At 28.0% G+C, this 72089-nt stretch overlaps 10 protein-coding genes across 11 annotated transcripts in view; 5 read left to right on the top strand and 5 right to left on the bottom strand.

Annotated features, from left to right (window-relative positions):
• The first annotated feature begins 2742 nt into the window (after positions 1-2742).
• Positions 2743-3940, top strand: LOC148237057 (uncharacterized). Its single transcript, XM_088183104.1, has one exon. It carries the CDS (start codon positions 2855-2857, stop codon positions 3776-3778), a length of 924 nt encoding a protein of 307 aa, XP_088039230.1. The 5' UTR covers positions 2743-2854; the 3' UTR covers positions 3779-3940.
• A 3650-nt stretch (positions 3941-7590) lies between these two features.
• LOC148237056 (uncharacterized) lies at positions 7591-8738 on the top strand. The gene has a single exon (XM_088183103.1). The coding sequence runs from the start codon at positions 7652-7654 to the stop codon at positions 8573-8575; it is 924 nt and encodes a 307-aa protein (XP_088039229.1). The 5' UTR covers positions 7591-7651; the 3' UTR covers positions 8576-8738.
• Positions 8739-15658: 6920 nt separating this feature from the next.
• LOC148237055 (uncharacterized) lies at positions 15659-16295 on the bottom strand. Its single transcript, XM_088183127.1, has 2 exons — positions 16147-16295; positions 15659-16074 (listed from the first exon to the last, which is right to left on the bottom strand). The coding sequence occupies exons 1-2, from the start codon at positions 16246-16248 to the stop codon at positions 15811-15813; spliced, it is 366 nt and encodes a 121-aa protein (XP_088039253.1). The 5' UTR covers positions 16249-16295; the 3' UTR covers positions 15659-15810.
• A 6181-nt stretch (positions 16296-22476) lies between these two features.
• Positions 22477-33547, top strand: LOC148237053 (uncharacterized). The gene is made up of 4 exons (XM_088183016.1): positions 22477-22613; positions 23784-24083; positions 32310-32408; positions 32845-33547. Exons 1-4 carry the CDS (start codon positions 22602-22604, stop codon positions 33475-33477), a joined length of 1044 nt encoding a protein of 347 aa, XP_088039142.1. The 5' UTR covers positions 22477-22601; the 3' UTR covers positions 33478-33547.
• LOC148237054 (uncharacterized) lies at positions 26335-27303 on the bottom strand. The gene is made up of 2 exons (XM_088183237.1): positions 27195-27303; positions 26335-27124 (listed from the first exon to the last, which is right to left on the bottom strand). The coding sequence occupies exons 1-2, from the start codon at positions 27204-27206 to the stop codon at positions 26522-26524; spliced, it is 615 nt and encodes a 204-aa protein (XP_088039363.1). The 5' UTR covers positions 27207-27303; the 3' UTR covers positions 26335-26521.
• A 2667-nt stretch (positions 33548-36214) lies between the features above and the next one.
• Positions 36215-45366, bottom strand: LOC148237052 (uncharacterized). Its single transcript, XM_088183015.1, has 4 exons — positions 44711-45366; positions 41243-42160; positions 37345-37403; positions 36215-37296 (listed from the first exon to the last, which is right to left on the bottom strand). Exons 1-4 carry the CDS (start codon positions 45292-45294, stop codon positions 36386-36388), a joined length of 2472 nt encoding a protein of 823 aa, XP_088039141.1. The 5' UTR covers positions 45295-45366; the 3' UTR covers positions 36215-36385.
• Positions 45367-52247: 6881 nt separating this feature from the next.
• LOC148237051 (uncharacterized) lies at positions 52248-54616 on the bottom strand. Its single transcript, XM_088182845.1, has 3 exons — positions 54556-54616; positions 52606-52815; positions 52248-52531 (listed from the first exon to the last, which is right to left on the bottom strand). Exons 1-3 carry the CDS (start codon positions 54565-54567, stop codon positions 52391-52393), a joined length of 363 nt encoding a protein of 120 aa, XP_088038971.1. The 5' UTR covers positions 54568-54616; the 3' UTR covers positions 52248-52390.
• An 8966-nt stretch (positions 54617-63582) lies between these two features.
• LOC148237050 (uncharacterized) lies at positions 63583-64336 on the top strand. The gene is made up of 2 exons (XM_088183014.1): positions 63583-63600; positions 63664-64336. Exons 1-2 carry the CDS (start codon positions 63583-63585, stop codon positions 64228-64230), a joined length of 585 nt encoding a protein of 194 aa, XP_088039140.1. The 3' UTR covers positions 64231-64336.
• A 1213-nt stretch (positions 64337-65549) lies between these two features.
• On the bottom strand, positions 65550-66066 carry LOC148237049 (uncharacterized). Of its 2 annotated transcripts, XM_088182851.1 has the most exons (3): positions 66009-66055; positions 65656-65936; positions 65550-65612 (listed from the first exon to the last, which is right to left on the bottom strand). In XM_088182851.1, the coding sequence occupies exons 1-2, from the start codon at positions 66018-66020 to the stop codon at positions 65673-65675; spliced, it is 276 nt and encodes a 91-aa protein (XP_088038977.1). In that variant the 5' UTR covers positions 66021-66055; the 3' UTR covers positions 65550-65612; positions 65656-65672. The 2 variants fall into 2 exon arrangements, with proteins under 2 accessions (XP_088038977.1, XP_088038976.1); XM_088182850.1 differs by having other exon boundaries at positions 65550-65936; positions 66009-66066.
• Positions 66067-68969: 2903 nt separating this feature from the next.
• The window catches only part of LOC148237047 (uncharacterized), a 9800-nt gene continuing 6680 nt past the window's right edge, over positions 68970-72089 (top strand). The window contains exons 1-4 of the mRNA XM_088183013.1: positions 68970-69014; positions 69083-69553; positions 71849-71887; positions 71933-72089. The exon at positions 71933-72089 is cut by the window's right edge and continues 41 nt beyond it. Of these exons, the coding sequence (XP_088039139.1) occupies positions 69000-69014; positions 69083-69553; positions 71849-71887; positions 71933-72089 (682 nt within the window). The 5' untranslated portion in view covers positions 68970-68999. The remainder of the gene's footprint in view (positions 69015-69082; positions 69554-71848; positions 71888-71932) is intronic.

Below are 72089 nucleotides of genomic sequence, written 5' to 3'. Positions count from 1 at the left end.
AGTAAATAAAGCACTCTCCGAAAGAGAAATGCATGATAATTTTAAGACTGCGACTATTACACCTATACATAAAATAAAAAATAGTAAAAAGGTTGAGGAAATAAGATTAATTAATATGCTGCCTTGTATAGAACAGGTGATGGAATAAGTAGTAATCAAACAATTCAAGGATTTAATTATTTCGCAAAACATTCCATGTGAACAACAATCGGGATTCAGAGAAATAGAATCCACTACCACAAGGTGTACCACAAAGATCAAAATTGGGACTATTGCTGTGTCTATTATTATCAATAAAAATGTGTTTGTAAATGACACATTAACACATTGCATAGGTGATAATGTTAAAGAAGTTGTAAATAATTTAAACAATGAATTAAGTTGAATAGAAATATGTTTAAAAAGTAATGTGCTGTAATAGTTTTTAGTCGTTTGCATTTTTCTGGTCAAATTCAAGGGTGTCCCTGTTTAAAATTCATGTTTTTTTATAACAATATTACAAATTACAATAAGTGAGAATCGAATAAAGCGTAAAAATAACGAATTTTGATCAATAAGAGAGCGCAATCCCTTCACAGAAGTCAAAAATCTACGTCAAAAGCAATTAAATCGTTCGTTTCCGTCGCAGTGGGAATGCTCCATTATCTATTTTTTTGTAACCTTCATGTTATGACTTTTTATAACAATATTACGACTTCGAACGAAGCATACAAAACCGAATTTTGACCAATAGGAGAGCGCAAAAATCAATCATCCCTTCTCAGAAGTCAAAAATCCACGTCAAAAGCAATAAAATCGTGCCGTCGCCGTCGCAGTGGAAACGCTCGTTACCGAGCGTTCCCACTGCGACGGCGCCGACACGATTTTATTGCTTTTGACGTGAATTTTTGCCTTCTGAGAAGTGATAATTGTTTTTGCGTTCACCTATTGACCAAAATTCGGTTTGAATATACTTTGACCAACTCTTATTTTAGAAGTGGTTTGAATATATTTTAATAAATTATAGAATATGGCTAAAAAATAAAGTATGTAAACTAAATGTGTTTATTAATTAAAAAAATATGTTAGATAATAATATTAAAATAGTTTTAGATATCTCTATTATAGAAGCAGTTGGTAATATAAAATACTTAATAAATAGATAAAAAATAAATTTGAAGGAAAATTGTAATTACATATAAAAAAAGAATAGACAAATTGGTATATTATTCAGAATGAAAAATGTGTTGAATATAATCACTAAAAATTCATATAGTATTATATTGTCCCTTTTTTATTATTGTGCAACAATATTAGATATGCCTAATAAATTAGTTAAAATAATGTTGCAAAAATTACAAAATAGGGCAATAAGAGTAGTTTTATATAAACATAGATTTACTAGTTGTAGAATTATGATTAATAGATTGGAATGTTTAAATGTTCAAGAAATATTGAAAATGGATGTCTTAATATTTATATATAATTAAAAAAATGATATGTTACCAAAGTATTTTAATAAGTATTTAATAAGAAATAAAGATAGTTAGGTTTAAGAAAACGAGTACGGCCAGGGGAATAATGCACGGTGGTGTGAATTTGTATATTAATATCCTTAGGGTATTCCCCAAGAATAAAAATGTAGTGGGTTTCTAAATAGAATAAAGAAACACCTTTATGCATTAAGAAATAAATTATGTTTTTTTTTAATTTTTTTAAATTTTCTTTTTATGTTAAAATTTGTTTAATGTAAAAATTATCTATATAAGCTAAATAAATTAATAAAATTAAATTAAGATAAAAATATTAAGCTAAATTTTTTAATTATTTTTTTTATATTATTTTTTAATTATTTTACTTTGACGAAATATTTTTATTTTATATTACAATAAAGTATGCCATACATTTCATATTTAATAAATTTAAAGTTGAGTTTTGTGCCTAATATATTAATTCTGTTTTTTTTGTAGGCAATGTATAATTTTCAGTATTATTAATAGTCACTTTAAAATATTAGCTAAATTAATAAATAAAATATTATTAATTTAAAGATTCGGAATATACTGCTATTTAATTGATTCCTTTTTTTAAAAGCATTAATTTGCTCTAATACATTTAGTATTTTTATAATAATTTAAAATATAAAGTGATGATATATTGAATAAACATATTTTTACTTTAAAGTATTTAATGGCAAAAACCGGTTATTTATAATATAAATATCAACTTAATCAAACATACTTTGATTATGTTAATTATTTTTCTATTATAGATTAGTAGTAAAAAAAACTATAGTAGAACGAGTTAATGTTATTTATTTGATATCTTTGATTTATAATACTTAATTTTTAATAATTTTAAGTGTTCAAATTAAAATAGTTTTATATGATAATCGTGAGAGGTCATCAGCACGTTAAATTTAATAATTCACATTAAAAAAATGGCAAATTGCCATAATATCGAGGTTCCTCATTTTTCATCACGATCGCTTCCGAGTTATCGGCCCATAACAAATTTGCGAATTTCCACCTTCGACTCAAGCAATTTTGGCAGAGTCCAGCCAATGGCACCAGTCAAGGGCGTAGAACGTGTAAGTCATCTATTCGATAAAAAAATAAAATATCTTCTATAGATCTGCGTCCCTTTCCATCTCGGCGCACGGATATCGGGCCGACAAGGCCAGCAACTTTTATAAGACAACAAAAAAAGTCAGAGCCTGCCTAAACTAGAACTAATGTCAATTAACATGAAAATCGACACTACCGTATGGGAGGCTGCGACCGTATAAATACCAACGAGAGCGCGGGAAGATCATCAGTCTACCGAATTCGGTAATCTTGTAAACTAGTATCGTCGATATACAACACAGACCACAATGTTCAAGTTGGTGGTGTTGTTTGCGTTCGTGACTGTAGCTGTCGCTAAGCCTTCAGTCGGCCACTTACCATTAGTACAGACATACGTAGCGGGCCCAGCACTGGTCGCCGCTCCATCTGCTGTATCTCACCAATCTAGAGTCGACGTTGTATCCAAGCAAGTAGTAGCAGCCCCAGTGGTCGCCTATTCAGCTCCAGTGGTACAAGCCGCTCCAGTCGTATACACCGCTCCTTCTGCCGTCTCTCACCAATCCAGAGTCGACGTTGTATCCAAACAAGTAGCTGTAGCTCCAGTAGTCCAGTACTCTGCTCCACTCGTCAATACCGTCGCAGTTGAAGCCGCTCCAGTCGTATACACTGCTCCATCGGCCGTATCGCACCAATCTCGCGTCGACATCAAGTCTTCTCCAGTCGTAGCTGCCTATGCTTCCCCTGTTGTTTCTTCTTATGCTGCTCCAGCTATCGCCACTTATGCTGCTCCAGCTATTTCCGCCTACTCCACCCCAGTCGTCAGTAGCTATGCTGCTCCTTTGGCTCTCACTCCGTACGCTCACACTTCCTTCCTCCATGCTAACGGAGTACCAATCGACACTGCCGAAGTTGCCGCTGCCAAAGTAGCTCACTTCGAAGCCCAGGGACATTACATCCACAAGAGGTCTGCTGTCTACCCAGTTGCCTACACTGCCGTCGTCGCTCCATCTGCCGTCTCTCACCAATCCAGAGTCGACGTTGTATCCAAACAAGTGGCCGTAGCTCCAGTCGTATCGTACGCTGCTCCAGTAGTCTCCCACTACTCAGCTCCAGTAGTATCTCACTACTCCGCTCCAGTAGTATCAGCCTACTCCGCGCCACTAGTATCAGCCTACTCATCTCCAGTAGTCTCAGCCTACGGTGCCAAGGCCTACAGCATCCACCCTTATTAAACGATCGATAAATACCTCGAACGAAGATCTTAAAGTACAGCCAAGACGCATCGACTGATACGCAACGTTCAATCATGACTGATGAATTTTATACAAGTTTTTTTCGTAGCCATTTATCAAACGAAATAGGCTTAATAAATGAATAAAAATATTTATAACATATACATATCTTTGATTTCACTAAATCCATACACATTAATTAAGTAACAATATGATTCTTAATTAGAAAACACTTTGGCAAATTATGATTTAGGTCAATGTAATAGAAATTAAGATTAATTGATTTATAAAAAATATTAGACAACTTTTTCAACAACTAGCTCATTACATTACAGTTATGTCAACATATATTTGCATAATTTTATCATAAAATAAAATTAGCACAATTTCAAGTATAAGTAAGTGTTAATAAACTGCGAATATTTATGAAGTGTAGTCTATAACAATAATTGAAATTTTAATCGTTGCTGCGTATTAAGAAGCTTTAAAAGTAGTATATAAGCTGATAGTTTTCTGTATTTGTTAATACTACATAATTAAATTAAAAACATATTAATCAAATATATAAACATGTATATTGATAAATTGTTCCTAACAAAAACTAGCTATTAATATTCATTAAGACGCATGAAAATAATAATGTTCGATTTTATAAAATCAGACAGAATAATAATTTTCTTTAGATCTTTTATCAATATATTTTAAAATTTATGAAAAATGGAGAATATTAGATTTATAATTTTAGACAAGTGAAAATAATAATAATTTATTATTTCACTAGATCGATCTTAATAATATACTTATTATTAAAAAATATTTTAATACTGATTTGCGCGGTAGATAGGTTCCGCAAAATTACGCGTAAATTGAATTCGCATAAATAGAGGTATAGAACACATTTAAAATGTAATAAAGGTTACAAAAAATAAAAATACGCACGAATCGATACAAAATTAAGAAATTAATTACAAAAAATCGCGTAAAGCGAAAACAATTAAATTTGTATATTACATTCTCGTGAATCAATACAAAAATAGCATATTATTGATTTACACTTTACAATAACGATATGTACTCAAAAATATGATTAAACAATTCATTCTAATATGTATGAGGAGGGACCCAAAAATAACGAGACTTTCTTTTTTAATATTTTTACACCAACTTTTGAGCACCTTTAAAGTACTTTCCATCGATCAATATGCACTAGTCCAAATGTTTTTTCTATTGTACAGTTCTGGAACTTTTATAATGGAAATTTCACGTCACTACTGTTCACCGTTTGGGAGTAGTTCTTACGACACAAAGAGACTGTTTTATAGCATTGATTAGGAGTTCTTTCCTATCGTGTTTTAATAAAAATATTTAAAAATATACCTGGGTTTACTATCATATACGTTTTTTTTAAATAAAATATTGTTTAATTGGATTTTTTATGAGAAATACTTTTAATACTTTTGCTTTGACATAATATAAACAAAAACTATGAATAAATACGTTTCAAGCTCTAACTTTTAGCTATTTATATCAATTACGAATCTTAATAGCTTTTATATTTATGTTTAAAAAAAAATTGTGTTAAAAATTAAGCATTTATATTTTTTGGCCAAATAATTTGAGCGTTGATGTTCATAGCAAAGTTCAACAAGATTTATTTAATCACTGTACGGAAGATGAATATCTCATATTTGTGAGAAGCACATAAGTGGGAGACAAAGATGACATTTTTTTGTGATGCGATGTTGGAATTTTAATAATTTATCCATCTATTGTGGTAAATATTTACTATTTAGAGCAGGAATGGACGTTACTACAGTATTGTAAAATAAATGTAAAATTACATTTTATGTACTGTGAAGTTATATATTGTTATTCTATCCATCTATTGTCGTAAATATAATATTTACTATTTAAACCAGGAGTCTCTTGAACCATTTTAACATAGTATTTGGAAATAAATGTCAAAAAACATAGGTGTCTATAAATTCCAAATATTTTTAGTAAATCAGGAATTTTAAACGTTGCACAAACAACGACGATCGCCAAAAAATAAATTAGAGAATGAAAGCAAATTAAAGAATATTTACATTGAAACTATTTTTGTTAAGCTGTTCTTTAAATCTACAAATATAGCAGTTATTAATTATTATTTATTATTTATTGGATTATGTATATATAAGGTATTTAAAAAATAGATAATATATACTTATTTATTTTAAAAATAGTAGTGTGACTTTTGGTATACTGTGTATTTTTATATTTTCATTAAATACTTTTAAGCAAATGTTGATATCATTGTAAAAAAATTATTAAAAAAAAAATTCAACTAAATCCAATAAATAAAAAAATTAAAAAAAATTCGCTTAAAATTTAACTTATATAGAGATTTATTTTATCTTTGGATACAGAAATAAAACGTTGTTTTACAGTATAATCTTTACTTTTTTAAAAGTTTTTATTATTCATTAATTTAATTATAAATAGCTAGTTTAAAGTAATAAATGTTAAAAAATATAGGTGCTCAAAATCTGGAAATATTTTAAATAAAATTAAAAATTAAAACGTTGCAGATAAACAAGAAAAATCGGCACACAATTACTTTAAGAAGACACGTAAGAAAAGGTATTAAATATTTTTAAGCATATGCTTAAATGTAACTAACTCATTATGGACCACCTAAGCATAGCTAAGAATCTGTAAAAATGAACCTAATATCCAAACCCCAAAAAAGGTAAAAAATTTTAAATACAAAAGTGACTTTTGGTCCACTTTATATTATTATCATTTAAAATCTTTGTAAGAGTAAAATTGTTGAAAAACGATCACATTTTTAAATTAAAAATAAATATTCAAGTCTCTAAAAATGAGATTTAATGTAATTTAATTTAAAAATCAAGTTATTTTAAATTTATAGTTATTATATTGTATAAAACGAAAAACTTCAGTTTTCATTATCGCTTTATTTAATTTTAAGATGACCGTTATTTTTTGCTAGTATTAATAAATAAATGGCAAAAAGCATAATTTACTAAAAGTAAACTGGATTTTTTTTAATAACATTTGGAATTTTGAACATTGCAGAAACAGCAATAAATAGCACATAATGAATTTGAGAATGAACGTAAGTTATAGATATTAAATTTAGAAAATTCTATTAAATGTGTCTGATTTATAAAATTATAGTAGCTCTCTAGTAATTATTATTTATTATATAAAAATAATTATTCATAGATTAAAATAATATTTTTTATTCACAGTCTTTAGTATCATTTTTAATTAAATATAATCATACTATTGAATTGATTTATAAGCCTAAAATAAATATTTAATGCTCGACTTGTAATAGTGTAAGAAGTACATAGTAAAAAGCAGATTATTTAAGCATGCTAAGATTTCAGTCAGATTATCTAAATTTAATTTAATATTAAAAAATATTAAATAAAGGATTTTATAAATCTTTATATTGTAGTATAAGCTTTATTCATCTCGGCGTGCGGATATTGCTCTTACAAGGCCGTCGACTTTTATAAGATAAAAATCAAATACATAGTATCTGCCCAAACAATTATAGATTATTCACCGCCTAGTGGCAAGGCATATAAATAAAAAAAAATGTATCGGAAATAATAATATTGCTTACTAACTCGCACTAATATGGGTGAATTTGAAGAGCAACCCTAAAACATTTCAATAACGGAGTTGAAAATATCAAGGCCTGCCAGTTCACACTATCGAGAGAGTAGAGGCAATAACATGAAAATATACACAGATGCAGCAGGCGTATAAATATGGACGAGTACATTGGAGGATCATCAGTCTACCGCTTTCGGTGATCTTGTAAACTAGTATCGTCGATATACAACACAGACCACAATGTTCAAGTTGGTGGTGTTGTTTGCGATCGTGGCTGTAGCCGTCGCTAAGCCTTCAGTCGGCCACTTACCGTTAGTACAGACATATGTAGCGGCCCCAGCTGTGGTCGCCGCTCCATCTGCTGTATCTCACCAGTCTAGAGTCGACGTTGTATCCAAGCAAGTAGTAGCAGCCCCAGTGGTCGCCTATTCAGCTCCAGTCGTACAAGCCGCTCCAGTCGTATACACCGCCCCTTCTGCCGTCTCTCACCAATCCAGAGTCGACGTTGTATCCAAGCAAGTAGCTGTAGCTCCAGTAGTCCAGTACTCTGCTCCACTCGTCAATACCGTCGCAGTTGAAGCCGCTCCAGTCGTATACACTGCTCCATCGGCCGTATCGCACCAATCTCGCGTCGACATCAAGTCTTCTCCAGTCGTAGCTGCCTATGCTGCCCCTGTTATTTCTTCTTATGCTGCTCCAGCTGTCGCCACTTATGCTGCTCCAGCTATTTCCGCCTACTCCACCCCAGTCGTCAGTAGCTATGCTGCTCCTTTGGCTCTCACTCCGTACGCTCACACTTCCTTCCTCCATGCTAACGGAGTACCAGTCGACAGTGCCGAAGTTGCCGCTGCCAAAGTAGCCCATTTCGAAGCCCAGGGACATTACATCCACAAGAGGTCTGCTGTTTACCCAGTTGCCTACTCTGCCGTCGTCGCTCCATCTGCCGTCTCTCACCAATCCAGAGTCGACGTTGTATCAAAACAAGTGGCCGTAGCTCCAGTCGTATCCTACGCCGCTCCAGTAGTCTCCCACTACTCAGCTCCAGTAGTATCGCACTACTCAGCTCCAGTAGTATCAGCCTACTCCGCGCCACTAGTATCAGCCTACTCAGCTCCATTAGTCTCAGCCTACGGTGCCAAGGCCTACAGCATCCACCCTTATTAAACGAACGATAAATACCTCGAACGAAGATCTTAAAGTACAGCCAAGACGCATCGACTGATACGCAACGTTCAATCATGACTGAAGAATTTTATACAAGTTTTTTTCGTAGCCATTTATCAAACGAAATAGGCTTAATAAAATGAATAAAAATATTTATAACATACACATATCTTTGATTTAACTAAATCCATTTATATTAATTAAGTAACAATATGATTCTTAATTAGAAAAGACTTTGGCAAATTATGATTTAGGTCAATGTTATAGAAATTATGATTAATTGATTTATAAAAAAATATTGACAACTTTTTCGACAACTAGCTCATTAAATTACAATTAAGTAAATATACAAGTCAACATGATATAATTATAATTTTCATAATTAAATTTAAAACATAATAATCAAATTTTAAATATGTATATTGATAACTGTTTAAAACCAATGTTATACGTAACAAAAACTAGCTATTTATATTGATTAAGACGCACGAGAATAATATTAATGTATCTTATAAAATCAGACACTATAATATCATTTTATAGATTATCTTTAAATATGCATGAGTTAGATTGTAATATTTATGAATATTGTAGATTATTAAAATATTTGATCAATAGGTTTAGCAAAGTTTAAGTGATCTTATTATATTAATTATTTCACTCGCTAGTAAAAGGTGATCCAACCCAAAGAACACAAGGATCTTCGGATTTTTATTAAAAATGAAATACATCGAACATTTGATGTATTTGATTTTCGTAGCCATTTATATAACGAAATAAGCTTAATGAAATAAATAAAAATATTTATTTGTTAATTTTTTTATTTATTTCATTTAGTCAATTTCGTTTTTTTGTTAAATTAAAAAAAAATCTGTATGATTATTTAAAAATATTTACAACCACTGAGTTATTTTTATACCACAGCATAAGCAAGGGCGGATCCATGCCAGATGCTTAAAAATATGCATGATTTCTGGGAAGCTTTTAATAGAGGTCGTAAGTATCTGAACTGTAAAAACTATTCTAACCAGCATTGTAATCGCTTCAGTAATCTAATAACTATGTTAATAATCTGATAAGATGAAACCACTCCGCGTGAGAATCGACAGATTGCAAAAATATATGGGGGCTTTCCACCGAAAATTTCATAAAAAGTAGCAATGATGGTCGACTCTATTTTAAATGATATTTGAAATTTTTGTGTGTAGATTATCATTCAAGAATATTGAAGTTACTATGAATAATATTATATACATGCTAAAATAATCATAAAAAAAAATTATTGCAAAAAAACAGTGACGAATTTTTATAATAATGTACTGTATTATATTAATCACATACTATATATATATATTATTTTATTTATCAAAATTTCTCAAGAGGTTAAATTAAGAATTCCGCTTTTGTGTAAATAAAAACACCGAAAAACTAGAATATCTGGCTACACTGTCGTTAAAAAAAATATTAAATTATATATGCGGCCTTTGACAATTTACAGATATAGAAATATATAGAAATAGTAATATTCTTGAAGGGGTTACAGTATAAGGAATCTAAGTATATTATTTGATAATAAATAAACCTTTTTCAAAAACAACTAAGAATCTTACAATTTGAATAACGCACTTGTGTAGAGATATAGTTACTATATATAATACTTGCTACAAGTTTAATACAGAAAATTATTTTATTTATTTATCATGTTTAATGTTACTTGTGTTATCTTAAGAACATTTTTACTGGGTGTTTGTTATTTTGAAATTTCCTCACCATTTAGAAAACCGCAATGATTCACAGATTAAGAAACCAGGGGAAAAAAGCTACAATTCGGATATTTTATCTACACATTAATTTATTGTGAAATAATTGAAAAAAATAGCACTTAAAAGAATCCCTGAGGAATAAAATCATAAGCGAATAAATATATATTTTTTATTCCTAATATTTTGTGTAAATTGAAAATGGTTGCGCTGGTTACAAACCGGTTATTTATAATTTAATAATATGTATGTTTAAATGCTTCTTTAATAAACGATTTGTAAAAAATATCGGTTTGTAATATAATATAACTAGCTGTCGGTACCTCACTATCGTGAGGTACCGATAGCTAGCGAGTGTGCGAATACCGGACCCTCAACTTTTTGGGTTTTAAATATAATTTTTGCTTCGTTCTGATTTTTTTAAACATTTTTTAAAATTTAATGGTTCAAATTGGACATTACTATTTAGGATTTTCAATGATAGACAAAATAGTTCAATCTATAAAAAAGTACTTAACATTTTCAATTCATTTGAAAATAGGTTTACAACTTGACTAAATATTTCCAGAAGAAAACATTTTATATTATTTATTAGATTTACAACGTTAGATTTTATCGTTATATTGAAACTTAGATATTTAATGATAAATCTAAATATTGTATATCATTTATGAATAGGTTTAAAACTTGGCTAGATAATAATAAATTAAAAATTGTACTATGAAATTTCAATACAGCGAAGCTCACGGAACCAATGAATAAATTTTGGTATACTGAAAATTCGTTATATTGAACGTAAGGAAGACGATATATTTTATTTTTAATTATCACATTACTACAACATCGAAATAACCTCTTATAAGGTTGACAGATAGTTTTTTGCCCATTTTTAAGGATACTGTATGAAACAATAAAATTTGTGAAAAAAATGTTTTATAAAAAAAGTTTGAGGGTCAGCGAAACACCTGTAATGTCGCTTTTGAACACATCTGTCACACACCACGTCAAGAACGAACTGAATTTGGAGAAATATTGTGTAAAGTTGCAACGTCATTCTTAAATTCGGATCAAAATATTTCGTTATACTGAGATCAGTCTTCGTTATAATGAAAACATTTTGTATGCAAGTTTTTCGGAGACAAATTAAAGATTCGTTATACTGGGAATTTTGTTATTTCGGTATTCGTTACAAAGAGATTTCGTTGTAATATTTTTTAAAATAGGTTTGTAACTTTACTAAATATTATTAAAACAAAAAATATCAAAATGTTTTCAACATAAAAAATAATATTAAAACGTAACATTTTGTATCATTTAAAAGTAGGTTTACAGTTTAATAAATAATAATAATAATAAATAGCATCGGTTACACATCCGCTCAAAAATATTACTGATATGAAAAAATATTTTGTTACACCTTACTAACGCTACAACACAATCGATCATATATAGTTAGTGCAATGTGAGTGATTATAAGTCATTGATTGTGTTTTAGGGTATTTTATGTGTTTGAGTGCCAGTTTTAACGCTGCATAACACAATTATATCATAAATTTAAATTTTCGTAATAAAAAAGTTTTTTGGTGACATCATAAGTTACTTTATAATTTAAAAAAAATATTTCTATGTTTTATGTGTAAATATAAAAGTCAGCTTTTAATTACATTTACTAATAAGAAAGAAACAATAAACTAAAGATATCAAGCACCTAATCTGTTACTTTAGATCAAAAGTGCGTTTTAAAAATATTAATAATTTTGAAACCTTGGTCTTTTTTGATTAAAAAATATTTTGATTTACATATTTTTTAAAGTAAATGTTTTTCTGCGCAGCATTATAAATTTTAATAATTAATGAGTGTAAAAAGTTTTCACTATATTTAAAATTAATAATGAACTAATGATATTTAAAATCTATAATAAATGATTAATATTTAAAATCCATAATAAAATAAAAAATATTTTCAAGGTTGAAAAAAATATTTTGAATAAATCTTGAAATTTTATTCTGAAACTTTTAATTTAAAAAATATTTAAATTAGTGTTATACATTTTTGTGTAGTTTACTTTCAAAGGCGTCAGTAAGAGGGATTTTTGCAATATTAGTTGGTTGGTAATGAAGAGTACTTATTTTGCAACTTTGCCCCTTTTTGTTGCAAATATTTTTTAAAGCAAAGTTTTAAAAATTCTCTAAAAACTAAAACTTTAAATTGCCAACGTTCGCCAAAATTTAGGTACATATTTTTTCTGTATAGAGAAGCTAATATATATCCACATTATTTATATTATATTTTAAATCTATAAACTAAAAAAATATTTTAAAAAACATTTTTTTTAGTATTTTATGATTTTTATACATATTTTAATATATGTTATACAATTTAAATCGTTAAAATCAATTTCGATCGGTAAAATAAATTTAGTTCGTTCTCAAGTGCGGGACTTCCCAAATTTGCTTACATCTGACAGCTGTCACATCTGGTAAGCGCTCGCCTCTGTCGCTGTACCCGCTGCGAATTATGTTGTAATCGCGCTTTCCTTTCAAAGTGACAATTGAAGATGATGCAAGTGATGCAGCATTTGAAATTATAGACAAAACTATAAATTGTGGGTGTGCCAGTAAGTGTTTGGTTATAAATAAATAATATAACACGGTTATTCTAACAAAATTACTATTGACTTTCCAGGATCTAATATTAAAAGACAAACAGCGGTGATTTGGCAATTAAAGGTATACATACCGAAGTTAATTAAACATATTACAATGCTAGTAATAATAAAAAATATATGACATATTGTGACAATTTTGTAGAAGATGAAGATATGCCAATCTACGTGCTTAATCCTCTACAGTACATCCATCAATTTTGTTCTTCGGTTGTCGTTTAAATTTAATTTATGGATTATATTAGTAGTAATAATGTGTTCAATGTTTACTCTTGATAAGAGTCTTATTGTTTCTTAATTATTTTTCAGAAGCAATGATGGAACAATTTGATGACCTATATGGCTACAACGTAGAATTGGTATATATAAACAAAGAGTTAATCTTCTCATGTTGAAGTCACTGTCAGCAAGTATTATCTTTTTATAAAGAACATACTACATAAGTTTGATGTAACTGAATATCTTAAATTTGGCTATTCAGAAAGAGGAATGATGGCACAGAACAAAAATTGTACCTATTTTGCCACATCGGAATTAAAAATAACCCACTCTTAGATATTTTGGCTATCGATTATTCCAGGTATGCAATCACATATTTATAATCATTGTAAAATGTCGTTTATTAGATAACATCCAAGAAACTACACATTTATAAGCTGTCCGACAGCGCCGATTTGATCGACATTAACTTTCAATCCTCACATACTAAGGATATATTACACGTTCATGTTTAAAACATAACTGGTTAATTTAAAATTCTTAAAATCTAATGTATATATGTATTAAATCGGAAAGCAATGATAATGTTTATGTAATATAAAAGTAAAACTCACTTTCCGGCCTCGGAGCCCGGCGACGGGATTTCAAAATTTGAAGATTTCATTACAAAGATTGTTTTATGATTGTTTATCTAATTTAATCAATGTATTCTTCTTATCCTAAACACATTATGTATATATTTAATTTTCATAGTTATAACACACCTAGTTAATTTGCAATCCGATTATTTATAAAAGCAAAAACTCACTTTTAGGCCTCGGAGCCCGTCGCCGGGAATTCAAAATTTGAAAATTTCATTACGAAGATTATTTTATGATTGTTTATCTAGTTTAATCAATGTATTCTTCTAATCCTCAACACATTATGTATATATATTTCATTTTTATTCAGTCAAATGACGAATTAATGAAAATTATTGTCGCGTAGCAAAATTTTATTATTAAATAATAATTATTTAAAAGCGTTGTCACGGTACTGTCTATTTGAATTTGAATGCTTATTTTTCATTGGTCGACGCTATTTGAATATTTGAATGCTTAGTTTTGATTGGTCGAAACAACAGAACGCATTGCCGGCGGCTCGAAAATCAATCGGAACAAATTCAATTTTAATTTTTAATATTATTTATTATTATAATTAAATATATTTCCTTTGTTTACGTGTATTGTTACACACCGTTAATACAAAGCGATACGATTTACAGAGTAGATAATTGAACGGAGAATGTTTCGTTTAAAGTTATGCGCGTCCGGAAGCGGAAGCGACGGCGGAAGCGGCTTAGAACAATTATATATAAGATTTGCACTCACCAAATTTTTCGGCGTCCTTTTTCTGCTTACAACTGTCACAGACACATTTATTTTAAGCACTTCACTTTTAAACCACACTATATTTATTTTATTATTTACACTTTTTTTTATTTATTTCACTATATTTTTATGCGTGGTACGTATAAAATCATATAAAACACAAAGAGAAATTTCACAACTTCTGCATATATATGCTGTATCTTTTCTTATTCCATGTGCAGAACAAACACGACATTTTCTTCTCTCATATTTGTCCCCACTTTTTATTTTTATTGACTAATGGTTTTGCAGCTTATCCGAAAGCCTTTCTTGTGGATCGACAGCAAGATGAAATATCTTCAGAACTGAATTATTTATCCAGCATTACTCAAAAATGTTGCTGTCACGATTTAAATTTTGAACGAACACTGAACGAATAAAACAATGCGCATTAAAATAAATAAAAAAACAACATTTTTTGTTTATTCCATTGTTTTTCGAAATATTTATAATAAATAAATGAAAATTAATATTATATGAAATTATATAATACTTTATATCCTTTTATTTAAATACATATTTTTATAATATAATAATAATGTATAGTTTATTAATAATTAAATACACTAATTTATATGTAATTCATTAAAATTTTAAGCGACATAATATGATTAATATAAATTATTTTTCAATTTTTTATAACGATGATTATTATCAACTGACATTGAGTTTAATAGATTTTGGCAAATGTAATAACGTAACAATTTCATGATTATCAAATCAATAACACCGGTATAGAACAATTCATGGTCAACCAGGATTAGTTTGACCTCATCGATCATATCAATTTCGATAATATACGTCATTTTTGAGTATGTATTAAAATAAAAAATGGTAAAGCAAATAACAATAAAAATGATTATTATATAATATTATACTTAAATATTTTTTAATAAGGAAGTAGCAAGCACTTATCAATCAATAATAGGGCTTTTTATTATAATTAAACAGGTTTATTTATTTTTGATTTCTAATATAGTAATTATATTTAATATGAATTAATAAAAAAATGTTTTTTTTATATATAGATTTTTTATTAAATTCATTTTAAAATGGAATATAATTTAGAATTTATAAATTAAATACAATCAGGTACATTTCAGAGTTATTCATTTTTATATGGAAGTGTGGATAGATAAGGAGTCAGATTTGTACTGTATATGGATTAGATATCGATGGATTTATCCGAGGTAGGCAGAGTAGGGATAGGCATAGTGAGCTGGAGCAGCAATCAATGGAGAATGAGCAGCAACTATTGGAGCATGAGCAGCAACAAGTGGAGCTGGAGCAGCAACCAAAGGAGCAGCATGAGCAATTAGTGGAGTAGCTATCGCATGATTGACAGTATGGGCCGAATATGAAGTAGCATAAGGAGCGACAGCATAAGAAGCCAATGGGAGTACTCCAGCTTGAGCAGAAGCCACGAAGGCAATAGCGAAAATCATCTGTAGAATATAAAAATAATATTAATAATATTAATAAACAAATATATAAATACAATAAGCTTGAAATCTTACCAAGAATTTCATTTTTGGTTTGTTTTTTGCTTTTCGTCCTTTGGTTGGAAGGCAAATTATTGTTGTATGCTTTGATGAGATCCAAATAGGTTTATATACCATGCATTTGAGTCCCACCACTTAGTATTTTGTAAATTGTGTAATTTTGTTTGACGACAGTGTGCAAATGATTTTTATTCACCACGTGTAGCTAAATGCGCTCGCCGTTATGAATTCTATAGTGAAACCTTTCTTTTGGATTTTTTAAAATACATTAAAAATAAGAAGGTTAAGAAATACCGTGACGTCATGTATTTTATATTTATTTAAATATTATTTAGTAACTTAACAATGAATCTTAATCGTTTTTCTAAGATATTTATTACCTTTTGGGAATTTAATTACTGTGATATTTTTTTTAAAATATTTGAAAAATAAAAAATGAAAGTCTAATATATGGTAATTAATAGGAATGCTATATTATTTAACGGGTTTTTACTTTGATGGATTTAAACTGCTTTTCAGTTAGGAGAAAAATACTCAAATAATTAGCATGCATTAAGAGTAGTAAGTTTTTTTTATCAAACTATTATATATTATAATTAAATTTGAACACGTAACTTAATTTTCCAAATGGGTTACATCATTATTTGCCTGATTATCTATATACTGATAATCTGTTTCATCACATTTCGTTAACGTAACTTTAATTAACGGTAAATAGAGACAGATTAACCAGATTTTTATTAACTTGAACTCTTCATGTTATTTAATAGTGGATAAAATGATGATTATTACAGGCTTAAAAAATATAAAAAAATTAAATTAGCTTACCTGAAGATTATTTTAATTGAATCATAAATATTTTTATAGCTTTAACTACATATTTATTACAGCAAAAATTTTCCCATAATGTTCAGTTATTTTATTATTTGGACACAACTTCATTTTTTTTAAATATATACATAGCTTATATATTATAGATAATGTATAATTAACCAGGAATATGAGAAAATGCTATCGAATATATAATGTAAATAATTTAAAAAAATGTTAATATAAAAAAATATATAAGTTATTTATTTTGAATCGATTGAAATTTTCTGCCTTTCATTTTGATTTTAAACACCTCAAATATAATATTTACCACTGTAGGGTATTACAACCTCGCGGGTATAATATGCGAAGCCCGCTAGAAATTTCCTTTGATCGGCTACATAAGTTCAAGATCTGCAAGGCAACGCCTAGCCTTGGACACTTTGAGAATGCAAGTACCTTACACACAAGGCTACGTGTGTATGTGAAATACATACATACATTACCTTATATAATTGGATACGCGGCGACGTGGTGATAAAGTAGCTCATACACAAAGGATGGCCCGTAAGTTAGCTTCGGGCGTGGCCCTTGCGTATTATGAAATTATACTAATGCCTAAGTAAGAAAACGAATACCAAACAATGGCTTTAGAGCTTTCGTAACGCGAATTTATTATCTTGCGGGCAACAGCCTGCAAAGGAACGCGATAAAAGCTTCCCATAGAACTGGTCTTTCCACATCCTAGGACTAGGACTGGCCGGGAACAGGTTTTAGATCAGCGCGAATGTAATTTTTCAACCCCTGTTACGCTAAGTTAGACACAGTGCAACTCAGATCAATTTAAGCTTCAATAATAATACTATCAACATAAAGAACGATGTTTTAGTTATTAAAATAGTGCGAATAATAACAGTAATATGACGAGCTCGATGTGAGACGAACATCACTTAGATCAAACTAGCCCTGGGTATCCGCTTTAACGCATTTTTATAGGGGCAACTTAACTGCGGCGTGCGTCGAAGCTAAGAGTGCGCAAATAAAAATTGCACAAAATTTAATTTGGCAAAGAGTGTTAATCAATGGCTAATAAATTGTGTAAATAATTAAAATACAGTCTCTCAAAAAATTATATGACATTTTAATTATTATTTTTATTTGAATCGCTATGGTTTCTAAGATAATGTAGTTAAGGCTAAAAGTATACAGTTTGCGTGCCTTATAAGTTTTAAGTAAATATCGCGAATCTTTGGGGCAGAATATTAAAAGCAGATGTTTTGTGCACTTAACTCAAAAAAGTTCGTCTTTCAGTCACTGCGGAAATGTCCATTTTTTAAAAATTATCCTTTAAACAAACAAGTTTAATTACTGACATATTTTTTTCTAGAGTCTACATTAATATATTTGCGAGCTTTTCTGGTAGTTTCTAGAATAATATTTGTGCATTCCAAAACCTCTTCGAAAACAATAATATTTAATGTAGATCATGTAATACTCAATTCTTAAACATATTTATGAAGCATTTGCTATTTTTTTTAATAAAAGGAAACGATTACTTTTATAACCACAATTTTAAATAAGCTCTCATGAAAAAATATGACAATAATAAAGATATATATATATAATATAAAAAGCCTTTCATTCACCGATGATCTACTGTACACATAATATGTATATAACAATTTCCATAATAACCAAAGGCGTAGGACGACTCAACTGTAATCAAAAACATATAAATTCAAAGCACTGTAATAAAATAGTAAAAATAAATTTATTATTAAATAAAAAATCCAAATGGACTATATTCGTTTATAAAAAATAAGATCGTTGAAGGATAGCAAAAAAAATTGCAAATAGTAATAATAACATATAAAACCAGTTTTGAGAGCCCTGCCCTAGCCTCGAGCGTATCCTGACGAGTTTTTCTTCTTTTCTTGGGCAAGTGATCTTTGAAAAATGCCAATGGGGTGAATACAAATTATATTATTAATGTGAATAAATTAATTTGTAAGTGTCGATCCTTTATCGAACCACGAGTTGACAATTACTAGCAAAAACTATTTAAAAGTAAATTATTATTAGTTATTTATTAAATTAGGTTTAAAAAAATATGCTATATTTTAATCATTACCTAGTATATATTATATGATAATATTATATTGCTTAATATATTTAATTAAAAAATAACTAAAATTAATATTTCATTAACGATTATTGTAAACATCTTGTAAATATGATCGTATAAATTAAACTTGATGTTTTTATTCGATATTCTGTTTATGTCCATCATAAGGATACGTGAGACATTTAAATATAGACGATTTTTTATGCGAAATATTATTAAAGTGTCAATTAATGAATTCAATATATGCTTATAAATAAAATATGTTTTTTTTTGTTACTTGGAATAGGATATGTTATTATTAGTTTCTCGTTACGGCCCAATATATAAATTTTAATTAAATATCAATAACTAAATTTAATTATATATGAATATATTGATACATTTGATTTAAAATTATTTTCGGTTTATTTAAATGACATGCATTAATTTAAAAAATACATATTCAATGAAATGAATGTATGTTATATTATAATATTCCAATTTTGCTCAAACTTGCTTTAAGTTCGACTTAAAATATTGAATGTTTTAATCAAGTCAAAATACATACATATACTATTCATTTGATATTTAAATTAATTTACAACTTTTTTTGTTCATTATTATATATTAAGGACAGAATAGCGTAGACTGTAACGTCTCAGACTAATAACTCTGAGGTTACGGGTTCGAGCCTCTGCAGCGGCACTAGGATTTTAATTTAAAAATAATGCGCTATTATTAAAAAAAACCGGCAATCAATTGATTATAAATTATATTACACATAATTATTTATTTTAAAATATAAATATTTTATAGTCGATTTTCTTTGATTAATTTCATAATTTATAATATTTAGCAATATATATATATTATTTAAAAAATAAACATTGAGTCAAAAATAACTATCATACTTTAAAACTATAAAATATTAAATGGTCGTTTTTTTTTAAAAAAAACGACCATTTAATATTTATTAAAGTTACTGACCATTTATTAAAACTGACCAAAAGCAAATGTAAATACTGAACCAATAAATACAACCTCAAAAATATTATTCTAGTGTTGCTTTTATTTATTTAATGTATATTTTATTTTAATAATAGCTTAGATACATTTTGTAATAATATTAACTACTATCTAAATAATAATAAAAAAAAATCGTAATATAATTACATAATATTAAATATCAATAATAAATTTTAAACTATAAATATTTTAAACTAAATACTAAATTAAACTAATAAAATTTTACTCATATAAAACTATTATTTACTTAACCCTTTGAGTATTGAGTTAATTTGTGAACATTTTTAATTTGTTACTATACACCTGGGAGTGAGTTAATTTTACGTATATTTACATAATTATTTCTGTTGTTATTTATTTATTATTATTTAATATTGTATTTATAGTAAATAATAATAAAAGAAATCAGTGATTCTATTAGTTTTATGGCTTTGATTTATTTTACTACATTTTTGTATTAGTATTTTTTAATAATTTATTTTAACACTTTTCTATCATTTAATTTTGTTAATTTATTATATATTATTCGGCTTTTATGGACTTTTTATTTTAAATACAGAGGCTTTCAATATTTGTTGTTATGTTGATTTATTTCGTACTCTATTTTCTTATATTTATATAATGTTTTTTATTTCTTCAGTTATATATTGTATGTAAATATACAACTATAATATTATATATAAATATCTGGGGTACTTCAAAACAGTGAAAGATCGACCGCCGTACATGTACGGCTATACAGGCTTAATGATTAAGTGTATTTTACTATTAAAAATGTGATATAATTATATTTGCTCGTAATAATACTCTTACAATATACTGTATTTATATCATATTTTTAACGAAAATTTGTTTGAAGCTAGAAAATTTAGTGTTAAAATAAAAAAAGTGCTTCATATATATACATATATGTATAATATTCACCAAATTATTTAGATGCATAGTAAAATATTTATAATTTTTTTCGTAGTAATACTCTTATGATATACTCTAGGAAAATCCTATTTAGAACTATAATTTATTTCAGGATAAAGATTTAGGCCTTATTTTGCTAAGAATAAAAGCCTAAAATATCTTTATCGAATATAAATGAATATTTTATTTTTACCTATAATTTATTTCAATCAAAAAAATTGGTTTTGTGTTTTGATGAAAAATATGTAAATTTGCATTAAACTATTTATATACTAAAGATCTCAGAATCACTTTTAAGAGCAAGTGGTGGTTCTTTCTACACGTAAACGACGTCTAAGGTAAATTTTGCAATGAGAAACGCATTTCACTTTGATGATCTGTCAGTTATTTGCGTCATTTATGACAATTTAGTTTTGAGCATTATTGCATTTTTTATAAAAGGATATTTGGTTAATATTCCATGTCATTTCTCTAAGGAGCGCTGGAAAATGATTCACTTAGTTTTCGCAGAAAATCGTATGCTGCTAAGCGTTTACTCAAACTACTTAACGGCGCTGTAGACAATCAAACTATTCTTAAAAAATCACAATCGCATCCTCTTTTCATACCGTTAGAGCCATGACGTCCATACTAGCCAACTCACCAATGGCCAACTCACCATCCGGCTCCTTAATACATTGACATTGCACATTGATCTGTTTTATTCTTTTTGTATCAATTAATTTAATGTCTTATGATTTTTTTTGCTATGTATTGCTCTTTGATTGCATTGGGGTAACTTGGTCATGATGATCTTAATTTAATTTAAAAAATTAATAAAATCTATTATTTAATTAAAAAGTAAGAATATTGTATTGAAGTGGATGTAATAATAAGGTATCTATATATTGAAATTAAAGTTTTTCACACATTATAATTTTTTGATTGAACGTATTTATAAAAGTATATTTATTTTGATACAAAGTAAAAATATTTCAGATTCGTAGTTTATATTATCTATTTTATTCTTGATTTTATATCATATTTTTGGTTTTCAAGATCAATTAATATATACACAGAAAGCCTTGACAATTTTATATTTAGTTATTGGATTTTATATCCATATAAATATATTATTGAAGAAATTATTTTTATTTCACTCTATTCTTAAATTGAATTGCTTCCTATAAATATTTCACCTTCATATCTATAAATATTATTTATCATCTTTAATAATAATACATACGAGTATATAAATAAGTACTATTGCAACATATTTAACTTTAATTAAGGCTACTATAAAATGCGCCACTTTAATAAAAATATTAAAACAAAGAGCTCAAAATACAAAATACATCATTTTTTAGTGGGAAAAATAATTGATTGATCAATATGCATTTTAATGTTTTTTTTGTGTATCACAAGTTCTTTGTATTTGGTTCTAGTCTTAAATTATCTACAAAGCTGGAAAACGGCTACGTGCGACTTTGTGATGAGAATATAACCGGAATATTGGAAAAAAGATAAATGCTTCGTGCAAGGGTATAAAAGGATGGGAGATGCTACTCAAAGCAACAGTTTGTGACGAGTTTTGTAGTGACTTTCCCTTGTCAGACAAACGCAGTACAGACCTAAAATGCATAAGTTGGTGAGTGAGCATATTTATTTTGTAAAAAATATATAACATGTTTTTGTTGTTGTGGCATATCATAAATATTGACATAAATACAATAGAGTTAGTTATAAATGTATAATATCAAGGTATGTCAGTTTTAAATCACAAAGAACAAGAACAGTAACATTTAAACACTATAAATCATAGCTGCGTTTCATTGTTGATAAATGTGTAAGTTATTACTGTGTTTTGATCTATTATATATTTTATATAAAATCATTAAATTTTTTTAGAGAAAAATTAGATATTTTTAATTGGTTTACTTATATTATAAAATATTTATATTAATATATTGCAATAATTATATTTATTATACTATAAGGCATTTTTTTAACTATACAATGTATTTTAAAATTATCAAGATATTTGTCGATTTAATATATTTAAAGAAAATTTGAAAATATGGTTTATTTTATAAGACAACTTAAAAAATATGGGAAATAAATAAAATAAAAAATATGTACTGATTAAAATTTATCCTATATATAATATAATATATATGTAATAATTTTTATTTTCATTAAGACGTCTATAAATATTGCAAATGCAAAAGCTTATGAAAAATTCCATTAGTTCAAAAGTTGAATAGTAAAAATAGATAAATAACAAGATTTTAATTTTCTGGACTACTTTTAAATGCACTATATTTATAAAATGTATTTAAAACTCAATTATTAAAGTAAAAAAATAATATAACACTTATTATATTTAACTATTATTATTGATTAGAATTCTAAAAAATTCAATTGAAAAAATTGTAATATATTAATATCAACTTATTGCATATAAAACTCAATTATTTCTTATCAAGATAAAAAATATAAAAATTCTCTTTGCGCGGTATAATTTATTGTCATAAATTTATTTGGTAAAAAAACAGTTTATTGGAAAAAATCAAAATTAAAAAAAATATATAAAATAATCAGTCATCTTGATAAAATGTTTTTGATAAAAGGTTAACTAAACACATGCATTCAGTTACTATTCAAGTTGAGTTATTGGGTGGTGGGAGCATGGGAGATAACGCGTCGCGTGTTTGATCTTTGACTCCATTGAAAATATATTTCTATTTATCATTCTATAATTCATAGAAAATTATAACATAAAAATGTCATATGTAATATTTTTATTATTAAATTACAGGTGGTATTGTTGGCTCTCGTCACGATCGCTGCTTCAGCTCCCAGTGGGCTGATTGCTCCGCTGGCCTATCATCACAGTCCGTCCTTAGCTGTTGTTCATGCAGCTCCAGTTTTCCATGCCGTTCACGCAGCTCCAGTGGTAGCACCAGCAGTCGTGCATACACCATATGTAGCTCATGTGCCCGCTTCAGTCTCCAGCCACTCCACCACTGTTTTCCATGGAGCTAAACCAGCTCTGGTGGCAAGCCATGTCCCCATCGCCTATGCTAGCCACTCTGCCTGGCCAGCTGCATTGCCCTGGTAAAAACTGGTATAAAACAGTGAAAAGAAAGGATAATGAAATAAAATGATATTTAAAAATGATCTACTTGTTTAATTAATCAATTTATATTTAACATCTTAAAGATACACTATCAAACAACTTTTACTTCCAATCCCAATCCCACTACAAAATATTAAAAATATTTTTAAATCACAACAGTTGTAATATGGCTGTACGGTGCAATAATGGAACTCTTGCGATTCAGGTAAACCAGATCTAAGGGTCGTCTCAGTCGATTCAGTGCGGCTCCGTTTGAACTCTCATTATTCCAAGTCCAAAGTGATAATTCCGAATGAAGGCGTAAGTAGTTAAAGCAAGTAATTCAGTTCATGGATTTTAAAAATACATTTAAGAATCAATGTCTCTTTTAATCTTCAATGCTTTGACTAATGTCGGTGTGGGGTGGAACCAGACTCTTTGTTATTGTATAATACACATCTTCTTATACTTATTTTCAATACCCGCTCAATAGACATATTTGAGTACAGACCCTTTTATTTGTCCAAGTAAGGTCCAACGGTTTTATGCAAGTGCTTTAAAACTGCTTTTGGAAATCGATTTTTATTACATTTTTAGCGACGCAACGATTATATGATTATGATTTTTATTAATCTAGAGGTTCATATCGCTTCATTGTATATACAACAATTATTATTTATTGCGCAATTTAATGATATGTGGCATTTTTATTAAAATGGCAGGTTTATTACTTTGAATTATACATAATTTATTCATGAGATATAAGAATAAAAAATGTTTTTAAATCATGCTGTGTAACATACATATACTATAAATAAAGTAATCTGTTTATAACGCATATAGTTAGCCGCAAAAATTTGGTTAAATTTATTTAATTTTAATTTTATTAATAATTTATGCTCATATATATATTTAAAACTAATAAAATATGAAGTGAGCATCTGACATTTGTTTAAAGAGTCATTAAAGCATAAATACACTAAAAGACATTGGATATTGGAATTAATTTATAAAAATAATATATATTATTAACGGCATAAATAAAGAAGAAATAAATCACTTTTGATGATAATTTCTTCTATAACAGGTAGTGACTTGAAATTTTAATTCCAATGTGAATCATCCAGATTGTAAAAAATTAATAAGGGAAAGGATTGTTGATTTTCTCACCTTTTACAGATCATAAAGAAGTCAGGACGCTGCTATATAAAAACATATTTAAGCGAATTTACCTCAAAATATAAACCCTATACTCGCATCCTATGAAGCTTACTCTAAATCGACACAAAGAATTTTTAATAGTAAAACTAGAGCTTCTAGGCAGTATGACTATCTCACGAAGCATGTATGTTAATATCATAATATGCAAAAACAAAAACTTTAAAAAACAGGGCGTCAAAATAAAAAAAAGTATTGTTGCCGGATTTATGTAAAACCAGACGCAAGCACATTAAAAAAGTTGATGATCGCCTTTTATTTATACGATCGTATATAAATTATAACGCTGCTATAAAGCTTCCTAAGTATAAGTATACTTCACTTTTATAAGTAACTTCAACTAGAACTTGTAAATAAATTTAAAACTGAGCATGAATTTAACAGAGCTTACATGTTTTAAGTCCAGAAAAAGTTGCTGCTTTCACTTCGATCGTCAGATCTGGTCCAGCCAAGCAGTCAGCTTGAATCACCAAGAGCTTATTAAAGATAATTGTAACGTTTTAAAGGCAATGCTTCAATTGTAAAACAGAAGGGCAGATATTATTTTTATTTTAGAAAAATCGCTTAGGATTTTCATTACTTAAGTTGTATGATTTTTTAACTGAAAGTAAATAAGTTTTATTGATTTAACTAAAAATAAATAAGCAACAGTAAAAGTAACAAAATAACCAATTGTTAAATTATTTTATTTATATGGATTTACTTTTCTTTACCAAATACATGATTTTTAAATATTTATGTAATATTTTAAATATACAAAATAATAATAATATTCCAAGTATATTTCAGAAGTTGTTTTTTTACCTAATAATAAAATAAATATAGATGTAATATATTATTAAAAATTATCTTTATATAATGTCTGTAAGATAATATTTATTTTAGGATGCCTTCATAAAAATTAAGTTTCTAGTCATTCATTTCTTTACAAACTTTTCTGTATTGGAATCTAAATTACCAATAATGCCAACATATATTGCATAATTCTTATAACAAAGATGACAATGACTCAAAAAATAAAACAAGATCCAAAAAGAGTATATTCATTTTTATTTAAATAACAACATACACATTTACATATTCTATTGAGCGTCGGCAGAGTGGCGTGAAAGGCTACATTACACCGAAAAGCCGTCTTCTTTCACAAAGCTCAAACGCTAATAAACTCTACACAAGTATCGACCTTGCTTCGCTATTTGGAATTCCTGCATTTTAAACCATTATGAAATCGGACATTGAATACCGTTTTGAAGCATGTATTCCGTGGGGCAAATCACTGGATTTTGTATCACAGGAACGGAGCTTTTCACCCCCACTTCTGAAGGATAACCATATAGACTTTCCAAAGAAGGCCAAACGTTTGCCGAATAAGTAGTTGGCACATAGCTGATCGATCTGTAATTGACGGGATAATATGCACTATAAGGTGAGTAGTATGGTCTATAATCGTTTGGGTTGTTATGAACCACTGTGCTTTGATAACTAGAAACTGAAGATTTGGCATATGGGATAGCAGATTTTGTTATAGGATATCCACCGTATCCCAATGCTATGTATCTGGACAATGGACTAGCGTAGCTCTCAGCTTCAACAGATATCGGATTCGGATTTATAAAGTTCACTTTAGTAGCGTCGATTTTGTAATAAGGAGATCTAATATAGATCGGCATTTTGGAAGATTCAGATTCTTCTGAATGTTTCTCGTGCTCAGCTTCACGGTGATGCTCTTCTTCATGGTGGTGTCCTTCTGGCTGATGATGTCCTTCTTCGTGATGTTCATGAGGAGATGCCCACACCACGATCAAGATAGAGCAAAACACGGCCTGAAAATAGTACATGTTTGTCTGACATATATCGTTATATTATATTACACTAAATTGTTATAGCACTGACCAGTCGACACATTTTGGTGAGAATCGCTAAGATTCTGAAAGACAACTGAAGATTTAACCATTGAAAAATAGTTTAAATAGCTTCGAGTTTCGGTCACGGTAGTTTGCCGTGACGGCTTGTATGAGCTGTTTCAGTTTTAGGTACAATGAAAATTTGTGCTATTCATATTCATTTTGTATTGTCTGGGGACATTTGACTTTTTTCCACGAGCATTAATTATTTCCAGCCGGATCTTCGCAGATTCTTATACATCAAAAATATTTAAAATGGAATTAAAATTAAAAATTAATTTTATAAATGATTAGATTATTTTTTTAAACAAACATATTTGGTACATACTATTCTTCTATATATGATATTATCTCAAAAATAGACACCTATTAGCATCATTGTTTGGAATCTTAACTAAATCATATTTTGTTTGATTTAATAATATTTTAATGAAGACCTAAAAACAAGAAAAGTTGAACTTATGTTTTGTTATTTTAAGTGTATGTTATTTTAAGTGTTATAACTTTATTTTTTCAATTAAATTACAGTAATAATTTTTAAAATTATAAGGCATGATCAAAACAAATAAATTTTAAAATTATCATTTCGTGAAATGATAAGTAAAGGAATATAGATTTTTTAGAATATGAGAGACACGAATCACCCGTCAAGAACTCAACAGACGGATCGCTTATCACCATTTGCATCATCGACGACTACAAGGAAGGTTCTCGAACTTTAAAGACTCATCAATTCGATACTGTCATCCATATTTTTCTGTACCCATTTTTAGTACATTGTGTATATTGTGTACAATATAATATATTAAATCAGTTCTTCCGGTGTCTAATTGGTCCTAAAAAGGCACACCACTCGTCCACAAATCCCAAAAGTTTATAATTTATATTTTTTGAGTAAAAGTTATGAATTGTAACCCGTTTTATAATACTTTATAACAGTGCATAAGTTATTATATGAAGATATTAAAATTCATGAAAAAAATAAAAATAATAATAATATTATATTATATTTTAATATAAATCTTAGTGGTCCTCATTCAACCCGCGTTTCGCGTATTTAACTTATCTGGTAAAGTGCATTGTGTATTGTTGAATAAAAGATCCTTGAAATTTAATAACTAAAGCAGAAATTCTATACAAAGTGGATATTTAAAAAGTGAGTTTTGCTGCATTGTCATAGTAACTTATCTATTATTTTAACTGTATTTCCTTATATAATAATATTAACTAAAGATTAAAGACAATTAAAGTCGATATCCTGGAGGTTGTATAAACTTGACTTTTAATTGTCAATAATTAGAAAGTAATATTGAATTGACGTCTTTCTAATGTGATTTAATTTTGACCTTAATGAAATCAATTATTAAACTGTGAAAGGACTTGCATCATACAATAATAATAAATTAACATGTACAACTATTTATATTTCAATTATAAAATTTAATAAATATTTATATGACCTTTATTCATATTTTATCATTATTAAATAAATTTATTATTAAATCTATATATGTTTACAATTTACATTAAACACAATTTAATACACATACAATTTTTTTATTTAATATTAATCTTTGTGATTGAATATAAAACACTTTAAAAAAATATGTACAATATAATACCTTAACAATATATTTATTGTATTCAAAATATAACAAAAAAAATGATATATGTATATATTTCATATTATTAAGATTTTTACATTACATTTTATTATATATGGCAATGCAATTAAATATACTTTTATTTATATTTGTACCTTACAAAAAATAAGAATATAAAATAGTAGTAAGTACCTACACAAAAATATATTTCCCGTTTTTTGTAACCTTTTAATATATTATAAATACTACATTTGAAAGTTACTTTTAGTATGAAAATACGAATTATATATATATATAAAAATAAACAAATTTAATTGATTATATTAATTACTGTAAGATACTCACTTATAATAATATTAAATATTATTTATGTAAAAAGGTACAATATTTTTTAATGTTAAAAATCTGTCTCTAAAAAAAAACAGAACATTAAAATAAAAAAGTGTGTAAGAAAAAATAACCTAAGTAGTACACAATATAATGATATTATTACTATATTTTTTAAATTAAAAAAATATATACATATTCTATATTATATTGTATAAAAATATATTATTTAATTTATTTGCAAATAAAAATTAAGGTTTTTGAAATATTTTTAATTTTAACAATTTTTACATTATATTTACTATTAAAGAAATCTTAAATACAGTAAAATAAAAAGCGTAAGAAAAAATGTAAAATATGAATATTATATCCGCTTTTTATTTATACAATACATACATACATATATGTATGTATTGTATAAATATTAAATAATATTGAAAGCAAAAACTTGATTAACTCTCTTTATTATAAATTGCATATTTTTAAATTTATTTAAAACAAATTGTTTTTCCTAAGAAAAAAAATATAAAACAAAAAATAAAAGTTCATATATTATATGAAAAAATATATGTAACATTAAATAATTAAATAGAAATATATCTTCAGTATATATAATGTGAGAGAAAAGAAATAAATATTATTAATATATTGAAATAAAATTTACTTATTATAATTATATTTATTAATTCTATTAGAATATAATATTCCATTTTATAAAAATAATATTTGAAAAATTTGGTATTCAAATAATTTATACTTTTCGCTTTTTATAAAAAGTAATAATTTTTGCATATTTGAAACAAAAGTAATAAAATAAATAATAAAAAAATAAAATAAAAAGTTAGGATTTATAAAACCCTTCTATATACTAATTTAAAAAAAATATTTTTTTAAATTTATTTAAATTACAAAATATGTTATACAAAATAATGAAATTCTAATTGAATTTTCAGTATATAAAAAAACGTAAGAGAAAAGAATTAAATATAAATTATATATATTGAAATAAAATATAATTATTATAAGTACATTTATTTATTGTATGAAAATATAATATTCCATCTTATATCTCATAATGTTGGAAAAGTTTGTATTAAAAAAAATTAAACTTTCCAATTTTTATAAAAAGTAATATTTTTTTTGCATATTTACAAAAAAATATTATTAATATAAGAAATAATGGAAAATTATATTGAAAAAAGTAAAAAAAAAATCTGGATTTAAAAAACCTTTTTATATTTATGAAAAATATAATTTTTAATTTATTTAAATCGCAAAATATTTTATAATAAATATTCTGTATTTTAAAGACTAAGAAATTTTATTTAATATATAAATGTATTCAACAAAGTTTAATTTCATCACTATTATTTTATAATTTAAAATTATATAAAATATTTTCTCAAACATTAAAAATAAAACATAAATACATATGTCACAAAAATATATTTTTAGATATTAATACATTTATTGAATTTAATAAAAATATTGATTGCTATTATTAGTTAAATTGTTTGTATTGTATTAAAATATATTATTTAAGTTCTATTTCTTATCTTAATTAATGGAAAAAATATTTGTTTAATTAATATATAATAGTAAGCTGTAACAAAGCATAATAATAAAACAAAGAAAAATAAAATTTGAAATATTAATAATAAAGAATAAAAAGACTTACAAAATAGTAATATGTAATTAAAAATATATTTCGCGGATTTGAAAAATCGTATTTATTTATTATGATTTTTATTTAAATTTTTTAAAAACATAAATTGTGGTGCTAATAAAAATAGTATAATAGTAGAAATTAATAAAAATCCAAAGTATTCTATTTTTGAAAGGTTTTTATTGTTTAAAAATATATATTTTATTTATTTTGAGAGTAAAAATGTGATTTTTACGTCTTATCTAAATTAATGCAAAAAAACATTTGTCTCATTAAAATAAACAGAAATAAAATTCTTGAGAAAAATACTTTGATTTATTTAATATATAATAAAAATGTGTAACCCATATTAAAAAATAAAAAGATTTAATACAAAATAAAATTTTATCTGTTTATAAGAATTTTCTTTTAATAGTCATGGATATGCAATTTAAAATCCTTAGGTTACTTTTAAATGCGCAGCCCACTTATATTTTTACAATTATTGTATCAAATACTATTTACCACTACACTTAATGAAGATAAAATCACTTTTTTTAATCAATCTAAATCCACATAGAATTTTTCAAATTAATTTGATTTGTACAGTAATTTGTCAATAAGATTGCAAACAAGTTTCTTGTAAGTTGCTTCAAAATTACTCGTTAGTTAATTAAATATTGTATGTTTATGTTAATTCTAGTTATAAGATTGTCAGATCATTTCCTGGGTAGTGTCCAAGTAACTGACAGCTTATCGATTGTTATATATAAACCTATCTTATAAATTCTCAGTAAATGAAGATTTTTTGCTTCCCTTTGATATTGAATGTTATTTATAGCAAAAACACACTGAAATTGTTATATCACGCTCTAAACCACATTTAACTGCAAGTCATGATCGCGAGACATAACAATGCCAAGTTCATAAATATATGGTTCAAATCACACGATTTAAACCAATAATTAATATATGTTTTCATGTACTCGATTTTATTGGATAATATTTGTAGCAAAACCTATTGAAATCAACTTCCAACTTTACCGCAAATCATGATCTCTAGAATCAATAACGTATAATTCATCTATGTATGTACATATATACTATAGTTAGGATACATAATATTCTATTGCAAATCATACCGTTAATCTGGTTCATTCGATTCAGATTAAACAGTAATCCATGCATAGCCATTAGATGCAGTAACAGTTACCAATACGTACAATCGACCTTCATATCACAAAACGAGTTTACTCGTTAACTTTTCTCGATCCAGAAGAAAAGTATGACAATAATCAAATGTCGTGAAACTGCAAGGTCGCTTGGTGTGGGTTGGCTGAAACGACATTTATTTTTTACTTGCATCGAACCATGGGTTGATCTTTGGATTCGGATCCGCTTTGGCTCGAAGGTGGGCAGCCGATTTAGAGCAATTTTATTTATTAATGTCGTCATGTTTTTTTTATGTGGCATTCCTTGTGACGGAAGACAAACCTGGTTTGGCCTGTCGGCAGGCGCTGGTATTTAAGCTCGTCCGAGGATTGTAGAAGCACCAGTCTTTCAAGAGACATATTGTAGTGACTTACTCAGTCAGACAATAACAATACAGACCAAGATGTTCAAGTTGGTTAGTGATTTATCAACATTTAATAAATTATAAATATGAAAGACACTTTTATTAAATTTTTATCTAAAACATCTTATTCTTTTCTTAGAAGTAAATTTTCTGTTAGATAAACGCTTAAAAAAAATTTAAAAGTCAGACATTTGCTCTTCAACTTTTTTACTATGTATAATACTTAATAATATTTCTATAGTGCGTTTTAATTTATATGACAGTAAAATTTCTCTCTTTGTAAAAATACAAAAACAGTAGTTACATTAAGATATCAAGTTCTTTCAAGATCATTTATATGATAATAAAGATTTACAATAAAGTATGTCGTAGTTAAATTAGTACTGAATAAGTATCTTAAAATATTGTTAAACTTATATATTATTGCAGCTAGTAATACATTCTTAGAGCAATCAAATATAATTACATGTATTATTATAATCTACAGGTGGTGTTGTCTGCCCTTTTGGCTGTCTCAGCGGCTGCTCCAAGCGGAGTACACTTCGCCCACTCCACCCTGACTGCTCCGGAGACCATCTCCACTACAGTAGTCAAGGCTGCTCCATACATCGCCGCCCCAGCCCCAATCGCTTATTCTGCCCCAATCGCCTACTCCGCCCCATTGTCCTACGCCGCCTACAGTTCTCCAGTCTTGGCCGCCCCACAAGCTATCTCCACCACCGTCTTCAAATCAGCCCCAGTCGTGCAAGTAGCTGCCCCAGCTGTGGTCCACTCAGTCCCCACTTCCGTCTCCAGCCACTCCAGCACCGTCGTCCATGGCTCCAAAGCCGTATACGAAGCCGTCGAAGTAGCCCCTGCTCCAGTCGAAGTTGAGGTCAGATCTGCTCCCATCGTAGAAGCTGTAGCTCCAGCTGTAGTACACTCTGTACCAACTTCCATCTCGAGCCACTCATCTACCGTAAACCATGGTGGCGCTTATGTAGCTCACGCTCCAATCACCACCTACGCTGCTGCTCCAATCACCACCTATGCCGCTGCTCCTTACTCATACTCGGCTCATATCCCTGCCCCAATTGCTTACTCTCACGGAGTCGTATCTCCAGTTGTAGAACAATGGTAATTGTTTAAAAACTACCCAATCAAAACAAAGCAAAGCGAAAATTTTAAAAAAATAATAAAATAAATAAAAAAAAAACAAATATGATTTTCATTTATGACCTTATTAAGTCTGAATTAAATTTTAATTCATTGAATATCGTTGAATAAAAATGATAGTTAGCATGTAGGCTTATTCAATGCGGATATACTTACTGCTGTGACTAATCTTGTTTAATGAGATTAAAATAAACATACATATATGTAAATCAGGCAATTTGAAATGATTGTATCTAACTGAATAATTACATTTAAAAAATATACTCAAGAATTCAATAAGTAATAAGCAAATGTGTAGTTCGTTTCTATGCATGATCAGCACGATACAAAAATCAGTAAATAATACGGGATAGACCTGGGTTCAAATCCTATATGAATAAGTATTTATTACATAATTATAATTACGATCGATCGTCACAGATTAGGTTTTCTATGGTTATCCTAATCTCACGATAAATAATACATAGTGAATAATATATGTCTCTTTGATTTCAGTCTGGTGTCACTACTGGTGTGTTTACCCTGTTATAACGCATTGGGCTAACGCCTGTCATATTGAAATAAATAAATACATTTATCACAACGACTTTTGCATACTTAAAAAAAAATAGCTTGATGGAAATAAAACACTATGATTATCCTTATATTTTAATACTGTGCTATAATTTGAGTACTGAGTTAATTTATACACATTATTAATTTTATATTATAGAGAGAAAAAACAGAGATTCTCAACGTGTTATTGCTTTAATTTATTTTACTATTTTTTGTATTATTATGTTATAATAATTTATTTTAACACTTTTCTATTATTAAATTTCTTTAATTTATTCTACATATTTTTTATAGCAATTCAGAAGCTCTCAATATTTTGTATAAAATTCATAACAAAGCAAAACGAGGGATTTTATTATATTTTTTATTATAATAGAATGTTGATATCATACTTACATTATATAGATGATCCGTGTTTTCATTACACTACAATAAATCTAACATATATGATATACACTATAAATAATCAAAATTTGTTATTACTGCTTTTATAATATATATTAATGTAAATATATATGTAAATATAGTAATGTAAATATGAAAAGTACTTACTTCGCAATTGCAATAATTTTCGTCTAATTCCGATTCGAACATTTCAATTACGTCTTTGTTATCTAAAAGAAATTCTACACCTTCAAATTCAAGATCCGATTCATCGGAATCATTATATCTTTTTTTTATCGCTATAAATATTATTTAAATTAAAATTATTTTATATTTAAATTATTTAACGAAGTAAAATAATCAATAAACTTGTTAGGCAAAAAAAATAATTGAGAAGCGCAGGAATATTATGCGTTTCGATGTAACTCTTTTTACGACAGGCAAACAAATACTGACGCATGATTGAAACGCCGTCTGATGCGTGCGTCAGAGCGAGTCAGAGCGTGAGGCGCCTTGCCCTAGCTCTCTCGCTCTATCACACACACTTGTGCATCTCGTTCATAAGCGAATCCATGCGAGAGAAAAGGGAATATACTCACCCATCTATCTCTTACGAAATTCTCTGATAAAGTGCTATAGAATGAGCGCGTGAAAGTTAACAATTATCAAATGTTTATCTGTAATCATCGCCGGACTTTGCAACTTTAAATTATTTTTAAAAATAGTCTTGAACTCTGAATATTGGTCTGGGCTTCCAATGAAAATGCTGTAAGGCAGAAATTAAAAAAATATTGGGTATGTAATGAAAAATTTTATTAAGCATAAAAATTATAAATATATTAAAAAAAATTCGCAGACTCATACTGTTCATACTCTTTATGATTTGCAGAATTTACAAAAAAACTTAAATAAAAATAAATTGATACTATAATAATTATCTTAGCCATATATTAATAAATGTTAAATGGTTTAATTTTACAAAACTCGTGATCCAATTTTATTTTTATAATCTGTAGGTATTCATGTTCTTGAAAAGATTAAGTTATGGACGTAGGTATACTGATTGATAATAAATTTACTTTTAATAGACACTCAGATTTGTTTCGTACCATGCACTTATCCACAGTTCGAATAGTGTCACGTAATACACTACAATATTTAGCAGAAATAAAAACTATTGGCAATGTATTATTATTGTATCATAAATTTGTCATTGCCATTATATTATGAAAGGAATTTATTGCTAAATCCGACTTACGTTAGAGCTTCGTATTAAATCGTTTCATCCATGACTCATTAAGCTCTTTGTCCATGTTTTGTTTTTAATTGAAGTAGAACGTTAATTGTAGTATATAACTGACCTCTCACCAATGGCATTTAAAACGCGATTTACGCATTACTATTATTACGAAATGTGTGACCTTGATTTATGATTGCATTTTTTATGTAAGGTTCGCGTAAATTATATTTTTATATTGAATAAAGAGCTACTGTATTCAATAATTCTTGAAGTACATATGTATTTATATAATATATTAAATTATAGTGCTTTGATTGAAAAATATTTTAAAGCTCGAGCTTTAATTATTAAATTAATGACTCGTTACGATTTTGGTTTGTGTGTTTTTTTTTCATAAAATAATTGTGTTGTATTAAATTTATCTTTGAAGTACAATGTGTGTAATTTAATAATTAAAAAATACCTTGAACTTTGATTGTATTGTTTGTGTAATGTTGTGTATAACATATGATAATAAAATACATTTTTATATTCATTGAAGGGCAAATTTATTCACAAAATGATACATTTACAAATTTACATCAGTCATTACGGGTCCGAAATCGAAAAGACTTCTCCGGTTTTTGTTCCGGTAAATCTTTCCATCTGCTTCTCTATGGCTGTTTTGTCTTAATATTGTTCTGCTGTTGATCGCTTACTTCTTCAAGTAGTGTCCGCCGAAGACGTTCTTTCCCCAGAAGGTGCTGGTGGAGATTGGAGCGTAGTGGGATGCGTATGGAGCAGCAGAATAGTGTGATACTACTGGAGCGGCATAAGCATGGACTAGCGGAGATGGGTGGTGTACATTAACGGATTGGTGAGATACGGTCGATGGAGCAACGACGGCGGAGTAGGCGATTGGGTGGGAATATACGGATCTCTTGTGGAGATAATGGAGTCCGTGGTTGGCAAGAGCCTTGGTTTGGTAGTGGTAAGCTCTGGCGTTGACAACATCGACGGTGTCTAATGGTACTCCATGAGCTCCGAGGACTACGGCTGGGGTGTGACGGTCCAAAGCAGCTACGGTATGGACTGGAGCAGCATAGGTGTGGACTGGAGCAGCATAAGCGTGGACTGGAGCAGCATAGGCGTGTACTACTGGAGATGAGTGGTGTACGTCAACGCGGGATTGATGAGACACGGCGGATGGAGCGACGACGGCAGAGTATGCGATGGGATGGGAGTACAATGATCTCTTGTGGAGATAATGGATTCCGTTGTTGGCGAGAGCCTTGGTTTGGTAGTGGTAAGCTCTAGCGTTGACAACATCGACGGTATCCAAAGGCACTCCATGAGCTCCGAGGATCACAGCTGGGGTGTGACGGTCTAAGGCGGCTACAGCGTGAACTGGAGCGGCATATGTGTGAACTGGAGCAGCATAGGCATGTACCAATGGAGTCGAGTGGTGTACGTCAACGCGAGATTGATGAGATACAGCAGCAGGGGCGGCATACACAGCGGGTGCCAAGTAAGATGTATGGAGAGCTGGAGCCAAGATATGAGAAGGCTCAGCAGTGGCCAAAGCCAAGAGAGCAGACAACACCACCAACTTGAACATTTTGTGGTCTGTGTTGATTTAGCTACCCGATTAGAGTTAACTGGAATACCGTGAACGGTCGACTGATACGCATTTGGAATCGCTCAGCTTATTTATACCCAAATTTTTGCAACGCCTATCAAGGGTAAATATGAAAAACGGAAGGCGGAACCTTTCTTTATTGTGGTTAGTCTATTATGAATGGTCAATCGGCATTAGCGCTGATTTTTTATGAAAGGTCTTTGACATTTAACAGTTAAGCCTCCCAATAACAAGTAAAAAACTTGACAACACTTAAAAAATTAAGTTTATTATAAGATCAGCAAACGATACACATGGTTTCGAATTAAAAGATAATCGTATAGGAAAATACACTATAATATAATATAAAAAACTTATTTTACATAAAAAATATATAAAAATGAGTAAGGAGAAAATGTATACTGTAAGTATAAATTTTTAAAGTCAAATGTAAAATATAAACAATTTTATTTGATAAGCTTTACCGATGGCTAAACTCTATTGACCCATCAAGGTTATTTAAAAAATGTAATTATACTTTACCACAAGAGCGTGAGAAATATAAAATAATTATTTAACGTAACTTAATTTAATTTTTGTGTTAAATTATTATATAACAACCCGTTTAATTAAGAGCATATTTCATAAAGTTTTTTGCCTGGAATATTTAATATTTAATTTAAAAAATAAAACATGACTTTTAATTATTATTTACAAGGTTATTGCTTGAACACTAGTATTTTTTTAAATATTTAATTACATAATTATTACAATTTTTACTGTAAATAATATAAACAAGACGTTTTGTATTTATATATTATATGATGCTAGCCGCAAACAATAAATAAAATATGTAACTGATAATTTTAATTTTAGCTGAACTTATTCACCAAATAAATATTTCTATATGTTAATATAAAATGTCTACATACTTTTGAGCCGTTGTTTTTGAAAGTTGTATAAGTCCATTTATTCATACATTGAGATATTAAAGTTTTATTTTAGAATCAACTTTAAAACTATGGCAAACGTTATTCGGGGATGTTTTTAAAATCAAAAATTTGTTAAATTTTAATATGCAGTAATATTTAATACAAATAAACGATTTTTGACTATATCACTCTCAATAATAACAAATTATAAAAAATATAATCCATAGTAATTTAAATTAATTTTTTATTTGAAGTTGGCTTTTCTTCAATGTATTTTTTAATCAATATAAAAAATAATAATTAAAACGAATAATTAAGTACATATTATAACTAGCCTTACTGTCATAAGGTACCGAAGCTAGCGAGTGTGCGTATACCGGCTCCTAAGCTTTTTGTGTTTTAAATATTATTTTTACTTCATTCTGATTTTTATAACCTGTTTTCAAATTTTATGGTTAAAATTAGACATTAAAACTATTGTGTAGCTGGGCAACTTACAATATAAATGGGAAGAGATCGTCTGAGAAATATTAGGTTGATCCTAGTGCATTTTTTACTCTTACTGCGTAAATTTGCGCACTACATAGACGAATATTTAGGATTTTTATTAATACTCAAAATGATTCAATATATAATAAATGCTAATTAACATTTCTAATTCATATGAAAATAGGTTTACAACTTAGCTAAATATTTCCACTGACTGCGTGATTATCAAATATAAAAAAATATATATCTGACTAAAACTATCATTAACTTATTTTTTTTAAATAGACTTATTACACGTGGACTTTAAAAAAATAACGGCTCATATTTTGATGTAAAAACTATAAAATAATATATTTTTTTAAATTATTTTTATAATAACAAAACGTGTGTTTTTTAATATAAAATATACTAATACAACAACAGTTCATTAATACATATGAAATAATTTTTTTCATGTGTATTGAATATATGTTTGTATTATATAACAAATAACCAGTTAATTTATACTTTTATGTATGTAACTTACGTTGATATTTTAATTGACAAGATATTGCTAATTAAATAATAATGTATTCATCTAACAGGAAACGCATTTGTATTAAATAGTATTTTTTTTAAATTATATTTATATGTGTTATAGACTATTATTTTAATAAATCATACTTGCGATTTTTAAAAACAGGTTAATTCAAATTAATTCAATGTGGTAAAACATTGGCAAGGAAATATGATTGAAATTTATTTTTACCTTAACCAATAAATCAAATATATTGTATATATAGTAAAATTATGGCTCTTACAAATTATTTAGTTAATCTTTTTTGAGAATCTCTTATCACAAAATATGAAGACCTATATGTAGAATTTTGTAAGCTCCTGTATGATTTCCTTTACCATATTGTTGGCTTAGCTTAATTATTTCATAGCGCATTTTAATAAAAATATTTTATTGCTTTCACATTCTAATTTTTATATAATTTCTCAGGCAAATTAAAAAAACATTTGTTATAAAAAAATATATTTCAATAAAATAATGCGACGATTGGCACAATTTTTAAAAAATGTTTTAAAACTAACTTATTGTAAAGCTTGAGCTTTATTTAATTAACTCACGACTTGTCAGGTTCATTGACTGTAATTTTTGTGAATTAAATTTAACAGCACGATGGGGGAAGTGATTTAAACCATTGCTTATAAATTGAAGGTCGTTGATTAAAATCTCACATAGACACACGATTTGTTTAATTTTAGATTGCTTCTGGAAAATAATGATTATTATTAAGTATAATTTTTCTAGACAATATTAGATTATGTTTTTCTGGAATTCGTCCATTTTTTTAAATGAACTAAATAGCATTAAATAGCGCTCGATCAAAGACGATTATGTATTTAAAAAAATATTTTTTCTGACAATATAGTTAGTGAGAAAATAAATAAGACAGAAAGGTTTTTGTACACAGTCATCTTATTGATTTATATTCGTATTCGCATACAACACAATAAAGGATCAGCGGATAAAATATTTTTAGAAGTACCTGAATGTAAAGAAGATTGTTTAAAAGCTTCTTATTCTGTGAAACACAAAATATGCATTAATAGACCGTCAGCAACTTAAATCAAAATTTGCACTGCTTGTTTATTTTCTTTCGCAAAAAATATGAGAAAGACAATAGTTACTAAATATTTATTTATTATCTTCAAAAAAAATGTTCTGACTCTTCAGTTCAAAACTTCGCAAGGATGTATAAGCATTCAACAATATATTACAGCATAAACTTAGCAATAAAGCACTCAGTTTGATTTTGAATAAATATACATTTGTTTTTTTTTATTAACAATTAATAGTAAAAAAATAATAATATTGATAATACCGGTATTTGCTGTTTTTTAACTTTATAAAACAGGCTTTGAAAATCCCGCTATTAATGCAATTCCTAAGTGCAGTAGTACTTGATCGTTTCTTCAGCGGTTTAATTGGCAGTTATTGCAGTATAGGATGAAATCGTTCGTCAGCACAAAAAGTTGACCCAGAAATGATAGTCAGAATGACATGTAAAAATGTCACGTCACTACTAGTTACCATTTGTGAGAAGTTCTTGTACCAGATAGACAGAAATATATATTTTAGTATAAAATATCAAAGTAAATAATCCAAATCCAATTATGTCGTAAATTATACGGCATAAAGTCTTCTAATGAAGAACTGAAGTTGCTAAGCAAAATATTATTACTATATATGAATAATGAAAAATAAAATAAAATAATAACATACATATGTGTAGTGTTAAATTATCTTATATTCATACATGCATGAGTATTGTTTGTGTTAGGATATTATAGAAAATTATATTAAAATACATTTTTATATTCATTAAAGAGAAAATTTATTTATAAAATGAACATTAAAAAATTTACATCAGTCGTTTCGGGTCCAAAATCGGAAAGACTTCTCCGGCTTTAGTTCCGGTAAATTATTCCATCTGCTTCTCTTAGGCTGTTTTGACTTAATATTGTTATGCTGTTAATTGCTTACTTCCTCAAGTAGTGTCCGCCGAAGATGTTCTTTCCCCAGAAGGTGCTGGTGGAGGTTGGAGCGTAGTGGGATGCGTATGGAGCAGCAGAATAGTGAGATACTACTGGAGCAGCATAAGCATGGACTAGCGGAGATGGGTGGTGTACATCAACGGATTGGTGAGATACGGTCGATGGGGCAACGATGGCGGAGTAGGCGATTGGGTGGGAATATACGGATCTCTTGTGGAGATAATGGAGTCCATGGTTAGCGAGAGCTTTGGTTTGGTAGTGGTAAGCTCTGGCGTTGACTACATCGACGGTGTCTAATGGTACTCCATGAGCTCCGAGGACTACGGCTGGGGTGTGACGGTCCAAAGCGGCTACGGTGTGGACTGGAGCAGCATAGGTGTGGACTGGAGCAGCATAAGCGTGGACTGGAGCAGCATAGGCGTGTACTACTGGAGATGAGTGGTGTACGTCAACGCGGGATTGATGAGACACGGCGGATGGGGCGACGACGGCAGAGTATGCGATGGGATGGGAGTACAACGATCTCTTGTGGAGATAATGGAGTCCGTGGTTGGCGAGAGCCTTGGTTTGGTAGTGGTAAGCTCTAGCGTTGACAACATCGACAGTATCCAAAGGCACTCCATGAGCTCCGAGGATCACAGCTGGTGTGTGACGGTCCAAGGCGGCTACAGCGTGAACTGGAGCAGCATAGGTGTGAACTGGAGCAGCATAGGCATGTACCAATGGAGTCGAGTGGTGTACGTCAACGCGAGATTGATGAGATACAGCAGCAGGGGCGGCATACACAGCGGGTGCCAAGTAAGATGTATGGAGAGCCGGAGCCAAGATATGAGAAGGCTCCGCAACGGCCAAAGCCAAAAGAGCAGACAACACCACCAACTTGAACATTTTGTGGTCTGTGTTGATTTAGCTACCCGATTCGAGTTAACTGGAATACCGTGAACGGTCGACTGATACGCTTTTGGAAACGCTCAGCTAATTTATACTCAAACTCTTGCAACGTCCGTCAAGGGTAAATACGAAAAACATAAGGCGGAACCTTTCTTTATTGTCGATTTTTTTATATGGGAGTCAATCATCTTTAGCGCTGATTTTTTATGAAAAGCCTTTGATTTTAAGCAATTTAATTAAAAAAAAAAAAAAAACAATGTTTAAAAAAATATCAACAAACATTATAACTTTTTTAATCGGATCATTAAATCATATAGATAGTAACCTCTAATTTGTTGAGCTTCTGGATCTGAATCTGGATCATAGTTTAGATGATAATTTGTGAATATAAAGAGGTCATATTATAATGAATGATAATGTCCTTGGAAGTTTTCACGATATTTCGCCAAAGATGTCTTTTAGCATCATCAGAATATTTATTTATGCTACATTTTTTTACTAAGATATATGAGGATTGAATTGCGGATTTAAAATACTGCGTTAAAAATTATATATTTTATTTTATATAACAAAAATAAAAAATAATAATTTTCATTTGATTTATAATTTTAAAATATTATCCGCATTAAGAGGTAATTATTATAATTATTTAATATTATTATTTCGCAGGTATATATATTTTTTTTTAATTTATATAATAATACGATTTTTGTACGATTTAAGTATATATTTATTTTTAAAATAACCCTTGAAAAACATATGCCTTCTAAAAGAATCGAACATCCTCTTTCTTTGTTTTTTAAATTTTCGGCCGAGAAAAACCTCTAGTTATGTTCATATTAGCGTTCATATTGTCTTTCTATAATCGAAATATTTTTAGAATCAAATGAAGCATTTTTAAGCCAAATTTTGACCAATAGGAGAGCGCAAAAAACAATTATCCCTTTTAAGAAGTCAAAAATCCACGTCAAAAGCAAGAAAATCGTGCCGTTGCCGTCATCAAATTCCAAGTTCTCTCATCTGCCCTTCCCTAAATGACGTTTTTGGTTATTTAGCGTTTTGACCAATAAGAGGGAGCAAAAAAGCAAATTTTACACAATAGGAGGGTGCAAAAATTATTATTTCTTCTCAGAAGTCAAAAATCCACGACAAAAGCAATAAAATCGTGTCGTCGCCGTGAATTTTTGACGTGAATTTATGACTTCTGAGAAGTGATAATTGTTTTTGCGCCTTTCTATTGACCGAAATTCGGTTTAAATATTTTTGATCAGCCCTATCATATCCATAGTCCATATTAATATCAGTATTTTGTTTAGTTTTTTTATTATTGGTTTGGGCTAGAACAGAAAATATATGTTTTGCAACTGTCAAATCGACATTTTAGAGCAGCATATAATTTCACTAACGCTTATCATTAAATGAGATACTCAATATAAAAATAGTCATATGTAGATAACTCTATTTGTAAATCAAAAAAAATTTTTTTAAGGACATTGTAATTACATATACATATTAAAAAAATAGTAGAAACATAGATATATTATTTAGGATAAAAAATTTATAATAGAATTATATTTGCTTACGAAGTTCATTGGATTTAATTAATGGTAGTTAAAAATTGAACAATCCAAACGCTTATCTTATTTTTTTAAATATGATATTTAAAATATTTATTGTCCGGAATAATCAGTGTCCGCAAAAATCAGTGTCTTCAACTATAACACTCAAAATGTTTACCTTATTTTTTTTATGAAATATTTTTTTGTCACTGGTAGGCGATGTCCGCAAGAATCTTGTCTGGAAAAATGAGTGTCCGGAAAATTCCTGTCTGCAAAAATCTGTCCGCAAAATTAATGTCCGTAAAAATCACTGAACCGTGAGAAACACGAGCAGTGAAAAAAATCGCAGTAAAGCTACGTTGACGGGTATTTCATTAAAGAAGCTTTCTGATTTCATGTACATGTCGTAATATATCTCAAAGTCACGACTTCCTTGCAATTAGGGACGTCATTTTAGAACTGTCCGGAATGTTTCTGTCCGCAAAAATCTGTCCGCAAAATTCGTGTCCGGAATAATTCGTTCAGTTGTCGTTTTTCTTAATATATCGATTTTATTATAATTCATAGTATTTCATTAAATGCCATGCATTTTTCTGTCAAAATTTAAGGAAGGTGTAAAAGCACCCACCTTCCCTTCCCCCAAATGACGTCTCTGATGAATATAGGGGTGATTGATTCAAATCACGTTAGTTCGTTACTTATACGATATGAATTTCTGTAATGAAGAGCTGGTGTTGCTTATCGGAGTGTTATTATTATATGTGTAATGTAAGTATATACATAAAAGCATATTGTATGTGTTGGGTTATTGTAAACAAATATATTAAAATACATTTTTATATTCATTTAGAAGAAAATTTATTCAAAAATGATACATTAAAAAATTTACATCAGTCGTTTCGGGTCCGAAATCGGAAAGACTTCTGCGGCTTTAGTGCCAGCAAATCTTTCCACCTGCATCTCGAAGGCTGTTTTGGCTTAATATTGTTATGCTGCTGTTCGCTTACTTCTTCCAGTAATGTCCATCCAAGACGCTCTTTCCCCAGAATGTGCTGGTGGAGATTGGAGCGTAGTGGGATACATATGGAGCTGGGGCGTAGTGAGATACCACTGGAGCAGCATATGCATGGACAACTGGAGCTGAGTGTACATCAACGCGGGATTGGTGGGAGACGGCTGATGGAGCAACGACGGCAGAGTAGGCAATGGGATGGGAATATACGGATCGCTTGTGGAGATAATGGAGTCCGTGGTTGGCGAGAGCCTTGGTTTGGTAGTGGTAAGCTCTGGCGTTGACAACATCGACGGTATCCAAAGGCACTCCATGAGCTCCGAGGACTACGGCTGGGGTGTGACGGTCCAAGGCGGCTACGGCATGGACTGGAGCGGCATAGGCGTGGACTGGAGCAGCATAGGCATGCACCAATGGAGCGGAGTGATGTACGTCATAGCGGGATTGGTGAGATACAGCAGCAGGGGCAGCATACACAGCGGGTGCCAAGTAAGATGTATGGAGAGCTGGAGCCAAAAAGTGAGATGGCTTGGCAGAGGCCAAAGCCAAGAGAGCAGACAACACCACCAACTTGAACATTTTGTGGTCTGTGTTGATTTAGCTACCCGATTCGAGTTAACTGGTATACCGTGAACGGTCGACTGATGTCCATTGGGCGTCGGTTAGCTTATTTATACATAATTTTCGCAACAACCATCAAGGGTAAATGTAAAAAATGCGAGGTAAATGCGGACGTTGGGCACTCGAGGACGTACTTACTTTTGTGTCGGGTCAACGTTTATCTATTTAGATCTGCTTCCTCGCGTAAAGTAAAACGAGACAACAGCATGTTTTGCAATTGCGGAAAATCTAAAATCATGATCGATCTTTAACCATGGAAACAATATCTTAACAGGCGGTGAGACTGGTTGCCGCTTTTGCGAAACACTTCAGTGCGATTTGTGTTGCCCTTGTTTGAACTCGTGTAATTGTATGTTAGTATAAGTGTCAGAGTACAAGTAGACCGACCTCCTCCTACTTACTTAATTCAATATGGTTGTAATATATTAGTTATAACAAGCTTTGAAATACTCTTTGATATTTTTTAGCAAGTACAAATATTATGAAAATATATATATATTAAAAAAACATAATATAATACTTTTTTTATCAATTATAAAATTGGTGTTTAATTAATTTAATTCAGGAGGTAAATATGTATATTTTTTTCATACATTGAATAGGGTTCTATCGTCTGTTTCACTTTATATAAATTAGATTCTGCTTCTATACAATTTTTTATACTTATTAGAAGTCCATATATACATTATATTGAATCAATAACATTAACATTATTGGGACAATTAATTCTACTGATTTTATACTTTTCAATAACTTTTATATATACATATTATATTAAAAAGATAATTGATAAAAAAGGGGCGTAAAACCAAACATAGCTCTCGAACTGACTGTGTTAGCGCAAATAAGGTATAATCACCTATACACGCGAGTAGTGTATTTTCGTTATTTATAATATTTTTTGGTACCTAACGATACTGAAAAAATCAAATAAAATATCTGACGCAATTCATACAGATTTCACAATAATAAATAAAAAAATACAGAAATATTAGCAATTAAATGATATTTTAGTTAGTTTGTCATATTATTAAATTTGATAAAAAAATTTACAATGTGTAATTAAATATATTAGAAAACAATAATTATGTAATTTAATATATACAATTAATCAAATATGTTTAACAAAAATCGTATTCTTTTATTTACTTTTTCATGATATTTTAATTTTGATCTTATTATTTGATATATTTTTAATATAATTCATTTTATAATTTTTACGAATATGTTTCATTTATATTTAATATTAATTTAACCTTATTATTTTTTTTCCTACAGAGATATGATAAACTAAACAATATTTTGTGCTATTATCGATTAGTTTATGGGTTAAAAAATACAAAGTAAATTCACTATAATTAAATGTTTAATAATCACATGTACAATTAATTTAATAAATTTAACAAAAATAGTATTATTTATATTTCTTATAAATTTAATCTTATTACAATTTTTCCTACAGAGATATGATAAACTAAACAAAATTATGTGCTATTATCGAATAATTTATGGGTTAAAAAAATACATAGCAAACTCACTATGATTAAATGTGTGATTATTAAACAATTGTTTTACCCATTCAATTATAGTGAATTTCCACTGTATTTTTTTAACCCATAAATTACTCGATATCAGCACATAATTTTGTAGTGTTTGTCATGTCTCTGTAGAAAAAAATTGATTTTGCTTGGTAAAAAAATCAATATTTATTGAACAAAAAATTTAAAAATTGTTACAAAGACAATTCTTTGCTTCAATATATATTATTTAAAATAAAATAGTATAACCACAATTACTTATTATTATTTTTAATTTTTATCATTCAATTTTTATTTTTATATGAAAAAATAAATAAATAATTTAAATCTAGAGCTTTAATATTATGTATTGTATTATAATGTATCTAAATAATTATAAAATTTGCAATTTTTAACTATTCAATTGAACCAGTGATTTTCAAAATTAATTTATTAAATATTTTCCCAAATAGTACACAAACGAAATGTACCGTAATGAATGTTATTACTAAATAGCTTTTGTAGTATTTAACATAAGTCTTGCTACTAAGCATTTAACTTCTTATACGTATATTATTTTACATTTACACCTTTATACGTGTAGTAATTTAAAATAAAAATGCTACATTTCTTGCTTTTTAATTTTTGCAATGAGCTGTATTTTTTATTATATAACATACTTAAATGATAACAATGTTCGTCAATATTTTACATAATTTTTTTATAATTTTATCATCTCACTATATACATACATATATATTTTTTTTATGGTAATATTAATAAAGCTATATTTTAACCTTACTAAAATAATCAAAACTCTTAATACATATTTTACATAAGAGCTATGTTTTACACAATTTTTAATAAATTTATTGTCATTCGATATTGACCTAAATTGTACTGCAATATATAATTCTACATAATGAAGAATAATTGCTAATTGATATGCTATGAGACGTCGTGTTAAATGATCTATTTTCAAAATAATACAAATGTAAAGTTCAGTTCTACTTACAACCTTTAATCTAATTTAAATAATTAAAAAATTGTTTTTATGTAATAGAAAAAAATATATATATGCTATAATGTGACGGTATTTTTTTATAACACAATGCATTATATAAAACGAGTTTCAATTAATAAAAAACGCATATTTGACATTTACGTAACTCGAAAGAAAAAAAAATACGGTTCTACTTTGCAAACGTTCTTCTTTAATTAAATTTTTACATAAAATATACATAATAACGTAAACAAGTATTCATGTAGCCCAATCAAATGAGTTTTATATTTGACTTTCTTCAACTTTTTATTGTGTTTGTATTTTCTATAAACAATGATGGAGAGAAAGGTGTGTTTTCGCAATTTTTCAAGAACACTTCACTGGTCATTATTGACCTTGCTATACATATATTTTTAACTGCTGCCGCACAACAGGTTATATTATTTTTTCAACGACAATGTCAACTGGTAAATTGAGATCGAATATTGTGCTGTAAAGAACAATATGTATGCCTGAAGAGCTATACATTTTTTGTATTTCATATTTAGAAAATATTTGATACGAAAATATGAAATAAAAAAATAAAAATAATTTTACTACAGTGATAAATTATATTATTTTAAATTTGTTATTAAAAACAATTTTATTTTATTTTAAATAAATTTGTATTTAAAATAAAATTTAGTATCGTATAATAGCAATTTTTTGAGCATACATTCAATGATGTAATAATAGTCATTTTAGTTTATTTTATTTCATTGTGGTTTATTTAGGTCTTATTCATCATAAGTGACACTACAAAAATATAAAAAAAAAAAAAAAATTGCCATAAATATTTTTTACTGTTTTTTTTTGTAAAAAAAATAAAACTAACTAATTGTTAAAGTGATTCGAAAACCCTGTTTTTTATTAGGATTTAATTTTTTAATATAATTATGTATTATACATTAAATATAAAGTGTATTTAAAGTTTGTTTTATACAAAAAAATCATTTATATTATAAATATTTTAAAATCATATATATATATTAGCAATAAGTTAGATTTTAACAGCCTCAAAAATAGTTACTATATTCTTTATAAATAATAAAAATAAAAAGAGACAAAAATGTGAAACTTTCTCCAGATAAAATATTAATAATATTAATATTTAAAATAAATAAAAACATGTTATTTTTGGCTTGTGCGAAACAAGGAAAATCCTTGTTTCAGCAATGTCTCTTTATTTTAAAATTATTATATTAAAACTATTACATTTGAAAGATGCTGGATATATTTAAGAAAAAAAAGCAAAGCAGAATTAAATAGAAGATCTCATTAGTAAACGGCATAGTAATGAAGAGATAAAATAAAAATACCGTTAAAAGTATTCAAACAAAGATATACAAAGGAATGTTTGTTAAATATAAGATTGTAGGTGTTACTTTAAGATTGTAGGTGTTACTTTAAACGTTAGTTTACTTATTCATATAAAGTATTACAATAACAATAATGTAGCTTGAGTCGAAAATTCCAAACACGTCTGTATATTGCTAAATGCACAAAACATATTGAATACTTAAGTCATTTAAATAAATAACATTTTTTTTATATTAATAAAGATATAGCGAATGCGTGAGATCGTTTTTCTTAGTTGTTTACGAGGTAGACTTTACCAGGATGTAGTTATGATCCTGGCATACCATCGTACGACATGTTTATCCGCCTTGCTCCAATTTCTTGGCCGGCTGTTGTATTTAAAACAAATTCAATAATAAATTACTGCAAGGCCTGTTTCTATGTGGCGGTGCCCACGTAAACAGGTTTAACTTCCAAAGGAGTCGTGCTAGGATATTTTAGTATCAATGGATACCTAGATATTAGTCATCAATGCAAAATAGAATGATCTTTATTTTATAATTAATAGGATATGTAACACGACATTATTTTATTCCGTAGATTTAAATATATTTTATTTTGTAGTAGTAATATCATTAAAATTATAATTCTAGGTACTAAAATATATATTGTTTTTCACTTAAAACATTGATTAATCAATTCGCAAACTATGAAGAGTTTAGGAGTGAATTTTAAATACATTATTCCGATGGCAGACAAGTCACATTAGGGGTTTTAAAAATAGATAAAAATATAGAAAATATGTATATTTTAGTAAAGTGGAATACCAAATAAGCAAAGAAAATTTCTAAAACATAATTATAATGAGTATATGGATGATTACCGTTTTAACATTGTAAAGGCTTTGTAAATGGCATATTTAAGTTAATTAAAAAAATATTTGCACTCCTTGCGTAAATAAATTGAGTTCAATTAGTATTGGCATACTATAGTAATATCATAAAAAAATTAATAAAATGTTTTATTTAAATAAAGTAGCCTAAAATTAAAATTTGCACTACGCGACTAAAAATACATTTACCGCTTATCTTTAAAAGCAATACATTTTATTTATGTTGTTCATAATAAATCCTATTTTATTGTTATTTTATTTGCAAAAAAAATTATCATTTTAATTATGCTGCAAAACGCCGTTTATTTAAGCATAAATAAAAAAATATAGTATATTATTTTTTTATGGATTTATACCAAATAATTTAAATGTTACGATTCAGGATTGTAAGTCGCATTTAAATTATTTTCTATAAAATCATGAAAAAATATTAAAATAATTATAACAGTACGTATTTTTATTATACTATAAGCCATAAAGTTATTTTAATCATTAAATTATTTTGTAACAAAATTGTAATACTTTTTTATTTAAAAAAAATATTATATTAAAAATTCACAAATGAAAAAGTTAAGTGGCACTTAAATTGGTAATGATAATGAAACGGTTTTCAATTATTTTCAAATAATAATAATATATTTACAGATTTGATATATTCATATATCTAATATAATAAATAATTTCTAAGAAGTGTAACTAAATATATTTGTAGATATTTTTTGAGTTTTAAATATTTACTTATTATATTTTATATATTTTTAAAAAATAAACATATTTTTAGAAACCTAACTATTTTTATTTTTATGTCAGGCGTAAGCCCAATACGTTAGAATGGGGTACATATTTACTAACTGTTTAAGTAAATCAGACATAATGATTACCAACAAGTAAGCATTAATCCTTTAATTAGTGTGTTAATTTAAACATATTTATTAATTTGTTATTAAGTACCTGGTAGTGAGTTATTTTATTTATTTTTATATTATTAATTTTATTCTTATTTATTTATTATTATTTATATTTTATTTATACTAAATTATATTACAAAATGATTGTTTCTCAACATGTAATTGCATTGTATTAATCATTTATTTTAACATTTTTCTAATATTAAATTTTGTTAATTTATTTTACAGATTTTTCATATATTTTTCGGATTTTGGGTAATTTTTTTGTATTAATTCAGAGGTTCACATTATTTTTTTTTATAAAATTAATATAACATATTTTTTGTTATGTTCATTAAAGTTCTATAAAAAGCATTTACAATACAATAAAAACAAAAATAAAGGTTTTATATTTATTATTTATATAGTTATATATGTAAATATATAAAACAGTGAAAGATCGACCGCCGTACATGTACGGCGATATCGCTCAAAGGGTTAATTATCAGACTTTTCAGTATTTGAATCTAAGACATCTTAATTTATAATTATAAATTAGTATGTGTATATTAATATATGTCAATTGGCAGCTAATTCCGGTAACAAATAAAAATTTGAGTCTGCTGTTGTGGCTCGAAAAAACTGATTTATTATTATATAAAATATAAAATAACTCAAAAAATTAATTCACATTTATATGTTGAATACGATTACTTCACTTATTCATATTTTATACTTAATCTTGTTTGTTGCAAGTGATTGTATCTCATTTACAGAAATTTCCGCTTCGTTGCGCTTGTCAATATTTAATGTTAATCCACTTGAAAACCCTGCGCAAAATTTGATGCAAAAACTATTATACTTATAACATATTTTATGATGCATACTATTTTTGGAATTCAGGATCTGTCAAATTAGTAACAGACAAATATTACTAAGGTCATTTTGACTATTCAAAGATTACTTATGACTTGCTTAACATTATTTAAATATTATTCATTTTTAACTTCTAAGAATTGCAATTTTTATGTCACGGTGCAATTATTATGTGAAGAGTGCAGTCTATGCTAGAAAATGTTCTATATACACTTAATATTATATTAAAAAATTGTTGAGTTAAAATTTTAATTATGTTTAATGCGTTTTTCGTTTTATTGTATCATATTTTAATTAAAATACTCATTTCTAATATCAAGCAATATTTTTTTTTAATACACTGAATCTGTAAGTAAAATTAACTATTAAAATTAATATTAAAAAATAAAACCAATAAATAATTTGCTAATATTTTTTTATTTATTTATCTAAAAATATATTTTAAATACATTACATGCTTCAATGCATATTAATAACGCCATGAAATCATGTACTAATCTTCAAAAAATAATTTCGTCCTTAAACAACTTTAAAATTTGGTTTAGTGAAGGTAGGCGTGGGCAAGAGGAGAGGCATAAGCAGAATAGGCAGGAGCGGCTACGATCGGAGCATGAGCTGCATAAGCAGCAGGAGCAGCATAGGCAACTGGAGCGGCGGCAACGAGAGGACGACTGACGGCTACCTAGTTTGATTTAATTATATTAATATAATATTTCAATAGTAGTAAATTTATTTATTTAATAAATGGATTATTACTTTGTATGTGTTGGCGTAGGATGTGGCAACTGGTACGGCGGCTTTGACGATTGGGGCGCTGTAGGCAACTGGAGCATGGGCATAAGCAGCTGGAGCATAGGCAGCTGAAGCGTAAGCAGCTGGAGCGTAGCCAAGAGGAGCTCCTACTAGTGGAGCTCCAATAAGACCTGGCTTAGCTGAGGCGAGAGCCAAGAGGGTTGAGATTACTACCTAAATATAAAATATATTTTTAGTTTTTAATGACTCTGAACATGTTTTATTTGCATTTTATCAAAGACGCCGACGATACGCATTTAACGAGAGCTGGGTTGCACAGACAATATAAGAAAGCGCATATGGTGAGATACATTCCCTTTCGCTCGCTCGTGTGTTAAGTGACGAGAGAGAGTGCGGAACGCGTGTAACGCACGCCTTTATCTCTCACTCACTCTCGTCACTTGACACGCGAGCGAGCGAAAAGGAATGTATTTCATCGTACGCGCCTGGTTAGATCACCTATTCATTTATACTACTATTTGGCGATAGATTCCAAAAATAAACGTCTTTAACCTTCAGAATTATAAAAGTATAGCGCGAGATTTTGAACTCTAGCCAAAAAATATCAGCAAAAAATTAGGCAGTTAAAAAACACTTTCAAATAAATCTGTAAATAATATTATTAATTTTAGGTTAGTTCATAATTAAAAATTAATAAATATTTTTAGAACAAAAATGTTAATCATTTTTTTCCAAATTTTAACACAAAATTAATTTTGTAATATAAAATATTCAAGTATATTTTTATTTGTATTTTAATTATTAATTAATATAAATAAATATGCCAAGTTTTATTTTCGTTATAGCTAAGTAATGTTTTCTGTATAATAATATAAATAAAATATTTTTCGGATTTTCAAGTCGCTATGATATAACAAATATGATTTTTTTTACAAAATATCATATTTGTTAACATTGAAATATTAAATTAGATTTTATTGGAAAAACCTTAGGTTGATCATAAAAAGTTTGAGGAATATATTTTTTAGAGGATTTATATTTGTGCTAGAAAATAGCGCAATAAAAATATTTTTCATACAACAAACCAATAACAATTATTAAAAAAAAAAAAATTAAAAATATAAAATTATCGAGTGCTTAAGTCCAAGTACTAAACCAAAAGCAAATGTTTACTTAAAAATAAAAATTACGAGTAGTAAGCGCAATATTATAAGCGCTATGCGCAAAACTTATACCAGTCGGTCTAGAAATAAAAAGCACTGAAATCGAATAAAATATATATAATTACCTATGTATTTATTATACATATGTATTATTAGTTAAAAACAGATTGCGTCAGTCATTTCGTTCACTTAAAAAAACATGTAAGTATTATATATTATTATTATAAGAAATAGTAAGTTAAATGAGCTAAGATACAATACTTGTCTATTTATAATTTTCTCATAACCTTAAGCGACCTGAAGTTTAAAAACCATTGTATATGTAAAACTGTATTAATTTTAAATGTAATTTATCCTTAAAATTTTGTGTATAGAAAAAAAATAATATAGTTAGATTAAACAAAAAAATAATAGATATTAAACAAATGTATGTATATATTAAGAGCTTAAGTTAAGTATATAAATAGCATTTCACCTGTGGTTGTACAAGAAAAATATTTTAATAAGAAAATCTGCCAATAGATGTCTACTATATTTTTAATTTAATATTTATCATAACAGCTAAATCATTAAATGCTTAATATTATTTTTTTAACCGTGCCTATTACAAATGCACATTATATTTAAATTTATTTTGATCGATAAAAGTAATATTTAGGATGTAATATTTTTCGCGAAATAAACCATTCATATTAAAATATTAAAAAAATATAATTTTGCTATGGAATATGGTACAATTACTAAATCTTGAATAGACATAATTTAATATACGATATTCCATATTACTTACCAAGTTGAACATTTTGTGGGATTTGTTGTCGTTCTCGTTGCTGAAACAAGTTCGAATGTGATTTCTTCGTTTGGTGTTTGAGTTTATATACTATTTTGTATGCACGCCCTTAACTTCAATCCCTTCTTAATCGACCGTGCAGTTATGCGTACACATATGCACTTTATTGGATAAATTTATGCAAACTTTAGTCACTCGTTGTGGTAATCTCAGAAAAAGCGTAACACACAATAAGTGTACGAATTAGTATGCCACGGATAAGAAAGTTAAGAAATTTCTGATCGAATTAAAGAGATATTGTAATGTAGTAAGAGAACAAATTAAATGCTAAGAAAGGTTTAATAAGTGTTATACTTACGCCTATACAAAGTATATTTCGTGAACCATTAAAGCTACAGTCCAAAAAAAATATATTCTGAAGACTTATTTTTGCTCAAAAATATTGTAGTGAAAGTATTATTTTTTCTATAAAATATGAATAAGATAAAACTCTATGTTTTTATGTTTAGTTTATTGTACTGGAAATTAATATATAAAATATTTTTTAAATAAAAAGCTTTGAAATTCGTATTATAATTAATTGTTCTAAGCCGCCTCTGTCCCTTTCTGACGCGCATAACCTTAAATAAAATATTCTCCGTTTAATTCTCTACTCTGTAAATCGTATCGCTTTGTATGAACGGTGTATAATAATACACGTGAACAAAAGAAATATATCTAATTATAATAATATAAATAATAATAAAAATAAAAATTGAATTTGCTCCGATTGATTTTCGTGCCGCCGGTAATGCATTCTGTTGTTTCGACCAATGAGAAATAAGCATTCAAATATAAAACAAGATGGCCGACAGTACCGTGACAACAGCTTTAAATAATTATTATTTAATATTAAAATTTTTCTATGCGACAATAATTTTCATTAATTCGTTATTTAACTGAATATAAATAATCGGATTGCAAATTAACTAGATGTGTTATAACCATAAAAATTAAATATATACGTAATGTGTTGAGGATAAGAAGAATACATTGATTAAACTAGATATACATCCATAAAACAATTTTCGTAGTGAAATCTTCAATTTTGAGTTTCCGGTGACGTACTCCGAGGCCAAAAAGTGAGTTTTTCCTTTTATAAAAATTATAGATTTTTACAAAAAGAATTCATCTCATTTTGTTTTAATTTTAATTTAAAAATGCTTTAAAATTTATCTTTATTTATTATTTTTTTTTAATTTAAGTTGTGTATGTCAGTCGTGCTTAGGACGTCAATATTAAAAAAATATATTAAATTTATTAAAAATATTTATTGTGGAATATGGCCTTAAAATTTTTTATGATCATTAAAAATAGATACTTAAATGTGATTTTTTTTATTAATAAAAAACACTACCTAATAGTTAAAAAAATTATATTTTAAATAAAAATATTATTAAAAATATAATTTCTCTAAAGAATAATAAAAATATATATTCAAGTAATTTGGGTGTTCTTTAACATATAATAGATTCATATTATCTTTTTAATGTAATCACTTGTACATTAATTATTCTCAACATAGATTCCATTAACAATCATTATAATCAAATTACATAAATAATTTTACCCACATCATTAAAATCTAAATATTGATTGTATAATTAAAGATGTAATATAATACCTTTAGTGAAATATACCGACCACTATCAAAGTTCGACATCTTAGTTTAATTTTGCTTATATATTATTATACATATATGTTTTTCTAAATACACTTATGGTATTCATCTTGCCAATGTGTGTCAATCAAACGTCACACACATGCGTTCTGTGTGATCTTTGCGTGACATTTAATTTTTAAGCATCGATATTCTAAGGACAAAATAATTCTATTACGGTCAATGTAAAATTAATTAAACGTTCCGTGTAAAATATAATCACGTGTATTTTCGTTTATGAAATTAATGAAATAATGGAAAAATGTTTATGACACGACTCTTGTGACCTTACGGCGTTAAGATTTTTCTGAAAGGACTCGCGTCTTTTGATCTCGATAGCGTAGTGTGAAAATAAAAGAAGCGTGCCATTGACAGCTTATTACATTACGCAATATTTTAAAATAAATTACTCATACAATTAACTAAATATATGTATCTTTTAAGATGCACTTGTTACCACGTGCTAGGCACAGTGTTACATTTTTTTTTAAATTCGGCAATAAATCTTGTTTTATTAAATTTAAGAGCAATCCAGGGCCCTGGAAAAACAATGATTCTGGGCCTCATAACAAAAATGGCGTTTTATATATTTTTTAACATCGTAATATAATTTATTAGTAAAATAATAATATGTATGAGTTATCTCTTTCTATGCTATAAATAAATATAAAAATTATATATTAGAAATATTTTATGGCATTAAAAATTATTAAAAATATCTACTAATAATATTTATGTGGTGATTAGTCGTGTGTTCTTTGCTGCTCAGTGTTGCCATATAATGAATTTTTCAAAAAAGTAATAAAATCGTGCCATCGCGGTAGAAACGCTCGATTATCAAGAGTTTATATTAAGTCTACAATATTACGAGTATCGAATAAAGTACATCTAAACCGAATTTCACCCAATAGGAGAGCGCAAAAAACAATTATCACTTCTCAGAAGTCAAAAATCCCCGTCAAAAGCAATAAAATCGTGCCGTCGCCGTCGCAGTGGGAACGCTCGTTACCGAGCGTTCCCACTGCGACGACTCCGACACGATTTTATTGCTTTTGCCGTGAATTTTTGCCTTCTGAGAAGTGATAATTGTTTTTGCGCTTTCCTATTGACCAAAATTTGGTTTAAAAATACTTTAATCAGCCCTCTTATATTATAAGTTCGTAGTAATATCAATAAGGATAGCTATGATATTTTTAAAACATAGTATAATATCGAAATGCAGACATACTGTGGAGCAATATGTGAGATGCGATGTCTGTCTGTACTTATTCTTTCGCTTATTTTCCACTGAGAGATGTATTGGCTTAGTTTGTATTTTGGACTTGACCTAATAAAAGTTCTAAAACTAATTAGAGGTTGGGTTTGGGTTTGAACAGATAATAGACGTTTCGCAACTGTCAAATTGAGCTTCATAGACATTTTAGTGCAGCCAGTTAAATTATATTTTGCTAGTAAAAATACACATCTACTGGTGAAAATGTATTTGGTCTTATTTAAGGATAAAATAACTTTACAAAAATACACATTTGCTGTAACATTTATACATCGGGTGTAAATAAATAATGATAATTATTTAAATATATATATATATATATATATATATATATATATATATATATATATATATATATATATATATATATATATATTATATCTACATATAGAAAAGTTGAAGTTATATTATTTTACTAGCACCATTCACTGTTGAAAATATATATCTACTGATGAAAATGTATTCCCTACGTGATTTTACTAAAATGAGATATTTTAAAAAATAATTTCGGGATAGATTCGAGACTGTTTTTTTTGTGTATTTTATTTTAGTAATAAGCGCATGACACTGAATGTATTATTTATTTATTTTTCTGCAATAAATCTAGTAATACAATCTATAAAAATATTACATTTATATAATTCAGCTGGTGCTGTTGTTTATTTTTCGTTATTTCTTTGCTTCATTATGTCTTCATTAGGTATTCGATCTGAAAATTCAGATCAAGTACCTAAATTTATTGCTACTAATTTACATTTGTTGAATATTTTCTCTCATGTCTAATATTTTTTAAATGTTCAATAAGTTCTCAAAAATCATTTGTAAATGGAGTTTTAATATAAGTGGTTCGTAGTATATATAGTTAATATATAGTTTATATTTAGGATTTTATCAGAACAAGGGCAATACATTTTTTAGTGTCAGTATTATGATTATATTGAAGCAAATTTGTTGTATAGAGATATTATATTGCGTATCTATATCAGTAACCAGATTTATGCCTTTCAATAGTTTCATGTTACACTTTGAAAATTGTTGAACTGAAAGGCGCTTGTCAATTGAATATTTATGACGTATTGGTTAGATATATGTTCTGTGCTTTCGATAGTTATCGTTTTGACATAAACAACGCAATTTTCCATATGGCAGGAGAATGTCTATTTTTTAAGCTCTTAAATGATTGTGCAGGACAACTTTTTATCGTCTAATAAATTTTGTATGATAAATAATATCTATTGATGTAATAATTTTTTTTTATATAAAATACATAGTTCGAAAATATTTTAACAAGCAGTCATTATATAGCAAACAAATTAATGGTAAATACACAGCATTTATTAAATGTTTTTATAACACGCTGTATTTTAATTTATTTGGATCGATAGAAAGCAATCTAACTGAACCTATTTTTTTAATAATGAATTAAAAAATGCAATTAAAAATGTATACACATATTATTATTTTATTGCATTTCAAGCATTTCATTGTTATATAATAATATATTAACATATACATATCTTTATTAAACGTATTAAGACGTGTTTTATCTGATGTTTTTTTATTTATTTGTAACTAGCAATTAAACAAATATCATGTTTTATAAGACCAACATATTATTAATTATTTTTTCATTAACTTAAATATTTCCGTAGCTCAGTTAAGTACTATACTACAATACGATTCAAGGACACCTGTTAACTCGTGCGTAACGTAATATTCTCCTAATTAAACGTATATTTTTTTTTATATATATATACTATATAGAGAATAATTTTATCGTATATTCGTTACCATTTACTTACCTAGTTTATTTTTTATGTAAAATATAAGTGCGTAAATGAGTCATATCGGCTAGAGTAAAGCCTCGGTTGCCAACAAAGCTTTGGGCATAATATTGTATTATAAAATGTGTCATGAATTTTTGTCACTGTGTTACTATGCCCAGAAGCTACAGTTGAGCTGAAATCAGATGCGTCAAACCTTGCTATTGATTTTATTAATTATATGTGTATAAGTTATAATATATTATTTTTATTTGTAAGCTTCAAAATTGCATAGTCGTGAAAATTTTTAGAGTGAGATTTTTCAAGTGTCATGATATTATTATTGCATTTTTTTTAAGCACATTTACAGATTAGGTAAATATTGTATAGTATACGTAGCTATATCTGCATCTAAAGAATTTAATCGTCACTAAAAATCGGCGTTTCTGAATCAAGTTTGACGTGAAGAGAGAATCAGCTGCTTAATCGATCTTCTCAGTTTTTGTCGATGGTCATCGTAGCTTCATTTGGTGCAAGATAAAATTACAGATGGAAAAAAATCTGAATAGAAGTAACCGTGACGGTTAATTGCGTGTAAATCAATATCAAAACAAACACAAAATTATAAATGCGGTGAACAAAATTTGAAAGGTCAAAGAAAATGAACTATTTGGATTGTTTATGTTAACCTTCAGACACGATGAAGACATGAAAAGCAAACTTGAAGCTATGAGAAGCACTAAATTAATTCCGTAATGCAAAAAGCGACAAAAATATGGTTGCACGCAAAAATTCTGAAGGTGAGAGTCAAAAACGTTAAATGCGCTGTCTGCTCAAAGTGCGGTGAAAATCACGTAGCATGTAGAGGCTGCAAGGAACTTCGCAAATGAAGAGATAAAACAACCAAAGCTAAAAATATACAACATTAACCGAGAACACTTATCTCTACTACAGTAACAAAGGAAGAATATTATGCTCAAATAACTGAAAAGAGCATCAATCAGCAAAAACAAAGCCAAAGTTTGAAGCAATTGAGAAAAGAATGTCTAGAGTGGAAGATGTCAACAGAAAAATTATGACGTACTTAAAATCCAACGATATAAAAAAACGTAAAAATAGTGACATGGAACGCTAATGGTCCACTGAACAGAAGAGAAAAACTACAAGTTTTTTTAGATAATCAAAAAAATTATATATGTCTCATTTCAGAATTACACTTATTTTAAGATTAGAGGCTATAAAATATATTATTCATTACACCTGAAAAATAAAGTAAAAGGTGGTAGCGCTATTATAATCAAGATAGTAACTAACGTAATTACTCTCCGATGCATTGAAATAATATTTCTTTATTGCGAAACGGGCACGGAAACTATATATCATCGGACGACAAAAAACAATATTCCCGATGTTCATCAAGCATATGCCACTTTCTAGAGGCGTGGATATATTTTGATGGTCGAAGAAACGAGTGCAACAAATGGCTGGATGGTTTGATTCGTCAGCGAGTTATACAACCCTTGGTAATTGAGGCTGCTCCAGAATCAGGGGAGGTCAAATATGGCGCGAGGCCTAAGACGGAGGACCATACAGTCATAGACCGTCAGGGCTAAAGAGGAACCTCCACTACACTGTCGCTGTCACAACTACAAGTCATCTGAGGATCATCCACTGGACATCATCCCTCCACCAGCTTCTCCACCACTGCTCGGAGAAATTCTAGTTTGACACAATATATGTAATATTATATAATCAATTATTACTAGTTTCTGACTGTGAAGTCACACCTCTTAAAATCGTGTAAGCTTGTCTCGGTCATTGTTCATGTTGTTCTTGTGTGTTCTCGAGGGTTTATTTGTAAAGCACCTTTGTGTAATCAAAGATTTTTTCAAGGAAATTTTATAAATTATTTTTAAGTGACAACGAAAAATTTGTCGACCGTCACTTTGAATGATACAATGGTTGCCGATCACTCTTGTGGTACATTTGCGTTACGTAAAAGTAGAGTTACAGCTAGGCGTATATACATATAATGTGTATGTACATTGTTAACGATTATGCGGATAGTGTATTGCACAATAGGCCGGTTGCGCGGGTCTTTAGATAGTTATTGTCGATCAGTATTCGTGTCAACGATGACCCAAAAGAATCGATCCACTTTTAATTGTCGGCACAGTGTGGCCCAACAACGAAGGACGAACACTCGTGTGATGATCAGCTGATTGGAAAGTAGACGCCATAGCAAAATCGCACAAATCTTAAGTTGAATCTAAGTGCCAAAAAATAACAGATTTGATTTGTCAGAAAGATATTAATAGTTGGAATTAAATATAAAAATAATTTCTAGATAAACTAAACATTTATTTATTTACTTTTTATCTAGAAATGATATAGACGTTTATTATTTATAATATATTTATCATGTTTTTCTCATCGAAGGGTTTTTGGGGCATTTCGTTGGGATAAATTCAAAAAATAGAACACGAAAACATTATACATCATATTTTCTATACCTTTTCAATAATAGTATTTACGTCTATTTTTTCTCCAAATGGTATATTTTTACACTCGTTGCGTAGACTGGTTCGTCAGATTAACTTTTATATTTAAAAGCTAAATCGTATGGCATCAACAAGTATCCCTAAGAAATAAATTTCGTTTGATATGGTTACTATTTAAAACACTTGGTTCAAATATAAGCGAAAACATATAGATACATACTTTATAAATAACTGTTTTGATGTATTTACTACTTTTGGACCGTGGGGGTGTAATTGTGTAGCCAAAATAGATTCTGAAAAGCTGGTAAAAGTTTTTAGACACTCACAAGATTGCGATGGCATCCGTAGCCAATATTGATCATAAATATATACATACTATATACATAGTTTAAATATCAGATCAGAGAGTCTTCACTGGCATGTCTAATTGTATTATTGTCGGCTGTGATTTTGTTAAATGATCCATTGATTTGTCTCTACTGACGTAACTCCATGTCATCTCTCGTCGCGTCCTTCCGAATTGACTAAGTATATTATATTTATAACGTTGGTTTGAGACAGCTCTGGTGAATCGCAGATGACGATGTTTGCAAGCCAATTGCATCGCCTCTTAGGCACACCCTCAAAATAGGTTCATGGTTTGAAAGGAAAATTATTTAGATAGCCACTTCGGCGATCACTTGTCATTGGTAGAATAACAATAGTATTATGTACATGGCAAAAATTATTATCTCTACTCTATTTGCGTTAACACAGTCAGTTCGAGAGCTATCCATTTTATCATTATTCATAATTGAGAATAATAAGTTTTGTACATAAAAACCTATTATTAATATTTTTTAAGTAAAAGAAAGCCATATATTAATTTCTTCTTGTCTTCTAAAATAATAGGTGATTCATAGAAAAATCATTTTTATAAGTCTAAGGTTAAATTTAATAAGTCTTGTACACAAAAACATTTTATATATATTTTTAAGTAAAAGAAAGTCATATCATTTTTTCTTCTTGTCTAGTAAAAGAATATGTTATTTACAAAAAATTAAACCAGTTATAATACTGATTAAACTTGATAAAATATTTATTAAATTACCTTTCAATCCAGAAAAGGATTTTAAAATTATGGATGTGTTAAAAATTATATTATTCTAAAAAAAATGACAAAAACCGAAATTTTTAGTATCTATTCTGTTCTTAATGAATTTATTTTGCAGTTAAAATAAACCTTTCTGTCGACATAATGAACAAAGTTATTTTAAAATTCATAGGTGGTTTCTTTTAAGATTAGTAAGACTTCTTATATATATCCAATCATTAGAAAGGAATATGCTCTTTTGTATATCTATTGTTTTGCAATAAATATATTTATAGTAAAAATAGTAAGCAAAATTAAGATAGAGAATTTCGCAGAAAAAAAAGGTCATGTAATGTATATGTATATTTAAGAAAAAAAAATATATTTAGAGAATATTTTATACTTCAATTTTGCATCAACTTCCTTAAACGTAGGTCATGGTCATGAAAGTATGAAAGCAAAAGTTTTGCATATCGCATTATGCAAAGTCACGTACCGCCTCACTTTTAGAACATTAAAATTCATTAGCAGTAAAGTGACCCAATATGAAAAGTCCGTCACAATATTTAAGGAGCAAATGTTATTTTCTTATATAATTAATCCAATTTGGCATTCGCTTATAACGAAATCGTTTACTATAAAACGATACATATCCAATCGTTTGACATCAAGCGTTCAAGTGCTTTCAATCGAGTAACATCCTCAATCAACCAATAACAATGATGTACCAAAGTGTGGTGAGCTATCAATATTGCTATTAGGTTATAGTGTACAAGTATTAACTTTTATTTATATTTTAGATTTTGGCTTTGACCGCTTTGGTCGCAAGTTCAACGGCATCAGTAGCTCCAATTGCTTCGTATGCAATTGCTCCGATCGCTAGCTCATTCTCTTCTCATTCTGTGAATCATGCAGTAGCATCTCCAATAGTTGCTCCTGCTCCTATATTGGCACCAGCTCCAGTATTTGCTCCAGCGCCTTTAATTGGCAGAGCTCCAATTGTAGCTCCAGCTCCATACTTTCCAGCACCAGCTCCGTTTGTCGCTAGAGCTCCTTTAGTCGCTGCTCCATCTTCATATTTTCCAGCTCCATCTCCATACTTCCCAGCTCCAGCTCCATTTGTCGCTAGAGCTCCTTTAGTCGCCGCACCATCTCCATATTTCCCAGCCCCTGCTCCATTCTTCGCCAAGGCTCCGTTAGTTGCAGCTCCAGCTCCATTCTTCCCAGCACCAGCACCAGTGTTTGCTCCAGCTCCGATCGTAGCCAAAGCACCTTTAGTGGCAGCTCCAGCTCCATTTATAGCCAGAGCTCCAGCTCCATTCCTAGCGGCGCCAGCTCCATTCTTCCAAAGGACAGTCATCGGTTAATTTATTACTCATGTTACTCGCTATAAGCTTTAGTCAATTTATATACTATAAAATTGTTACTGTTGATATATTTTATAAGAACGAATAAAAACTGATGTTATAAATATATTTTTATTGATTTAATGCACCATGCGTCTGAAATTTAAATTTAGATCTAACATTTGATATGCTAGGTTTTTAATAGTATAAAATTTACGATAGAAGACGTCATATTCGCGGTTGACCTTTAGACTATTAAATCAATTTTAACGCTATCCTCGCTTTCGAATTCACTGAACCGTGATAGGAGCGTTAAAGTGTGTGATCGGTTTAAAAAAGTTAAAAATAACTTACCTTGAGGTTAAAATAATTAAAAGTTCAAAAGTTTACACTCTAAATTAATTGTGTGTCCTCTAAACTGCATAAAGTTCATTGAAATATATGTCTGGTATAGTAATCGTTAAACAATCTAGTAATCGTATCTTTAATGTAACTGAATATGCATTTTTGTATGAAAATAAAATTTAATACAGCATGTGTATTATATATATTTAATATAAATTAAAGCTAAGAATAATACAGTATCTATCTGCTGTTATTTATAGCGCCACAAGCATTGTTTCATTGCTATGGGTTGTGTGGTACATACTATGACACGTGCTGCTTTCTTCGTTTAATTAAAAATTTAGTAAATTCCAAAGAACTACAGAAAATTGTTACAAAACAAATAGTAGTAAGATATATTTTAGATTTTTTATTATAAATAATACATATATTGTAAGATATGTTCTTTGAGGTGTAAATGTTTTTATATAAAAATATAAAATTACATAATTCAATTTTATTTATATGTTATATATAGCATTATTATGTCATTTTCACCCCGAAGTTGAGTTTTGTTGCGTACTTTTTTATGTAACTTATAAATGTCACGATTCCTTTAAAAATATTACGCAATAATGTTGCGTATTTAAACTTTTACAATTTAAAAATCTTAATTAACTTTTTGAGTATATTTCTGTCTAACAATCATTATTGAATTTTATTATATAAGCAAATAAAAGTGTCATAAACAGATTTTTCCATTGATTTTTAAAAAAATATTCTCAGCATTATATAAGGTATCGGGCACAATTAAAAGCAAACAAAGCTTTTCAAATGTTTTATTTTATTTTTGTATTAACGTTTAAAGCTTGCAGACTAATTTATATAATATTAAATATTTTTATCCAATTTATTTTTAATGTATTACGTCAGAAAAAATACAATGTTACTAAGTGTGTATTTATTTTATCATATAATGCTTGAAGATGATATTATATTTATTTGTAAAAGACTTGTTTTAGGATGTACATTTTTTATTTAATTCATAATAAAATGGAACATATTTTAGAATAATTTAATAAAAATACAGTCAGATACGGACGCATTGATGCGTATATGTAAGTTTGAAGGTTTTGGAATTATCCGAGGTAAGTAGTGTAGGGATAAGCATAATGAGCTGGAGCGGCGATCAATGGTGAATGAGCAGCAATTAATGGAGAATGAGCAGCGACGAGTGGAGCTGGAGCAGCAACCAGAGGAGCAGAATGAGCTAATAATGGAGCAGCAATCGCATGGTTGACAGTATGGGCTGAATATGAAGTAGCATAAGGTGCTACAGCATAAGAAGCCAATGGAAGTACTCCAGCTTGGGCGGAAGCCACGAAGGCAATAGCGAAAATCATCTAAAGAATAAAAATATTATTAATACAAAAAAATAATGACACGAAAAAGTTAAAATCAATTCAGATTCTAACCAAGAATTTCATTTTTGGTTTATTGGTTGTCGTCCTGTGATCGGAAGGCAATTGAGTGTTGTATGCTTTGATGAGATCCAAATTGCTTTATATACTGAGTATTCAAATCCCACTACTTTAGTATATCCATGTTGGGAAATTTCGTTGATCAGAGTATTCATTTTTATTCATTGAATGTCGCTGAATGACTTAACCATTCTGAGTTACATAAATGAGAGTTTTTCTTTTTGATAATATATAATAAGTAAGTGCAAGGTTTTTGATTCAGCATTGAATTACTAGTATTTTTTAGTATTTATACATCTGCGATGTAAGTAAAATTAATGTTACTTTTATATATAAAATAAAGCTTTATTAATGATCTATATACACTACCTCTTTTATCAAAATCGTATAATTTAAACATGTGTTCTAATCTTAGCTTTAAACATAATGACATTATTTATTTTTTATATTTGTACAAAACATTTCATTTTTTATTTAAATATGTTTCAAAATTGGGAAAATTTTATGTCTTGTACATATAAAAAAAAAGCCATGTATTAATTTTTTCTTGTCTTCTACAAAAATAGGTGATTATCAGAAAAATAAACATTGTCCAAAAAATAGTAGTTGTCATAAATACTGGTTAAACTGTATTCATTAAATTTTTATTAAATTACCTTTCAATCTAGAAGAGTACTTTAAAGTTATGGATGTGCTAAAAAACTATAATATTGTAAAAATAAAATGATAAAAACCGTCGTTTTTGGTATTTATTATATTCTTTTTGCATTTAGTTTGTAGTTGTAATATTCTGTCAAAACAATAAACAAAGCTATTTTATAATTTATAGGGTGTTTTTTTAAGACTAGTAGAACTATTTATGGTATACAATCCATATAATTTAATATGCTCCATAAATTTGACATTTTTATATTTATTGTTTAAGAATAAATATATTTATAAAAAAAATTAATAAGCAGAACTATTATTGTAGAAATTGTAATAACAAGATCAGATATTATTTGTTACTGTTAAATATCTATGACATAATTTAAAAAGTTAAAAATAACGTATTATTTTTGTACAAATATAAATATTATTTATTAAAATTATGTATTATGCAAAAAACTACAAAAGTCAATTTTCATTATAAAAAAAAAAGTTGAGTTATAAGTAAAAAAGCTATGCGATATTTATTTTGAATCTCCTTAGTGCAAAAAATTATTTCTTTTTAAATGTAATTTTAATAAATAAATATGTTTTTTATATAGCTAAATATGTTTAATATATTGTCTAAAACCTAAAAAGTTAAAAAAACTTGCAATAAGTTTATAAATATTTGGATAATAACTGCACTAAGCTTTTTATGTACCAACGATATGCAATATGTTATACCTTTACCTAATTTTTGTAGCTAATCATAAACCGAAAATTTAACTATTTTTATTTAAAAATTCATACTCATAAATAAGGAGCACAAAACTCAATATTAAACCGCATACTTAATTAATTAAAATTAATTAATAAACAGCATAATTAATTATTAAAATGATTTTAGAATATTTTATAAGCGCATTAATGTTTTTTTAAAAAAATTAAAAAATGTAATTAAGTTTACTAATGTTATATTTTTTATCTTTTTTAATCTTTGTGGCAAAAATATTGTTAGTTCAACGTTAATAAAATATAATAAAATTGAATAATTGTTTTTTTGATTGCCCATCAGTTAATACTTATGTTTTATCTTGCATTCATAATTATCCTTTTAATGACAATATTATTACTTATAATAAGTGAGAATAGAATGAAGCACATTTAAACCAAATTTTGAGCAAAAAACCAATTATCCCTTCTCAGAAGTAAAAAATCCACGTCAAAAGCAATAAAATCATGCCGTTGCAGAGTCAGTTTTTATAATAATAAAACGACTTGCAGCTAGTGAAATTTAAATAAAGTAAACCTAAACCGTATTTAAACCAAAAAATTCTGGTTGCCATCGTAATGTGAACGCTCGGATATATATTGCTCACACTACTTTTTATATTAATATTACAAATTAAATGAGGCACACCTAAACCGAATTTTGCCCAATAGGTGAGCGCAAAAAACAATTATCGCTTCTCAGAAGTCAAAAATCCACGTCAAAAGCAATAAAATCGTGCCGTCGCCGTCGCAGTGGGAACGCTCGTTACCGAGCGTTCCCACTGCGACGGCACCGACACGATTTTATTGCTTTTGACGTGAATTTTTGCCTTCTGAGAAGTGATAATTGTTTTTGCGCACTCCTATTGACCAAAATTCGGTTTGAATATACTTTAACCAATACTCTCACATCAGAAGTCCGTAGTAATATCGGTAATAAAAAACATGGTGTAAAATTTAATTGTCAAGATTCTTAAATAATTAATAATTTATTTTATTTAATGTATTGTTTTTAATTAAATGTTTAATATTGACGAAATGTTATTAATTTAACAGAAAACGGTTATATGAATTGCTGACATGAAATATAATTTTTGGAATACAATAATAATAAAATTGTATGTTTCTGTATTTCACCACATTTATTATTGTGTAACACATTATTTTCTTAGAGTTAACAAGATTTTATATATAGATTTTATCTTAAGTACAAATTACCGAATTACACTTTTTCTTCAACATTCTTATATAAAGACAATTAAAAAATCCAGAAATAGACAAGGATCGTTGTTGCTTACGCGTGTTCAGGACATGTTTTTATTAAGACTTTAGATAAAGGTCAAATAAAAAAACCTTTATATATATATTTAAAGCAGTCTGAATTCAATCTAATATATTCTGACACCATAATGCTTTGCCATTTGTATGCGCTATCACTTCAATTACCTCACATTAAGCAAAAGCCCATATTGTTTCATAATACAACTTTAATTCACACCTTGCGTATATATAAAGGAGCCCAAATTCAGTCTCAATATCACACCTGCTTCAGCTTTCAATCGAGCAAAAGCAACATCCTTAAAAATGGCATTCAACAAGGTATTATTTTATTCATTGATTAAAAAAATCTTTGTTTATTATTATATTAATGCATATTAAAATTTCAGATCATCACTTTCTTATTCTGCTTAGTAGCTTCTTGCTACGCTGGCTTAGTGTCTCCGATTGTAGCACCAGCTCCGATAGCATACGCCAATGCTATTCCTCAAAATATTCCTCCATTTGCCAGTCAAGTCAGCGTCGTAAACAGAGCTCTATCAGGATATGTCGCTGCTCCAGCTTTCGCCAGTCCTTTCATAGCAGCTCCAGCTGTTGCCAGTCCCTTAGTTGCAGCTCCAGCTGTTTCCAGTCCTTTGATTTCCTCTCCTTATTTGGCTAATCCTTATTTAGCCAATCCCTATTTGGCTAGTCCCTATCTAGCTAATCCTTACTATGCCCAGTATGCATATTCATCGCCTTTGATCGCTCCTGCTTCAGTTGCTTCAGCTGCTCCTCTTCTGGCTGCTGGCCCAGTAGAAGCTGCTCCAGTAGTGGCAGCTCCAGTAGCAGCAGCTCCACTATCAGCTGCTCCAGTCGCAGTTAAAAAATAAGCACATGTAAAATATATATTTTTATATAATTTTGTTAATTTTATAAATTAATAAATATTATTATTGTTCAAGAAATATTATTTTTATTTATCAATGAACCTAACTCAAAATAAAGATCTCTTCTTGATACATGTAAGAGCTCAATAGCTTTTAATCTACTTTCAAGGCTCTAATATTTTTTATTATTAAATTAACATATTGTTTTTGCTATATTCTAACATTTATATTATTAGATTAATATCATTAAAATATTATTAGGTATATACTAACTTTACTATGCGTAGTAAATATAAAGAACTTACTGTCAATTTATACAAAATTTTATACTCTTAGTTAATTTTTTTTCAATGGATACGATATTAACTGTTCAATTTATTTATTCATGAAACTAATAAAGTTTATGTATTATTTTATTATTATTTATATATGTATGTGTAATAGAATACATGCGTACAAAAATAGTAAAATATCGTTAATGTTATAAATACTTTAATTTATCATTGTTATTTAACGACTTAAATGACCCGTGACTTTGTTGATTATTTTGTTAAAACAGAATAACTTTTAAAAAATATTATTTTAATTAAATATTCACAAGATTATTGTGCTAGCATCATTAATCTAAAAATCAAGAATTTTATAATTATTTTCAGAAATAAAAACTGACGCGTGAAGAGTAATAAAATGTGACTCACGAATTAGTCACTGGCGTTTAAAGGGTTAACCATTTTTTCTAGCAGCATTAAAAAAATATTTTAAGAATAGCATTGTGTTATAAATTATAAAAATATTTTTTTTATTATAAAACAATACATTTTTTCAATCTAAATAATAATATTGAGTTATAAATAAAAATATATTATGAATAATAATTAACTGTGAAAATGAAATTATACAATTAGAAATTCATGTAGTGCATTTTGTCAAATTTATTTGTATTTTTATTATTTTATATTAAAAGATAGTCAAAAATATTATTATTATAATACATGAATATCTGATAAAAATCATGTTATTTTTATACACGTATAATAAATACATATATACCACTTTTGTGCTAATATATATAGCTATATTATTAATTTTTTTTTATCTTATATTCTATCACCAATCAACTGCTTATTATACTATAGACAAACTAATTAATGCGTTAAAAAACAATAAAAATAGACCTTGTAGTATTTTTAAATGATGGGGTATATATAACCTCGAATGAAACTTGACATTTGAGAACAAATGGAACAATTTATCTCAGGTAATCAACTGACAACTTAAATTACTTCTTCTATCATATCAACTTCCTATATGTCTATTCAATACATACCTACACTTTACTTTGCAGCTAAGCAAAATATTATGTATATAAACGTATTTAAATAATTATAAATAAATAATAAAACATTTTATTTTTTTTTGTTCTTTAATTATTGAAATTTTATTAATTATTATATCTTCTGGTAATTAAATGTCATGCAGAAACGTAGTTTTTCTACTTAATTTATTGAAATAATATCAATAAATTAAGGAGCACGAAATCAATTACAACAGCAAAAATATTTTATAAAATTATTATAAAAAATATTTGAAAGCTCATAAAAAATATTGCTATAAAAAATTCCATTAATTAACAAAATTCGAAAATGAATTATTAAAATATATTAACACAAAAAGAAGTAAAACATTTAAAAGCAATAACACGTTTAGAATCACTGTTTTTTTATAATTTACTATAAATACAATATAAAATAATAAATAAATAATTATGGAATGAATATGTAGCAAGCACATGTGTATAGATTAACTCTTTACATAAAGGGTTAAAATAGTGATTTTGTCAATGCGTACAGAGCTTAAAATAAAAATTAGAAAAACTAAAATAAAATTCTCATTTGTTTTTTTTATAAATAATTTACAATATTTGTACCAAAACTGACTGTTAAAAATATTTTCTTAAGATTTCCAAATTAAAAAAAAAATATATAAAAAAATACTGTTTTTCTACAAATATATAACTATAGAAACTAAAACTTATATGCCATTACAGCATAAATATAAAAGATTTTATATTCTTGATCTTAAACTGAATAGAAAATACACTTCTCAGTGGTAACTGAGCTTTGTTTTATAGTTTTTATGGCAGCAAATTGTTTTTGCTTTTCAATGCTGTTTAAAAAAGAAAACAGTATTCAATGTAGTATTTTATATTAAATACGCTACGATTTTATAATAGTTACATAACGAAAAATTATTATAGTTATAAATTTCGTTTTTTTAAGGTTCTAGAGCCCTAGGGGGCGTGACTTCGTAGCCAGTGAGACGCAGGTGAACCTAGTTAAAGCTTATTAATTTATATTACATTTGTGACAGATGATAAATGGCGAGATGTTTTCTTCGAGCGGTGGTGGAGAAGCTGTCGCAGAGATAATGTTCGTGAGAGGTCCTCAATGGTCTTGCAGCGAGAGTGACAGTTCCTCTTCTTCCTCCAATTTTCAGGAGTCTCAGGTCGGTGACTGGCGGGGTGAAT

The sequence above is a fragment of the Plectrocnemia conspersa genome, unplaced genomic scaffold, assembly GCF_051122295.1.
Source record: "Plectrocnemia conspersa isolate PC_06_02 unplaced genomic scaffold, ASM5112229v1 ptg000003l, whole genome shotgun sequence".
NCBI classification, from domain to species: domain Eukaryota; kingdom Metazoa; phylum Arthropoda; class Insecta; order Trichoptera; family Polycentropodidae; genus Plectrocnemia; species Plectrocnemia conspersa.
Note: the sequence above shows the minus strand (reverse complement) of the source record. Positions and strands in the feature narration are given on the sequence as shown.

Bases quoted from the DNA above. Each gene is read 5' to 3' on its own strand.
- LOC148237053 (XM_088183016.1), top strand. The intron at 24,084-32,309 runs TAAAAACTGGTA...GCTGGTATTTAA, and splicing joins GGCCAGCTGCATTGCCCTGG to GCTCGTCCGAGGATTGTAGA. The intron at 32,409-32,844 runs GTTAGTGATTTA...TATAATCTACAG, and splicing joins AGACCAAGATGTTCAAGTTG to GTGGTGTTGTCTGCCCTTTT.
- LOC148237057 (XM_088183104.1), top strand. From the start codon at position 2,855: ATGTTCAAGTTGGTGGTGTTGTTTGCGTTCGTGACTGTAGCTGTCGCT.
- LOC148237055 (XM_088183127.1), bottom strand. From the start codon at position 16,248: ATGGTATATAAACCTATTTGGATCTCATCAAAGCATACAACAATAATT. The intron at 16,075-16,146 runs GTAAGATTTCAA...TATATTCTACAG, and splicing joins AACCAAAAATGAAATTCTTG to ATGATTTTCGCTATTGCCTT.
- LOC148237056 (XM_088183103.1), top strand. From the start codon at position 7,652: ATGTTCAAGTTGGTGGTGTTGTTTGCGATCGTGGCTGTAGCCGTCGCT.
- LOC148237052 (XM_088183015.1), bottom strand. From the start codon at position 45,294: ATGTTCAAGTTGGTGGTGTTGTCTGCTCTCTTGGCTTTGGCCTCTGCC. The intron at 37,404-41,242 runs GTAAGCAATTAA...TACCCTTGATAG, and splicing joins GGCGGACACTACTTGAGGAA to GCGTTGCAAAAATTTGGGTA. The intron at 37,297-37,344 runs GTTCACGGTATT...AAATCAACACAG, and splicing joins CAAATGCGTATCAGTCGACC to ACCACAAAATGTTCAAGTTG.
- LOC148237051 (XM_088182845.1), bottom strand. The intron at 52,532-52,605 runs GTAATAATCCAT...AAATCAAACTAG, and splicing joins CCTACGCCAACACATACAAA to GTAGCCGTCAGTCGTCCTCT.